This window comes from Amaranthus tricolor, chromosome 8 (assembly GCF_026212465.1).
Source record: "Amaranthus tricolor cultivar Red isolate AtriRed21 chromosome 8, ASM2621246v1, whole genome shotgun sequence".
Lineage (NCBI taxonomy): Eukaryota > Viridiplantae > Streptophyta > Magnoliopsida > Caryophyllales > Amaranthaceae > Amaranthus > Amaranthus tricolor.
In genome coordinates, this window is record NC_080054.1 from 24207735 (window position 1) to 24265921 (window position 58187).

At 32.9% G+C, this 58187-nt stretch overlaps 7 protein-coding genes across 11 annotated transcripts in view; 2 read left to right on the plus strand and 5 right to left on the minus strand.

Annotated features, from left to right (window-relative positions):
- The window catches only part of LOC130821389 (uncharacterized), a 9959-nt gene extending 375 nt beyond the window's left edge, over positions 1 to 9584 (minus strand). The window contains exons 1-11 of the mRNA XM_057687136.1: positions 9147 to 9584; positions 7504 to 7667; positions 6187 to 6409; positions 5972 to 6110; positions 5680 to 5886; positions 4160 to 4294; positions 2767 to 2895; positions 1845 to 2257; positions 1218 to 1434; positions 729 to 922; positions 1 to 310 (exon numbers count right to left, since the gene is read on the minus strand). The exon at positions 1 to 310 is cut by the window's left edge and continues 375 nt beyond it. Coding sequence (XP_057543119.1) covers positions 106 to 310; positions 729 to 922; positions 1218 to 1434; positions 1845 to 2257; positions 2767 to 2895; positions 4160 to 4294; positions 5680 to 5886; positions 5972 to 6110; positions 6187 to 6409; positions 7504 to 7667; positions 9147 to 9511 — 2391 coding nt within the window. The 5' untranslated portion in view covers positions 9512 to 9584 and the 3' untranslated portion in view covers positions 1 to 105. The remainder of the gene's footprint in view (positions 311 to 728; positions 923 to 1217; positions 1435 to 1844; positions 2258 to 2766; positions 2896 to 4159; positions 4295 to 5679; positions 5887 to 5971; positions 6111 to 6186; positions 6410 to 7503; positions 7668 to 9146) is intronic.
- Positions 9585 to 11543: 1959 nt separating this feature from the next.
- LOC130821392 (uncharacterized) lies at positions 11544 to 18224 on the plus strand. 2 transcript variants are annotated; one of them, XM_057687140.1, is made up of 7 exons: positions 11544 to 11699; positions 11813 to 11919; positions 15961 to 16040; positions 16295 to 16436; positions 16529 to 16678; positions 16924 to 17125; positions 17601 to 18224. In XM_057687140.1, the coding sequence occupies exons 1-7, from the start codon at positions 11627 to 11629 to the stop codon at positions 17699 to 17701; spliced, it is 855 nt and encodes a 284-aa protein (XP_057543123.1). In that variant the 5' UTR covers positions 11544 to 11626; the 3' UTR covers positions 17702 to 18224. The 2 variants fall into 2 exon arrangements, with proteins under 2 accessions (XP_057543123.1, XP_057543124.1); XM_057687141.1 differs by lacking the exon at positions 11544 to 11699 and adding an exon at positions 12741 to 12874 and having other exon boundaries at positions 11801 to 11919.
- A 7649-nt stretch (positions 18225 to 25873) lies between these two features.
- LOC130821393 (uncharacterized) lies at positions 25874 to 33943 on the plus strand. Of its 4 annotated transcripts, none has more exons than XR_009045364.1 (6): positions 25874 to 26318; positions 29359 to 29501; positions 29843 to 30027; positions 30971 to 31084; positions 31173 to 31663; positions 33805 to 33943. XR_009045364.1 is itself a non-coding variant. In XM_057687142.1 (5 exons), exons 1-5 carry the CDS (start codon positions 26067 to 26069, stop codon positions 31325 to 31327), a joined length of 849 nt encoding a protein of 282 aa, XP_057543125.1. In that variant the 5' UTR covers positions 25874 to 26066; the 3' UTR covers positions 31328 to 32007. The 4 variants fall into 4 exon arrangements, 2 of the variants coding, with proteins under 2 accessions (XP_057543125.1, XP_057543126.1); XR_009045363.1 differs by having other exon boundaries at positions 33745 to 33875; XM_057687142.1 differs by lacking the exon at positions 33805 to 33943 and having other exon boundaries at positions 31173 to 32007.
- Positions 32169 to 33978, minus strand: LOC130821391 (uncharacterized). The gene is made up of 2 exons (XM_057687138.1): positions 33483 to 33978; positions 32169 to 32870 (listed from the first exon to the last, which is right to left on the minus strand). The coding sequence occupies exons 1-2, from the start codon at positions 33963 to 33965 to the stop codon at positions 32169 to 32171; spliced, it is 1185 nt and encodes a 394-aa protein (XP_057543121.1). The 5' UTR covers positions 33966 to 33978.
- A 1893-nt stretch (positions 33979 to 35871) lies between these two features.
- On the minus strand, positions 35872 to 37420 carry LOC130821394 (putative 4-hydroxy-4-methyl-2-oxoglutarate aldolase 3). The gene has a single exon (XM_057687144.1). The coding sequence runs from the start codon at positions 37230 to 37232 to the stop codon at positions 36459 to 36461; it is 774 nt and encodes a 257-aa protein (XP_057543127.1). The 5' UTR covers positions 37233 to 37420; the 3' UTR covers positions 35872 to 36458.
- Positions 37421 to 37859: 439 nt separating this feature from the next.
- Positions 37860 to 42611, minus strand: LOC130821390 (probable pectate lyase 1). Its single transcript, XM_057687137.1, has 7 exons — positions 42406 to 42611; positions 42153 to 42206; positions 41844 to 41915; positions 39740 to 40382; positions 39553 to 39656; positions 38968 to 39106; positions 37860 to 38788 (listed from the first exon to the last, which is right to left on the minus strand). The coding sequence occupies exons 1-7, from the start codon at positions 42498 to 42500 to the stop codon at positions 38567 to 38569; spliced, it is 1329 nt and encodes a 442-aa protein (XP_057543120.1). The 5' UTR covers positions 42501 to 42611; the 3' UTR covers positions 37860 to 38566.
- A 14588-nt stretch (positions 42612 to 57199) lies between these two features.
- Positions 57200 to 58187, minus strand: part of LOC130821395 (protein BIG GRAIN 1-like E) — a 1532-nt gene continuing 544 nt past the window's right edge. Inside the window, exon 1 of the mRNA XM_057687145.1 lies at positions 57200 to 58187. This exon is cut by the window's right edge and continues 544 nt beyond it. Within this exon, the coding sequence (XP_057543128.1) occupies positions 57579 to 58187 (609 nt within the window). The 3' untranslated portion in view covers positions 57200 to 57578.

Below are 58187 nucleotides of genomic sequence, written 5' to 3' on the forward strand. Positions count from 1 at the left end.
TTCAAATACTGCATAACTTGATTCTCCATAAGCACTGTTGAGTTTCAGAAATACATTACAGCACAAAAGCAAATACAAGTTCAAAAGGATAGATACACTTAGAGCCTATGATTTTGAGCTATCAAACAGCCCCATGACCTTCATAAGAAAGGCATATTCACAAGCCCTTTCCTCGGACTGGCCATAACGGCCACCTTCACCAAAATGTCCTCCGTTCATTTCCGTCTTTAAGATAACAGCACGAGAACAATCTGCACATGTTTTTTCTCGTATTTTAGCAACCCATTTTGCTGCTTCCCATACTCCAACCCTGTGGTTAACACAGAAAACCATAAGGATTCTAAGATACTTGTAAAATTTACACATAGTATAGGGGCCTAAGCTGGGGGGAGGGGCGGGGGGTTGTTGGTGCCTTGGTGGGTTGTACGCAGAAAACGTAAGTAGTCATATCATACTTCCTCCGTTATGAAATACTCGCTACATTGCGGTTATTCACAAATTACACTATTTATTGTTTAAGCTTATTTTACATATTGCGGCAGATGTGTAAGGAAAAATATAATCAATTAAAATCTTGTTTGACTCGTCTAATTTTTATAATATTAACTTTTTATAATTTTTAAATGTGTATAAATTTAATATATAAAATGATCAAAATAACACATGGATTGCGTAAAAAGTCAAATGTAGCAAGTACAATGGAACGGAGGAAGTATTATAAAAATTACCTTGGGTCGTTGAATGCTGCGGTGACAAGCATTGAAGGATAGCAAAGTCCATGATTTACGTTGTCATAAGGAGAGTATTGCATAATACTCTTGAACTCGGTTTCTATTTTAGGGTTCCCGAATTCATCATAGTCCAATTTAGTTAAAGGCAAGGTGTCATCCATCAATGTGTTGCATATATCAAGGAAGGGAACCTGAGATACAAAGTCGATAAGTTTAGTTTAGTCGTAGTTTAGTTTAAATTTTCCAATCACTTTCGCTCTCACATTTTCACAACTCGATAAGTTTAGTCATATCATATCTAACAACGTTAGTTCAGTCCAATTAGTTGGCCATAACGCGCCCACATCCCAACCAATACATACATGCAGGCAATTTTTTTTCATAAGGAGCTTCTAAAAGTTGAACGAAATATACGATCAGTAGACTAATCTGACAGGAGGAGTAAGTAAATCTCATTTGAACACAAAAGAAGCATAAACAATTTACCTTGAGAATAACAGCACGAAAGAGATCAGGATGAAAATTGATAGCTGCACCCACAGACAGAGACCCTGCACTAGACCCAATGGCAGCAAGCCTACCGTTTTTAGCATAGCCCTCGTCAACCAGATACTTGCCACATGAGATAAGATCGTATATAGAATTGATCTTATTAGGTCCACTCCCCATTTCATGCCAGGAAGGATAATTACCGCCTCCGCCCCTGCTCATCAAAACATCTAGCTTCATTTTACAACCTTGAGAAAAGGGCACACTTCCAAATATAGATGCTTATTCACATACAATCCTTTTTATGGCTACCATATTTTGGTATTTTTATCAAATTTACGAATTCAAGTAAAGACACCAAATAGTACGGAGAGCTTGACTCACGAGTAAGGCCTGATGATACTCAAGTTCCGCAATGTCTAAACAATAATAACAAGTACAAAGTTCTTACATGCAGGATATTTCAGGGTTAATAAAAAGCACGAGAGCACAAGCATGGCGCTACTTCAACAGCAGGAAGGTTGTTGGGCATTAGGAACGTACGATTATAGAACATTAAACAAATCGTTCAGACAAGAATCCCACCATTTTCATATAAATAGTTTACATAGACACAAAAGCTACCTCACATCAGCAAATGCTACTACCCATCCACGATCAAGTAAACTGAGGCGATCTGAGGACCAGCTTTTATCTAAAACTTCTCCATATGCACCATATGCTTCAAGAATTCCAGGGGACTGTCCCTTGTGATGTGCATATCTAGAGAATACTACAGTTAAAGGAATCTCAGTACCATCATGGGATATGATCTGATGCCTTACACAAGCATATTTCGACGAAAATTCTTTCCAGTTCTGTAATTGTCGCACCTCTAGTTTGCAATTATCATTTCTAATTTTTGATAATAGTTTATCATCAGAAACCAAGTTTGATGAATCAGTATACGCGCCATCAGTAGCACACAAAACCTCTTCTTGGTGAACAACAGAAAACTCATGCGTAGACATGTTATAGTCAACAACTAAATCAGGCATCTGCATGGATCAAAAGACACGAGTACTTAGTCAACAAAAATCAGAATTCATAGGGCTACATACGAGAAAAACAAAGAGTTTAACCAAAACTACAAAACTAGTTGTACAAACTGCTTCAAAAAGGACCTTACAGATAAATTTTCTTTTGTTGCCGAGATCCTTTCGAGTTCGTAGATCCATAACGAAATTTTTGAGCACCAAATGTTATATAGTGCAAGACACACACACACACCTTAATAGACCCTATATATATATATAACGCTATGTGGTTTAGAACTATTAAGCCATCTGCAACGAGTGATGAAGGGCAGATGCAAAAAGTCAATAAGTTCCTAATAAATTTAGGCACTCTGATGAAGATGCAAGAATACATGATAGACAACATTTTGAAGCAAAACAAATTCAACAAGACCAGTTTTATCATCAAATGACCACCATGAAACGTAAATAGTTCTTTCAAAATGAAATAAAAGACACTAGAAAGGATCAAATTTCGTCAGAGGCTATACCACAGGAGAGGAAAGAATCACTCGATATGTTGAGTCAACGTAATCATGGTTTGACCCAGGGGCCATCTCGCACCACTCGAAAGGCACGGGAAATGTCCAAGGATTTAGATCTTCAATCCCTATGATGTGCTGGAGAAACAAAATTGGAAAAATTAATACAAACATTACTCTTAAGGAATATAGTTGGCTCAAAAGAAATTAAATATCAGAAGTGAGTACCCAGTGTCGTGCTCAACTTTCGACACAAGAACATCAGCAGAGGCCGAGTGACCTACTCGTCAAAAAATCTAGTAGGTCATTGGCATTGTTTCCTTGAAAGAAGGACGCTTGATCTTTTGATCTGGAACAGTAATCCAGATCGTGAAATGCTACCATACTGGATCGTGTACCAAAACATATAGGACCGTGACCCACATTACTTCTGCCCCCAACAACAGATTCTCCAGTGAGGAGTTTAAAAAAAAAATTGTTCATGGAAGTTTGCGTCCAAGGAGGAAGAAGCAACTGGATATGCATGTAAAGCTAATAATACTATTTTAAAAAAAATTGCATTATTTTATTTAAACTTTTTGGTACAATCATATAGAGTTGGGGATACATTTAAAGCTGATTTTTTACTTTCTTTTATAGATACCATAAAGCTCAAATTCCCATTTTCCAATAAGTCTTCAACACTCTAATTTATATGTCAGGAATATGGGAATTTAAGCTTTCTGCTGAGTGTAAAAGAAAATTAAGATTAATTAGCCTGACATGTATCCCTAGGTGTAAAAGGAACTAGAAAATTGTACCAAAAAGTTATATAAACTATACAATTTTCTTTAAAAAAATATCATTAGCTTTACGTGCATATCCAATTGCTTCTTCCCCTTGGTTATGAACTCCATTAACAATCTTTTTATATGCTTCTCACCTGGAAATTCATTGTTAGAGACAGACATAGCGTGGGTCACAGTCTTAAAACAATTTGGTAGGCAACCCACGATGATCTGGTACGATAGTATTCCGTGATCTGGATCGATCGTTTCAGATCGGAAAACTATTAAGCGTTCTGTGTTGCAGGAAACAATGTCCCCAACCATTAAACTTAATCTCCATAAACAGTCTAGCCACTACAAATGACAATTTCTGTGGTGCAATTATGTCACAAGAAGACAAATCCAGAGTGCTTTAAATTGGTCAGTACACATCTTTTTGTTTGATCCACCGATGACCAATGCCATTTAAAACACAAAGAAGACGAATTCAAAGTGTTTTGGTCAGTACACATCGAAATCTGGGTCATGATATGTAAAAATTAGTAATGCCTTTGGGGCCATGATACTAACTTCAAGCTTGGCCTCAATTGTTAACCAAAGATTATGTTGATCATTTGTGTTTGAATATTTGGTACCTTGCAATTGACATCAATAGGAAGTTTGACTGAACACATCATAGAGGAACCCTCTTTATCGAGGAGGAGGACCAAATGTTTATCAAAAATGTCCATATCCCGCAAGCTGGTTCCTTTTTTTGGTAGTATAATTTTCTGCCAAGAAAAACACAAGCCAACAATCATTCACTACAGTAGGGGTAACTTAATAAAAAAACACCACGAAACCTCTCCCTGTAGATTAAACTTAGACAGAGATGTTTTTTTATCACTATAATACACTTCAAGATCATCTCTAAGATCTAAAACTTCAATAAAGCTATCTATTCTATCTGTAAATCAAACATGACAGGAGCTTTTTTATCACTAGAATACGCCTCAAGGACCTAAGCCTATCTAAATTTCATGAAGTCGGACAAGCATAGAACTGAACGCTGATCTTTTATATATAAAATGTGCATATGTGCATTAAAACAGACAGGACAGAAAGGAAACAAAATCTGGTTGTTGAAAAACCTGTATCATAGAAACAATATGTCATGAAGGGCTGGGAAGGGGTATTATATGTGGAGTTTTATACTCATTATCACCACATTTTGTTCTCCCACTTAACTAATTACTAAATATTATTTATTACTTAATTCCTATAATACCCCTTCCCAGCCCTTCATGACACAATAGTGTTATCCTTTTTCGAGTTATACAAATGCATGAAAATGAAAAGTTGTGTCAAGTCTAATGTCGCCCATTATTTTGGAATGAAGTTGTGGTCCAATTATGTCTAGTGAGCAGTGTTGGGATTAGCGATTGGACTTAGAAAAAACCCTAGATAAAAGAAAATATCAGTCAGGTAAGATATGACTATTGACTTATTGCAGTGTTTGGTGGTACAAGTTGGACAAGGATTTTGCAAACGTGGAAATTATATCTATTCACACTAGTGAACGGGCAAAACACCATTCTACCTCAAATGGCTCCATCAATCTCTCTACCTCAACCCCTTCATCATTGGTAGCATTACGGAAAGTTTGGCAATGCAACAGTTACAGAAAGCAAGTTTTTCAACGGATTGTTTAAAAACATTGAGAGCAAGATGAAATTAGAGGAAAGAATAACAATTTGCGAAGTTATTGAGGTCAAAAATAGTAATAGCATGTTGATTTTGCAAAACGTAATTGATTTGGGAGGGTAAAAGCCCGTGAGCTATGGAGAGATCTAAGATGAAAGCGAGAGCACGAAAAGGAGAGAGTAACATCAATTGAACTTTTATTTTTTCTTTTTTATTTTTTTGCTGATTTTCATGTATTTTACAGGTGTAGTATTACATAACTATATAAGTATAAGCATCCCAAGTATTATATAAGTATTAAATAAATAATCTTGAACTTTTGCAATACGATACGATACGTCAATACCTGCCTTTTTTGGTCTAATTTTAGTAACATAAATTGCGCTTTACAGAGGCATAGAATCCATATTTTAGTCCATTTCCTTTTACATATAACTTCCACTAATAGTGTTATGCAAACAAGCTAGCAAACCTGCCAATTAGTTGTATTTATATCCTCAACTCTGCAAATGCCCAGATAAAGGTTTCCACAATGCAGCTTTTCAATCTCATCACAAGGGTGATTTGTAAGAACATAGAAGAAATCGTGATGGTGTTCTAAAAAATACTGCACACCATCAACACGCTTATGTACTCTCCGGAGACTATCAAAGGGATAGGCCGCATCAATGATATAGACCTGTAAACAAAAGAAGTTCTGAATTGCAGAGCATATATAACGAAAACATCAGAAAAGAAAGGAAAATACATAGATTCAAACTCACCTCTGATGAAGACCTTGAGTTAGAGTTTATTGTAACAAACTTTCCATCTTTTGTACAAGTGATATCCACACAAAACCGAGAATCATCCTCTGTGAATACTACTTTGTCTATATCTGAACCTAGTTCTGTGCAAAGTACCCTGGAAAATATGAGGGTGCTAACATTTCAATAATCCAGCATCAAGAACACATACAATAATGATGGGAGGAATTTACTTGTATGGCCTCTGATTATCATCAGTAACAGTATAGAACAATGATGAACCATCTCGAGCCCATGCTAAGCTAACAATTGCATCAGATTTAACACTAGAAATAAAATGGCCATCCCTCAAGTCTTTGATCTGAAGGGTGAATCGCTCAGACCCAGTTACATCAAGTGTATATGCCAGAAAATTGTGGTCAGGTGAGACCCGACATGCACCCACATGGACATAACCTGAAGAATGAAAATCAATTATTGTGAAAATAATACAGTACCAATTAAAATCAACGAGACCATACCTCCATTATCCATAGACATGAGCAAAAATGAAAGCAATGTGACATGATATGAACATTAAGAAAAAATACATAGATAAAGAATCATCATTTCAACATCATTAATGGTAAACATGATTTTGAAAGCTCACAACTGAAAAAAAGTACCCTTCCCTCATCTTAAACATAAGTGCCTCACAGTCACTTTAGAAAGTACAAAATAGAATCAAGTGAAACCAAGCAGAATTTATGAGTACCCAATTTTCAAGGCTCCTATGATCCTATTAGAAATATGATATTTAGCACAGAGGTGGTTCTAGTATGGGTTCAGTGGGTTCAGTTGATAGATATGTCATCATTTCAAGCGTCATCTAGTTTTAAATATCTTGAGCAACTTAGAATTGGAACCCTTCAATCCTAAAAATTATCCATATTTAATTAAGGATCTTATTTACAAAATTAAGTAATAACAAGTAATTGTGCTTCACTATTATAAGGTTAGTGTCTCTAACTCCCTACATTATCAACCCTTGAATTTCTTAATTAAGGCAATAAGGGTAATACAAGAGTCATATAGGTAAATTTAGTGGTTAATTAACTGATATTATAGCCAAATATAGTCAAGTGAAAGGAGCAAAGCTTTCAACATTTTTAGCTTCCAACTTGCGAAATTCAAGCTAATAAATGTCCTCTCCAGTTCCACCATGCATCTATGATCTATCATCCACTTTTAGAAATGTAATTTGAGCCTCATAACACAATATTAACTTAAGTCACTTAGTTTCATTCTTGTCGCCTTAATATCAATGCTAATAGCCTCCATAAGTGTCAAGCCTTATCAAAGTACTAAAAACCTATGACATATAGATAGATAATGTCTTATGTAATCAAATAAGATGAACTCACATCACAAAAGTGAATCTTTCCTTATTCTATAAGACCATAAATAAAAATACATGGTTAGCCAAATCTTCAAGTTGTTTCTTTCCCTTCAGTTTATTCGTACATGTGAAGATTAGGAAGAGGAGAGCCTACAATTTTAAAATAAATTACCATATTTCTCTGCGATCTCGTTCCAATCAAGCAAAATGACTTCCTTTGTGAATCCTCTTTTAATGCGACCAAAAAATTTTCCTAAACCACTAGGTTTCTCTGCCTCCAATCTTCTACATAAAATAGGGTATTCTTTCCCTTCGGGAATGTATTGGTAGTAGAGCCTGGACAAACAACACAATAATTACGCATATAGAAACAAATATCATGCAACTTCTTAAAGGGGTTGCCTTTGGCTTTACTACTTTATAAAATATGTTAAAACCCATAACAAGAGAAATAAAGAAGAACAAGGAAAATAAAAGGAGAAGAGGACAAGAGAAAGCATTGTTCACGCATCAAATGTGCTTCTTCAGAGGCTGAGACCACAAGGTTGAAGTTTCTGTAGGACGCCTTAAAGGGCTTGCCTTAGGCTCTATAAGGTGCTCTGAAGCTCGTCTTAAGGAGTCACCTCGCCCATTGCCCCCCCTCCCCCCCCCCCCCCCAAAGCGTTCACCTTAGGAATGTCTTAGGAGTGTTTTATAAAACTAAGTGTCACACTCTACAAAATGATCACATGACAAAGGTAATAAAACTTTGCCTACGCAATGTTCTTTGTTTACCTAAAGGAGACTGTGAGTGAACCATACATGAAAGTTGAAGTTAATAATAATAATTTGCAAAAACTAATCTTAAAAAGCACTTCCTCCAAAGGAATAACTCTAACTTCTCAACCACCTAATTGTTCTACCTTTAAACTAAAAATACTATCCTAATTATGCAAAACACCATATACCGTACTAGTCCAAAATAGTTAAGGGAGCATTACGTCCTAAATTTGGCACATCCACATTCATGAAATGAATAATTAACCATATGTGCAACGCCTAAAACAAAGCACAACTCATTATACAGTCACTACCTTGTCCCTGAGAAATACACTTTTTATTTTAGTCGTCCCTTAACTTTGCTAACATTTTATTAGGTAGTGTTCCCACTACTTTCTTTAATTCACATCACACATCTATTCTCATTTTCTCCTGCTTTTAATCTTACTCATACAATATAACAGTCCTGACTAATTTCTTAATAGTTGTTCTAATTGTTGGTGGTGCAATCTCTAAAAGACACAGGGAGTAATGATTTAATTTTTTCTCACACTCCTATCAATTACACAAAGATTAACAATTCACCATCACCCAAATGTTTCCATCGAATCACCCAAGGCCATCACTAAGGGGGTGTTCTCTACACCTTGTAAAATAAGATTTCAGGACTGACAAGAATTGAACAGGACTAACGATTAGTGATGATTGAGTTCATAAGCCCCAACCAGAATTGACCAGGATGCAAAATATAAGGTGAGAACTAAGGATCATATCAACACATCCATATCTTTACCAAATTGATTTGCATTGAAATCCAGCATCAAATAAAACAATAATATAGAGAGCCAAAAATACTATCAGGAAATAGTGCATTACCATTTCACCAGAATATTATCAGGAAATTAAAGGAGAGCCAAAAAACTGATGGGTATTGTATTTCCTTAATAATGTGTTAGGATCATACAAATTCATAAACAACAAAACCAACCGCAAAAATTACAAACAACAGACCAAAATGAAAGAAAATTGAAAAGGGTAAGTGAAAAAACAACGAACCAAGGTCCCCAACGTTCAGGAGGAGTTGAAATCTTAGAAGGAATGCGACTATTCATCTCCAAGAAAAGCTCTCTTTGTAAATTCCTAGTATCAGCCATGAATGTTTCAGCATAAGAATTCTCTTGATTGAGATATGAGACAAAATCTGGATCATTAATGTTAGACATCCAATGGAAAGGATCATCCCAAGTGCGGCCATGAGCTGTAACTTTGAAATGGGTTTTTTTAGGAAGTGGTGGATCAATGGAAGGGTATGAGAAAATGGGTTTACGAGCACATGAAGTGGAGAAGAAGAAGATTGAAATGGCTGGAGTTGCTCGGAGTGAAAGAGGAAGAGCTATTGAGGTTAGTCGAGAAAGAGACATTGAAAGGTGAAAGCAAGATGGCAATTTACATTCCCTCCCTGACTCCTTTTGTGCGAGTTGGAGAGTAACTCAAAGGGTTTTGTTGTATTGTTTTATTATAGTTATCAGGTGGATTTTCAAACTGTTTCCAATCGTTTTAAAATCAGATTTTGTGTTTATGTTACTTTTTACGTAATTATGAATTAATTTTTAAAGTCGAGTCAAATCAGATTTATTAAATTATTTGGTAAATATCGAATCATTGCGTTTAATTTAAACACCTTTAGTTTGTAATTTTGATCTGTTTTTTTTATGATTTGATTTAATTGGGATTTAAAAAATATATATTTTTATTTTTGGTTTGGATTTAATTTTTTGTAGAACAAAGAAAAAAAAGGAATTAATGTGAATTGTGTTTATATTTAAAAGCATTTGTCAAACAAACGAGAAAAATGTCAACCTTTAAATCGTATTACTTAATAGTTTGTCAATACTTTTATATTTAGTTTAGTGTGGATATTTTGAAGTGACTTTGAAGAATTTGATATATTGAACTTTTGGTCATTTATTTGAGATTTTTTTGGTTATTACCATTTTTTGATATTTAGTTGAGCTAATTTGATTTTATGATATAATTTGGTTTTTGAAGTGTAATTTAACTTGATTTGGTTTGGTTTAAAAACATTTTAATGTTTTTGAATAAATTCAAAAATTAATTTTAGTTGGGTTTGATTTTGATGCGAATCAAACCAAAAATCATACTTACACCTCTAGTTAAGAGCATTATTCTACACATTTGGTTTTTGTATTAAAATGGTAGGAAAAATAATAAAAAGTTAGTGTAATTTTAATACAAAATTAATCATTATATTAGTTCAACTTCAATCATTTTATTTTCTTCATCCATTCAAATGTCTTACCATTTGAAAAAGTATACGCTTAATTGGTAAATGAAAAATAGCGGGAAATAAATGATCAAAATTTCAATACCATGTAAATGACATCACACTTTTCATGAAAGTTTTAGTTACTAAACATTATTTATTTTCTAGTACCAAATTAAAACGCTTGATAATAAGAATAATAAATACTCCTATTTTAAAGAGTAAATTAAGAACAAATAAAAACAAAATTATATATACAAACATTAAGGGAATAGGATAGACGTGTAATTTAGTGAAATTATTTTTTTTATTACAAGTTAGAATAAGGGAAGATGAGATTTAGGTAAGAATTAAACCTATGATCTAAATTGGCGAAAGCAATACCTTCTCTAATCGATACAAAACCCAATTATCACGTGTGATTTGTGATCAATTTTATAAATAATCATATGTTAAAAGCAACCGCAAAATTTGTTATAAAAGCGTAAACATTAGTAAAGTTGTGGGATTTTAATGAATAGTAATCATTTCGTTTCTTTTTGTTTATCCATTTTAAGTTTTTCCGCTTTATGAGTGAGAAACTTAAATTTGATTTTTGAAGTATATATTCAAGCAAAATATATTTATGTGGGATCTTGTTAGATTCGTCTTAATGCAAAGAATTTAATATATGATTTTTACAATTTTTTATTATGCGTAGTATGAGATATCGAGGCTTAAAATTTGTGTTGAAATACGTAAAAAAATAAAGTGAAAAAACAAATAGAAACAGAGAGGGAGTATATTAAATTGAATGATGACTTGCTAACCTACTAATTTACCTTTGATCTAACCAAATGACCTTTAGCCTAACTCAATTACCTTAACCCATCGTTTCAACTAACCTCTTCTCAAACCTTAAAGCTTTAAGAACGACTTTGAAGTTTGAACCTATTATTCCTTCCGCATTCTTTCTCTCATACCCTCATAATACTTACACTTACGCTTTTAATTCTCCGATATTGTAAATTTTCTTTAAAAAAACTCATATTTATAATAATTTAAAAACCTTAAAACTTCGCAGCATTTTTAACACAAGATTTTAAATTTGAGGCTTTACACAATATAAATAATAATATGAGTATTATTTGGTATTCTAAATATAAACTAAATATTTTTAACAATTAATTGTTTAATATTGAATGAGAATAGGATTTTTTCTTTTGAGATAGGGAATAGGAGTTGACAATGGTTAGAAACTAGAAAGCGACAAATGTTTACTGCCGGAGCATCACAGAAGATTACTCTCAGACTCATGGCTCCCAAACCCAAGCCTTCACTCCACTGTAAGTTTTCCTCTATAAATGTCTTTTTATAGCCATCCAAATTCCCCACTCTTTCATTTCTGAATCCAACCTCTAAAACCCTAAAATAAGACTAATCTCAAAATCTTTAACAGTAGCAGGCGCTAGATGGGAAAGTGTAGCAAAAAAGCCTAGAATGATGACAACTGACGCTTCTTTTACTGACGCTTTTAGCAAGTATGCTGAATATCTTAATAACCTTGTAAGTTTCCCTTATTCCACTTCCTCATAAATGGGTTTTGGTTTTGATTTGATCGTTAGGGTGATTCCGGGCATGTGCACGGTGTACATTAGTTTGCATTACTTTTGTTTTTTTACTTTAAATTGATCAACTGAATGAATTCTGTCATTGGATAGGATTGTAGGGTTAATTTTGAGCGTTTTTTTCGATAAAAGAATATGGAGAATTTCAGGGCGAATAAGATAGTTGTAGATGTTTGGGAATGATTTAAGAGGATTGGGATTACATGGGGTTGTAAATTGTAACTAGTTAAATCCATGTATTCATCATATTTGACGGTAATACCTTACTCAACTTTTGGAGGTGATTGACTTGGAGATTAAATAATAGTTCTAGGGCTTTTCAATAAGTGTTCTTATATGCGTTTTTAGTTGATTTGCTCATGGTTTGAATTTTGATTGGTTAGATCCTTCTTTGAGATGGATTGTAAAAACATCTTTGGTAGGAATTTATGAAGCAATTGTAGATGATGGAAATGATTTGAGGGGTTAGGATATCATGTAGTAGTTGATTTTAGTATAAACTAGAGTGCACATTGCTAAGGTTCATATTAATTTGACTAATATTATCTTCATCATCATAACCCAATATATCATGCTCATAGATTTGACGAACTATATCATTTTCACTTCTCATTTATTAGGAATTCTACTTGGGAAATGCAATATCATTTTGATTTCTTTTTAATGTATCATCGTATGCGCCATTTAATTGATTGGCTCTTAAAGTGGGTGTCTAGAATCCTTCATGTAATATTCGTAGGCATGTTTTGGGTCTTTTAGGGCATAATGAGGCAGTCGTTTAGAAAGATTAATTAAAGAGGACTTGGACAACATAGAGACAACATGCACCAATAGGCACGTGCTTTGGCTCATTGCTTTCGAAGGGGTTCTGACTTTCGACACTTTGGAATAAGGTATTAATCTGCCAAAATTAATTAAAAATTGGAGGGGTAAGGAATTCAAATGATAATTGTTGGAAAAGGCTTCGAGGTTGGGTATGCATGATTTTTCTTAAAAATATTGTAACATTTAAACAACAATTGACATTTTTGATGATTATAGAGGTCCTTCTCAACATCTAACGTATGTGAGAGGGAAATAATTAGTTATTTGAAATGTCCGATGGATCTACTAATAGTCAATCTCCATGAAGAGTGACATTCAAATTTGAATTGCTTGAGATGAAGGGGTTGATTTCTTATGACATTGAGACTTGACTGATAAGAACACATGGAAGGTAGGAGTGTAAAAGATGTTTATTAGTAAGGATGATACTAAAAAAATTGGTCGTAGTTAAGTGTTACAGGTTTTAAAAGGAGAGTTTATTTCTTGTTTTTGTCAATTATTGAAGTGTTACATCTCTTGAATTGGTTTAACAAGTTAATGACAACTTGGTCTTCGATGTTCATCTTCTTGGTCATTTGTCATGAGGCCTTATTTACAAACTTTTAATCATAAACGCGACTTTCCTCTTAATGTTGAATTTTTAAGATATCTTTTAAAGATAAAAATAGATGAGAAGAGCCCATTGTTATTCAGAAAATATATGAATTTTAATTAGTACAATGAGGGACTTAAATATTATGATTTATGATGTGTCCTTGATTTAGAAGGAATTGAATATGGCTTGAAACTATTATCTTAGGAAGACAAAGCATGGTTTTGATAAATTATGTACCATGAGTTGTTAATTTTCATTTTGTCACTTTCAAGTTCTTTTGGCTAGCGCTCTCCAATTGGATCAAAAATTACATGGCCTAGAAAAATCTTAGTGTACTATCTAGTGATATATTATTTAAAGCATGTGTTCGGTGTACGTGTGTAAATGTGATTCGAACGCACGAAAGCTTCGGTAAATGTTGTTTACTAAATTGTAAATAACACTAAGTAGGAATGCAAATATAAAGTGATTTGATTGGTGACTAAACTATTCAAAATGGCTTGCGAGGTTTTTCTAAGGTTGTTGGATCTGCTAGGTCCTCCCCTACTAGAACACTATTAAGTCATCTAACCAACCACTACAATTAGCATAGGGTAAGTAAGGGGTAGAGTCCTCTGGGATAATTTATGGCTCATTGGATTGGTAATCTAGCCTCTCTTTCATGATCTGTAGAACTAAGTCAAGCCAATTCTCCTCACCAAGCATGTCATCAACAAACATGAGTTCAATGGGGTTAGGAAAGCTAGGTTTCTATTTTGATTTATCTTTCAATTCACCAAGTAGCATAAAGACTTGCATTCCAGATTTCCATACTCCAATGCAAGCATAAAGCAAGCTTATAACCACAATTGGATTCAATAATCAATAACATGCAAGTGAGTTTCAAACATGGGTGATGTCATCCTAGTCCAATCTTTCAATTATCAACCAAGAATAAATGAATTTAACACTCCCAAGTGGCCAACAAGAAGCATAGTAATAATCAACCCATGTAATTCCCCAAAATCATGTTTCACCATTTCCATTTTCAATTTCACATCACCATGAACATGGTTGGGATGAGTTTTCACCAATCACAAGCCATAAAAGCAATACTTTAAATCATGAGAACAAACATTGAAGTTCAATCAAATTCAAAGATCTAATTAACGAGTTCAAGTAATTAACCAAAAATGCAAGAACATCAAATTTGAATTGAAAACTAAAAGGAGAAGATAAGTTACTTATACTTGACATTGATTTGCTTGAAAATGAAATTACAAGAGAAGGGACTTGAGATCTTCAAGAAGGATGGTTGAAATTGAAATTACAAGAACAAGGGACTTGAAATTAGTACCTAAAACTTAAATAGAGCAAAAACATAAGGTAGCATACAAGAGGCGCACAAGGTGTGCATGCACCTCTCCCTCGCCTCTTGTACAACGATGCGCCTTTTCCGAGGCGTGTTTATGATCGCCTTGGTGCACCTCATGCCTAGACGCGCCTCGGGCGAGCTTTTTAAAACTAAGTAAGCGATTTACCTAGATTGAGAGATTTAAGGCTACACATGTTATGCACTTAGTGCACAAGTTTTAGGCTAGACACTTGGGGTTTTCTGGTTTACATATTTTGATTTGACTTGTGCTTTGGCTTTGTTGGGTGACTGTATTTTAAGATTGTTTGGTTTTAAAAGTACTTTTGGATGGGAATTATTTATCGTGGTGTCTTGAAGTATCTTAACTACATTTAGGCTGAATGAGTATAGTTTCCCTTTCAAATCATAATTGAACTTATTGGACCTCATACTTACTATAAGGTAAAATATTATCAAGTATTCATAGGAAAAACTAGGATAAGGGTGAGGGGGACCAAGATGGCAAGACAGGTGTTTACACTCATGCACTTAAGTAATTTACTAAAAGTACGATGCACAATTTAGCAATTTATCATCAAAGGTTTTTTCATTTGTGTTACTTTGTAGGAAGAAATGGAAGTATAAAACTAAGCAAAGAAAGTAAGCATCGTACACATAAAATTTGTATCCCCCCACCCCGCAAAAAAGATACACACACTTACGAGAACAAAAATAATCTAAAGCAAAACGTAAGCCTCAAACTCGGTTCACCTTGTTTGATTACTTGTTACTTATGAAGAGAGCTTCAAGCCTTGAATAGTTTTGTTTTCATTACATTTGTTGGGAACTGATGGCGGATGATTGTTTTGTGGAGGCAATAGGGTACTTGCAATCCACGAAGAAACGTACATGTTCTTATCTTTCAAGTATGCCTTTTTTTTTTGTGGCTCAATGGCAATTTTAGTTCTTTATCTTTTCTCATTGGCCATCTTTGTTCTTTGTGTATATATTTGTTCATAATTTTGTAATTTATGATTGCTTTACGTTAGCTGGTCATGTTCTTTTAAATACATTGAAACACCGCATTGGCTTTTTGGCTTTAGTATTTAAAGCTTTGAGTTTGTTTGGATGTATTCCTCATTACTTGGTATAAAATGTTTGGTGTTTTATGTCTTTGGTTTAGATGGATGTATATTCTTATATCTTTTTTGTTATCATTTATGTAGAATGACAAGAGAGAGAGAGTAGTCAAAGCAAGTCGTGATATCACAATGAACAGCAAGAAAGTCATTTTTCAAGTGCACAGGTAAATCATTTATATCGTGCAAAGTACTTAATACCATGTGATGCATTCCCTCTTTTATAAATTTTGTCCTTGATGGTTGCGCAAAAAGTAACTATATGTTCTATAGGATAGATAATTGTTGGCTTTTGAAGTAGTATTTCACGGGATCCTCATTTTACTTTTGCTGTTTTTTAGTCTTTCATCCTGCTAAGGTTTGATGCATGAAAGACCTTGCAGTGGTTGGTTAATACTTTGGAACTTCATTTTGACAACAGAATGGGCAAAAGTAACAAAGATGAAGTCCTAGATAAGGCAGAGAAGGATCTACTAGCATTGCGAAACCAATATGTCTCTCGACTTGTAAAAGAACTCAATGGGACCGACTTTTGGAAGCTGCGACGTGCATACTCTCCTGGGGTTGCGCCTTTTTTCCATCACTCTTTCATAGTTCATCACAGATTAAAGTTTCGACAATGATTTTCCTTTATGGTTGTGTTTGCACTTTGCAGGTTCAGGAATATGTTGAAGCTGCAACACTCTGCAAGTTCTGCAAAACTGGAACTCTATTGAATCTTGATGAGCTAAATGCTACTTTCTTACCATTAAGTGATCCTTCCGTTGAGCCTCTGCAGATTAATGTACTTGACTACCTTTTGGGGGTAATTAACCAATTATCTACTCAAGCTTCTATGCGCATTTTCTTTAGTGTCTCGACTCTGGTATGCTTTAATGTGCCTTTAGGGAAACCGGCGTGCTTTGAGACGGGAAATGCCGCCTAAATATGTAAATTATTCGTTAAAGTCAGAGATCTATTTACTTTTCACACAATAATAACTTATTATGTTGTGGAGACATTTAAGCTTAGAGGGTATTGCCATGGGTGCTGAAGCAACTTTGTGTTTAGCTTGCAGATTTGACCGGAGAGTTAATGAGATTGGCTATTAGCCGAATATCAGACGGTGAACTTGAATTTGCTGATAAGATATGCAGATTTGTACGTGATCTGCATAGGGAGCTCACCCTTCTCGTTCCAGGGATGGATGACAACCATGATATGAAAACAAAAATGGATGTAATGCTTCAAAGTGTGATGAAAATTGAAAATGGTGAGTTACTGGTACTTGACTGAGTAATTTTGTCAATTTCTGTTGTTTCAGCATCTAAACTGTCGTTAGTTGTTACTCATAGAAAACGAGTTTTAACAAGCATCAATAGGAACCGACAGAATTATGTGGATGAGACAGTTTTTCTTCCTTTCACACCCCTGTTCCATCTGTCTCATTCCCATGACAGCTAGCTCTTGAAGCGCTCACAAAAATTTACCAGCCTTTCTTGCTCGAGATTTGTGTACATTTACTCGTAACTTAGTCATAAACCATATCTTGTAATGAGCATAGGGGAATAGTTAAAAATATTGTTTGAAATAGGTTTTGACACACACTAAAGTATTTATGATGATACAAGAAACAAGTTGAGGGCAGTCCTGTTATGGTAGCCTGGTAGGAGGGCGGATTGTGTGTTATGTTTCTTTAACAATTCATTTTTGTCAATCTTTCTGATGTTGAGCTTTTCTTTTTGTAGCTTGCTTTAGTGTACATGTGAGAGGATCCGAGTACATTCCATTGATTGGCTCAAATGATCCTAGCTTCACATTAATGGGAGTACCGGATATGGAGCCGTAAGTAATCGCTGGTGTCTCAAAGTCTCAGTAAGCTCTTGTTTTTGTTCTCTCATCTGGTGGCATCCCGTAACTCTTCATGCTCGTTAGTTATGGATCCCTTATTTGTCAAATAACAGCGACTATTATGGTTCCAATAAGCCGGAGATCCCTCAACAAAGACTATTATTAAAGTGTTATAAAGTGGTTGCTGGTTGGTTTAGATTGGTAGATAAAGAATGATTGCTAGATGAATATGCAATTTAGGGGCATGGCACTGGCCTGGATTTAGGTGCTGGCCGGAAAATGTTAAGTTCATCGTTATGATACTAATTGCAAGGGCCTAAGGTAGCTTTAGAACTTTGCAATGTTGGTTAATGTTTATCTCAAAAAGAACTTTGTATGCCAATGATGATCTTCAAAAACCATTGGAGGGTTATTTTGAAAAAAAAAAAAAAATCGGGCAAATATTTTATTTTTTCCCTATAAGGGTTGTTTAGAAAGGACTTATGAATTGACTTTTTAGTGTCTACTTACATATCCTTAAAGCCTACTTACATTATTCTTAATGTCTACTTATATATCTTCATTTTTATCATTATTTTTATTGACAGTGTAGGTTGAGGGGAGAAAATTTAGTGAGAATCGAACTTACTAATAAGAATAATATTGCGCATATCTAACTCTCAAAATCCACATACATGGAGCCAGTCTATAAAGTTTGGGTAATTGAAAAATAAAATTGAAAACCAGGATTGTACTGTTATTGAGTGCACCAAAACGGGAAGATGACTTGGTCGCTCTCCTCCTTATCATCTTGGTACATGGAAAAATTTGAGCAAATTAAGAAAATTTCTTCAAATTAAAAAATGAGATTATGAGAAAATAAGAGAAATATGCTGATAAAATAAAAAAGAATAGTTTATATGGTAACTATAAATTTTTGCGCAAGACCAATGTAGCAAATCTTAAAAAAATTTTACAAAATAGCATTGTACTTTTGGAATTTCACAACTTAACGTATAATATAATATTTATTGGGCATCAATGTTACGCCGGCTTAAATTCCAAAAGTACAATGCTATTTTGTGGAATTTTAGGGAAAGAAGGTTGATGTATTTAAGTAAAGAAGACAAAGGTCAAAACGAAATTTCACAACTTAACGTATATCTAATGTTTTTAGGGCATTCGTGTTACGACGGCTTAAATTCCAAAAGTACAAAGGTAAAAACGAATTTTAAGGTCCGACTTGTTTCAGAGGTATGCCAAGCAACATTCGAGTTGAGGGGCTCGCTTCGATTGCGACCACCTCGTGATGAGGGTATTAGTTTGCCTTCTTTCCCATGCAGTCTAGACCTTGCCTTGCGCGAGACTCATTGGGATGATGATGATGTATTTTAAGACCTAAAAACAATTGACAAAACTAAAGTCAAAGTAATGTGAACTAAATTTTGATAACTTATATGTGAGATTAGACATCTTACCCATGCCCATAACCAATCATGTGTAATGTATTTGAGTATGATAACGTCAGGGATTAAAACTAGAGCTATGCACTACCGATAGGCCTGGACTACTCTCGGAGGTGAGACGAATATTCAGAGGTCACAACACTTGGTGGCAAAGTCGTTAACACCTTCTACGTACGTGATGCTTTGGGGTATCCTGTCGATGTCAAACCATGGATTCGATAAGGCAAGTTATTGGGCAAACCATATTAAAAGTGAAGGGAAACAGCTCCAAAGAACGGAAACAGAAAGCCATTCAAGAAACTCAATCAAGATTCTTATTTGGGGGTCTCTTCAAGTCAAGGTCATTTTGTAATTTTGGCTTAGTTAGATCCTACTCTTGATAAGAATTTCAGTTCCACTCTAATTTCTGTACATGTTTAGGTCATTGCAGGAAAGTGCGTACATCTGATTCATTATATCATCACACCCAGTATATTCTGCCTATAAATATTAGGTTTAGGGTCTGTAGAAGATCACATGACGACAAACCACACACTTAACCAAGTCGAAGTCAGTTGACATTGGGATAACGGCATATCATTATTGTAAGTATATTGCTGTCAGTATATTCCGCGTATAAAAGCTATGATCAGAGCCTAAAAAGAATCACATGACGACGGGTCATACACTTAACCAAGTCGAAGTCAGTTGACATTGGGATAATGACATATCGTTGTTGTTTAGTCTACTAGGAACATAGAGTTGTGGGATTCCAATTCCTAGTTGGTAGTTGGTACCCACTTGTTAGGAACATCGACATTTTGGAGTAATACAACTGTAATAATAGTTTGTGGCTCCTTGTCTCCCATTTATCTAATCTTTTGATTATGATTTGTATGCGTATTTTTTTAAAATCATATGAATTTTGCTCTTGCTTATAGGCTATCAGAGAAACAAAAAGACTTTTGTAATACTTTATTTAAATTTTATTTTGGAAAAAGTAATTTAATACACAATGAGATCTGAAAGCTAATAGCATGGAGTAGCTCTCAACTTCACAAATTTGACTGAATAATTTGTGTATTGGTTCACTCTTGAATAAAACCACAAAATGTAACTATTGTTTCCTTAATAAAAGTTCTTTCAACAAGTTTGAAGCAAAGATATGCTAAAAATAAAGTTTGGGTGACAAAAAAGGCATCATCATTACCCTATCCGACCCTATCCTTATTAAGCAAGCTTTCTTAGACCATGATGAAGAGATCATTTGCTCCACTATAAAAATATATACTAAAAAGTTATTATAAGCTCATTGGGATATTATGGATGGAATGTTGCGTATATTTGATCTGAAGTGGAAGTCACTTAATGAAATTAAGGTAATAAAATATTATGATTAGGGTATTATAGAGCCTAATATTGTTCAAGCTATCCGGTTTTTTTTCGTAATGGCCATGTCCTTAAGGAATGGAACAATAAGTTCATTGCTCTAATTAAACCTAAAGTCAAAGCTCTTTGAGAATTGGGTTTTGTCCTGAAAAAAATATCACTTTTTACGTAAAGTTTTAGATTCGATTTTCACCTAACTTTTTTCTTCCCTAATCCTAGCTCTCTACGAGAGTTCAAACTTATTTCTTGTCGCAATATCTTATACTAGGTTTGTCGAGTCACTCTTGGGGTTGTTTCAGATTGGTGTTGATAGTGTTTTCAAATTCACTTTGAGTGGTATGAGATGGTACATTCTTTTCGAGGCCATGACTTTTAGTTCTGGTTAGATGGGTTTCGATAACTATTTAAGTGATCTTCACAGACGACACTTAACTCTTTCGGCTAAGGAATTCAAACTAAATTTGTTAAGGAGATTCGGAAAGTTATCTAAATTTCTAGGTGGAAGAAGATCAAATGGTTGATACAATTATTGAATTCTTAGATGTATGAGGTCTAAGTTCCTTGGTATTCAAATAGCATGTTGAGATTCAAAATATAAAAGACAGGATTTGTAAAATCAATAAACCAAGTCAGGGGTGATGTCTCAAAAACTTTTTCAGTGCATAAGTTAGTCGACAGATGTGAATGGTATGAGTGTATGACAAAAAAGAACGAAAATGTGAATTGGCTAGTTTGGTTAGCGGGTAACAATATTGAGCAACAAGTGAGGTAGAGCGAGAAGATGTGGTGCTATCATTGATTGGACTTGTGAAAGGACATGTCCAGAGGTTGTATATAGGGAAATCTATGAAGAATCAGGTTGTGAGGTGAAAAGTTTTTTTTTCTCCTTATGATTAAGAGAAAAGGAGAGTTATTGAGAATTAAATCTAAAACTTTATTTGGAGAAAGTAAAACTTATTTCAACTTCGAACTAAGATAAGTAGGCTTGTTGATGATTGACAATTTTCTTGGATTAGGAATATGACTAATTGTAGTCATACCATTTTTAATTTATTAAAGGGAAAAACCATTTTTATTTTATTAAAGGGAAAAACTAGTAGAAATAAGAGAAAAATTTGGGAAAAAATTAAGTTGTGTAAAAAACGTTCTTTGGTTGGTGGGATGCATGTTAAATGTCATGTGGGTAGAGCAGAATAAGCCACAGAAAATCATGTTCTTATTTTAGAAAAAAGCAGTGATTCCCTCCCACCCTACTCACATGAATGACTTGTACTCCATCACTCATGTAATAAGATCTGAACTAATAAAAAAACTACTTAAAATCATACCCCATATGGTCATATTATATGCACTAAAGAGTAACTTCTTAGTTCTTACCTTCCCCCATATGAATACTTCTATAAATTGTTAATACTTCCTCCGTTTTTTTTTTATTTGTCCATATTACTAAAACAGATAGTTTTATAAGTTTATCCACTTTATAATCATTTTCTTTTTTAGACATAAATTTTTTTAAAACCATCCTTATACTCATTGTACTATTTATTTAAGTAATCTATATTAGGCGTTAGCATTCAACTAACCAATAGAAAGTGAGATTATTGTAAGACATGAATTACTATATTAATGATGTCATGATTATCATATTTTTAATTACTTTTTTCATTTATCTTTCCAACAACATGAATGAATCTTTTATTTTCTCTTTTAAATAAATGTTTTATATTAAGTAAGATTCCCCTTTAGATTTTTGTCCAAAAGTCAATAATGGACAATCATAAAGAAACATACAGAGTAGGTTAATTGTAGTGGTTGATTTGACTAATTGATTTTATCTAATGCTTGACCAATTGACTTTGAACATATTAGCAACTATAAGCAGCTTGTTGTAAATTGATTTATCACAATAACAAGTTGTTTAACATTAGATATCTTAACCATATAACTATCCATTTGTATCTCATATTTTACAGAACTATATAATATAATAATTGAGTTACAAGTTACAACTCTATTTTTCACTATGATTCACATTCTTTCTTCAATTTTTATCCTCACTTAATGTATATTTTTATCACTTAAACATTATCTTCCTTTGTACTTGTAGCAATTCTGCCAACACAAAGAGAGTAAATAAATAAGTAAAAGCCTTTTATAAACTTAGTCCACATTCTTAGGGTGCCCTAGAGGTGTTTAATGGGGCGGATCGACCTAACGGGTTAAAGGTCGGGTCACATTTTAACGGGTCATTAGTGGGTCGGGTCAATAATGGGGCGGATTATTAACGAGCCTTGTTGTAATGGGCCGGGTCAGATAACTATAAGTATTAATTGTGGAAAAAAATTTACCATTTTTTTTTTATATTTTTAAATGATATTATTATATACATAAGTGGGTCGACCCAACGGGCCATAAAGTATAATAAAGAAAACTATTTTATGAACTTTTACAAAAAAAGTTCAAATTGGGTCGGATTTAAATGGACTTGACCCGTCTCGGCCCATTTAAATTTTGACCCGGCCTACCTCGCCCCGTCCCGTTAACACCTCTAGTGTGCGCCAATCTACTACTCATAACAATATTATCAATGATTGTACCTGTCAAGCAAATATTTTGGTGGGTATAGGGCGGATAAAACCTCATACCACTACCTATCTACTACTCATAACAGGTAGGACTTTTTATACCCTTATCTACCCACTTCCCACAAAGATATTAACCATACCCGCCCCAACTGGGGCAAATACGATGCAATTCTCACATAATTTTACCCGCATATCATCTCTAATGCACACTGAAATAGAATAATCAAGTGATCAAGTCCATATAAAACTTTTTCAATTAAGTAATTGGGTGTGGCTAGGTGTCAAATTATCTTTGGTTGCCTTAGCTAAATAAGTCATCCACTTCCCCCCTTTCTCCCTACCTCTTAGATCTCTACCTTCATCTTACTTACCATATATGATGATCCATGATCCATGCATCACATGCTTCTAATGCTCCTTAAATGTCACTCCAAATTTATTCAATTATTCTAAATTTTCAACACTTTTTAGTACCAAAAAATATTATTACATGTGAGAAAAAAAATGGGATCATCACAGAATGAAATATCATCATCATCATCATCATTTCCAGGATTCCAAAAATTTGATCCAAAAGAAGAATATGTGCCCTTAAGAAGGGCTTTGAGTAGGCTACAAAGACGAGCTCCTAGGCCACTTCAGCTAAAACCATCAGTGTCCTTCAAAAGTGAGGGTACCCCTAAACTGTTGGGACACTGTACTTCTTCTTCAACAGTAGCTGTTGCATCTTCTCTTAATTCTCTTTATCAGAATAAGGATCCTATCCCTCTTTTGTCTCCTCTTGTTTCCCCTTCTTTTGTTGATAAATCTTCTTTTATTCATAATCACAATAATATATAATTTAGTATATAAATTTTATGTTTCTTAAGATGTAAAAATGTAAATTATGGATTTTATCTTTCTAATTAGAATATAATTGAATTTTGTCTGTGTTGTTATATAATAGTATATGATTAATTCTTCAATTCTGTCGTCAAGAATTAGATTTTGTATCAGTTGAAATATGTACTATTTTTTTAGATAAAATAATGAGTTTAACTGTAAGTGCACCCTCTTTTTAGCAAAAATTGACAAATTTTTTAAAGTTTAAGTGCAATTGCGAAAATTATGGTATTTTTTTAACGACTTTACATCTTTAAACTCAACATAAGAAATACTATATAATTTACTCCCTCCGTTCTTTTTTGATCTTTCATTTTGGGTTTTTCACACATATTAAGGAAGATAGAATCTTTGGGTTGTAATGGGTATTATTTTAATTAAATAGTAGTGTGAAGTAATGATTGTATTGGAAGTATGAGGTTGTAGTGGGTATTATTTTAATTAAATAGTAGTGTGAAGTAATAATTGTATTGAAAGTATGAGAGAGAAAATAATTATAAATAAAAGAAAAGAGTTACATTGAAAGAAAATGGGGGTTTTAAGGGGTAAAAGTGGGATAAAAACTTTCTAAAAATAGAAAGTATTCTAAAGTGGAAGAACTTTTGAAACTAACCGTTATAGTAATGTGGAAGATCAAAAAAGAACGGAGGGAGTAATATTGAGGCCCTTAATTTTTCGGAGCCGTGTACTGTCGAACATGTTAAATATACTCGAAATCACCCTTACTTGCCTTCCTCGTATTAACCTTTATTTCAGTGATATTTGTTATTACGGTACTAAAAATTACATGGCTCCAATTAGTAAAATCTCATCAATTTTTTGTGCAATAGGATACTTCTATCAAGAAATTAACTTAACGAAAAATTTAAGCTAACAATTAAGCCACAAAATATATTTTATACTTTATCAAATTTAGTCAAAATTAAAGTGTGTGTTTGTGATTAATTGTACACATTTTGTACTTTTGAACTTTGAGATATGATAAATAATTTATTTGGTGAATTAAACCGTCAAAACATATATTTTATATAAAAAGTGATTCTAAACTAGTTGAAAAGTTAATTTTCAAGTCAATAATTTTAGCATTTTAACGACTAAAAACATTTGGTGAACAATGAACACTAAATCCTTATTTGATTATAATCAAATATAGAGGTAACATCAACTAAACACCAGTCTTAACTATAACTAAATTATGCCTAAAGAAACTATAAAACAATCAACGATTTACACAGGTTTACCAAATATGAAAGTCTACAAAAACTAGGCCAATTACAGAATTCTGATAATATTAGTGGTTAAATTTTTTGGTTGAGTAATCTGAATTCACCAATTTAACCTAAATATTGTAGACTTTTAATACTCTGATGGTTTTAATTCACAAAAAATAAACATTAAACATGTAATTCGTAACAAATTTACAATAGTTAAATTTATTCATAATAACTTTTCCAATTAAATATCATTTGGCCTTTCTTGTAAGAAAAACTTATCTAGAATGATCCAACCTTTTTATGATTTACCTACAATAATCCCACCTATTGATTAACCATGAATAATCTCAACTTTAAAATATTATTTCCTACGGTAAACCCAATACTCGTAGGACTTGCTATAACAAGTTTTATTTTTTTTCAAAAGATAAATTAAAATAAAATGTCAAAAAAATATTTAACAAATGTTGAAAAAATTTCTAATTTTTTTTGTTATTCAAAATTTTTTATGTAAATTTTAAAATTTTTTCTCTATTTTAACTTTAATTTTCAGTTTATTTTTTTTAAGTTAATTATAGCAGATTATTGATTACCCATGTTTACTCTAGCAAAATATTTAAATTATTGATAGTTAATCAATAAGCGGAATTATCGTAAAAATGTGGATTATTCTAATTTTTTTTTTCTTGTAATCCACAAATTTCTCAATCCATGTCGAGTACTCCAAATTCCAAACTTAACCATGAAAACGAAAGGGAAGGACTAGGGAGGCTGGAGTAGCGTACATTAGTAGAGGAATTTGGGTTATGTCTTAGTTTGAACAAAAATTCCTAGGTTTAGAGTTGGTAGTAAGAGGATTAGGAAACAAGATGAGCAGCGAGGAAACGGGAATAGCTGGGGAAGAAGAAGCAGAAATGGAGGAGGTAGTAAGAGTAAAATTGGGATGTTATGGTGGAGTTGTGAAGCTTGTGGAAGACCCATCAGAGGAAATTATGCTTTTATGGGGTCTTCGGCAACCCATCTATTCTAACCCTAATGCTTATGTTCTTCAATCTTCTCTATCGCTTCGTCTTGATGCTTGTGGTCATTCTCTTCGCATTCTACAGTCTCCCTCTTCTCTGGTATTACTCTTTTTCTTTTATTTGATTTTAATCTTGTTTTACGTACGCCAGTTGTTGATTATGAAGTTGTAATTTGAGCTTACCAGGTTGATTTTTGGAATTGAATTTCATTTATTTGTTGTATCAAACAAACTCTTGAGCTTGAGGTTTTGATGTCGATTCGAAACCCCAATTTTCGGACTGTCGTTTATTTTGTTGAGTACAATGTAGGCTTAGGGACGGGGAGGCGTGGGGCAGCGAGAATCGAGCCTATGGCCTTACCTGTACATGCTTCAACCGAGAATCGAACCCATTTTTGGATTGCCATTAGGTATTTGGTAGTATTTTCCTTATTTCATACGCTCTTGATTGATTTAATCATCTAGATAAATATGTTTGAACAAGGAAAATGCCCTATTAATTGTGTGAAGCTGAGGAAGAAATGTTAGCTGCATAACCACACATTGAAGTCTTTTAGCTGAAAATTAGAGGAGTTTAATTTGATTATTGGTCATGAATTGTAGGGAACAATGAATCTTATACAATGTAGGTCTATATTATCCATTTTGGATCATTGGATTAAGCTATACTCATCTGTCCCATTAAGTATGCTTAGCGCAAAACAAATTTTGAGGTTTGGTTTGGGGCTTGGAGAAATATTGGGAATCCAAGTTTAGTCAAATCAGACCAATCAATGGAGTCATAATCATTGCCCGTGTCAATTTTGACCATACATCTACGAGAGTTAGCCGTCCTAGTGTAAACTTGAACCAGATCAATTGCCACCATAATGTTGGCATTCTTATCCTTAAAGAAACTGACGAGATTGAGAAATATGAAGGGCTTCAGCATTACCTGCTAGTAATTTTAAAGTAAGAACCTCGCATGTGACTTGTGAAGTATTACATGATAGTTAGTGGCCCTGAAGTCCTTGACCAATGTGGTAGTCTTGATGAAATTAAAATTACAGGCTTAGGATTGTGGTTAACTAAATTAGTCTTGCTCTTCTTTGCTTTCTCTTTCTGTAAAGCATTTGCTTATGCCTTCCTAATCAAGGACTATTATAAATAAAATTGTTGTATTTAGCGAGCTTCCCCTTCAGCTCACCAACATCTTTCTCGCTTATGTTTTATTGTTAATACTCTACGTTGCTACACGTTTAAATGTTTCTAACTAGCTAGTGCATTTCAGAGAGAGATAACACTATTCATTCTTAAGTTGGTCGATTTCATTCTTCTGGAGATGTCCATCTATCCCTTTGCTAGATTATAAAATTCACTAAAAAGCATTAGACTTTAGGGACCATGACCAAAAAATTAATCAAATAATTGAATCATGGCATGCCAATTCAGCGCTTCTTGGGTTAGTTGATAATGTTTGATCTTACGACAATCTAGGCTACAACATACTAATTAGTTTACTCCAAGGTGATATAGTCACTATCACTATATGACCTACTTTCCAGAGAATGTCAAAGGACAAAGAGGTTGAGTGATTAGTGGTAGAGGGTATTAGTTCTTGTTTGTGTATTACTTTGATATGGCAATTGTACCACACATCCTCCTTTAAGACCTATACTCTTAAACTTAATAAAGAAAAGTTGGTTATCGTTACTCATAGCTTCTCTATATTCTTTTCTAATATAACATACTTGTTTTTTTATGTGTCATAGAAGTATATGGCTATATGTACTTCATTTATGGATTCCAATTAGCATATCATTGTGGTACTAGTTCTTGGGTTGTGTATCACTTTTCTCGTTTTAGTTTAATATGGAATTTGTACCACAAGTCCTCCTTTAAGACCTATCTTAAAGTCAATAAAGAAAAGTTGGTTATCCTTTCTCATAGATTTTATTTAATTTTTGTTTAATAAAACACACTTGGTTTTATATGTTATATATGGTTCTATATACTCATTTTACGGATTCTCCAATAACAAGTTTTGTCAGCAATCGATCAAGATGCTAAGAATAGCATTGTGGAACAAGTCGAGAGTTGCAACTACAATATTATGTGGCTCAGGTGTACCACTAATGCATAGTTATGAAATGCATTTTCGTTTGCCGTTGCCGTTACGGTCGCGTGACGAATTTCCCGGTCAATGCAAATGATTTTTGATTTTTTCGGCCTAAATTTTGGTATCATTAATCCAAAACTCTTTACAAACATGATATGGTGAGCACTGTGCACTAAGGTTAAAGGAAAATTAAATCATATTACCTTTAAAAAATCACTACTATACGAATTCAAATAAACTTTTAAAGTGATTATTGTAGGAGGATTATGGTAAATGAGATGGTAATGGTATGTTAACATGGACGTACCCTAAAGAATAGGTTTTGAAGTGAAGACATAACAAAATTTTAGTGTCTCAAATATAAAAGACTAGAAAATGCCCAAGTTAAGAAAAAAGCAGGTTGAAACATTGAAAATTTTAAAAGAGGGAGATATAGGTCAAAGATGACTTGTATAACATGCTTGAAGATTGACATGAAGAATTGAGAGGCATAGTTCACAAATGCGGTAACAGTTGCAACTTGCAATCACAACAATGAAACGGCTATACTGTAATGGAAGTGATTTATCGTGACACCAAATATTATTTGAAAGCATATGAATATGAGATATCCCTCAAAATAGCCTGAAATGTGGTTATTTACACCTTTACAAAGTGAGAAATATCAGTTCAATCGTTTTGAGAACCTTAACAATGTGACTGATACAAAGCGAAGCGGTGTTTTTCTTTTCCACATTGTTTGTAGGAGCATATGGTCATAAGTAAAATCATAAAAATAAATGTAGGAAGAGAATAAGTGGATGATCATTGGAATTGATTTTCTTAGCTATAGATCAATATTAGTTAAGATGGAATAGAGTATAATCTTTGTTAGCAATGATCAACTACATTGGTTTTTTTTCCATGTGTTTGGGTTTAAGTTTTGGAATTGTTATTGCTTATTCTTGTTCAAACAAGCCTTCTTTTTACTCTATCGAATTTCGGTCCTTGTGAGACATTAGTATTTTGTTTTTCGTTTTAACTAAGCGTCCTATAACTGCAGATGACCCCTGGAGTAACCGGAGCAGTGATGTGGGATAGTGGTGTCGTTTTAGGGAAATTTTTGGAGAATGCAGTGGATTCAAAACGCCTTCTTCTTCAAGGCAAAAAAGTTGTTGAGTTGGGTTCTGGCTGTGGATTAGTTGGGTAAAATAGACTTTACCTTTCATTTTCTAAATTATTTTCTTATTATATTAAGCTTCATGTACTTCATATTACGAAAAAAGATATGGACCTTCTATTAGAAGTGCTTTGAACCTAATCCGAAGCAAACTTATGTTTAAGAGCCAATTTGTTGATACCCACATTTTTCATTGCCCATTTCTCAGAGTTGCGCATTTTAGATATTGAATAATCAAAATATTTTGTTTTTAGACTTTGAGTCACATTTTACATATTTATTTCTCACTGTATTTGCTAAAGACAAATACTCTGTATTAGCTTATCTCATAGTACTTGCTAAAGACTAACAATTGGTTTGCTTCAAGCTGCATTGCAGCACTTTGTGGTGCCCAGACTATTTTAACAGATCTTCCTGACAGACTGAGGCTCTTGAAAAAGAATGTTGAAGCCAATATAAACTCGAATGATATCCTTGGTTCTGCATCAGTCTGTGAGCTCACCTGGGGTGAAGATCTCGATCCACAAATGCTTGATCTATTGCCAGATTATGGTAACCAATTTATACTACTTGCTTCTATATTAATTAATTGTCCTCTAGGATAACTTGCTCTACTTTACATGTCTCAGTAGCTTCAACAGCTCTACTCTGGGGTTGGCTGTTTAGCCTTTTCAATTAAATTGCCTTGACCTCTGTTACTGTTTGTACTTTGAACTATTTTTATGGGCAAGGAAATTAGTAATTTGCTTCTTTTTTATACAAAAAATGTATGGCAGTTTTCTTTTCACAACATGCATAAAGGAAATGTGAATGAATAGATAAAGGAAATATTTGGTAAATGGTTGATAATTAGTAGCTAATTGAACTGATTGAGACTAATTTGACCATGTGATTTTATCAATTGATTTGACCAGTTGCAAACAAGTTGATTCATAATAAGTTGTTTCAACTAGCTAATTTACCAAATACTAGCATCAAATATTTTAACTACCCAACCATCTATTTATACTTAAATAAACTAAAATTGTGCAACAAACTACTTTGCCAAATATTCCCTAAGAAAAATAAATGGCTTATAGGGCATTCACATATTAAACTTCTATATGGCGTTGCTTGCATTTCCTAAGACGTCAATAAAGCTTATGAGGAAATATTTATCATGTACGATAGTACGAGTTAGGTAAGGTTTTTTCTTTGTGTATTCTATATATGACTTGACTATTTCCTCTAATGTTTTTACATGCAAAAGGTTCGTATAAAGGGGACAGTGAGCTGAGTGTAGATAAATCTCATTCCATTCCATTACCCTAATTCCATTAAGTGACTCCCACCTAGGGTGAGGTTTGGGGGGTCGGTTATACGCTACTTGTTAGTGATAGCATTAACAAAAAGGTTGTTTTTAATTGACCCTTGGTATTAAATTTTGTATATAAATAAAGAGTTTATATATTAATCTCATTGATATTAATTATTTCTTTGATGGTGATATTCTTAGTGCTAGGTTCAGATGTCATCTACAATGAAGACGCTGTAAGAGATTTATTGTCAACATTACAACAGCTTTGTGGTACGCACACAACAGTAATTGTGTCTGGGGAACTTCGTAATGGTAAGAATTTTCTCTTGGTGTAAGAATGAGATCGGGTATCCGAGTGTACCTAGCATATATATATTAACAGTATCTCTCATTTTCCCAGATAGTGTTCTTGAATATTTTCTGGAGGCTGCCATGGAAAATTTTTCAATTGGTCAAGTTGATCAATTGGAGTTTCACTCTGAGTATCGCAGTAATCGAGTTGTGATCTATATTTTGGTAAAGAAGAATTTTGAGGAATGTGCTAATGATAACTAATTTATTTTTGAGGATTATGTCACCTGGTCAAGTTGCTTGGTAAAATATTTTTTTCCTGCATTCTCTTTTGAACCTAAGGGTTGGTTTGGTTTGGTTTGGTTCAATTTATGTAAATGCTTTGGTGTCACTTTTCAAGCGACTCTTTTAGTGAAGTATTGCATAAGCTTGTTGGATCGTGCTTGACTTATGACTCGCGAGTAAAGATCTTCAACAAAGACCAGTCAGACTCACCATTGTGGATTAAGAAGTCTATCTAAAGGCCTCAAACACACATACAAGCATATGCCGATTGGGCATTTCTCAATAAACAATTGGACCTGCATCCCAATCATACAGGTACACATAATATTTACTAAAGAAAAAACCTTGATATTATATGATACTCCCTTCGTTTCAGTAACATTGTCCCATTTGGTTTTTTTGACGTCATTCACAGTTCACTCTTAATTTGTATTTTATTCTTAATCTATAAGTTAAAACATAGTCAAATGGGATCTTGTTTGATTCGTCTCAACGCAAGGATTATTAATATCAATTTTTTGTAATTTTTAGTTATGAACACGCAAGGATTATTAATATCAATTTTTTGTAATTTTTAGTTATGAACAATTAAAGATATTAAAGTTTCAATAATTGCTTTGGCAAATGTGCCGAAACTAAATGGGATAATGTTGCTGAAACAGAGAGAGTGTGACACAATGCACACATATTATTGCCATACACACTTATAAAATAATAAGTCATGAGAACATGCTTAGCAAACCAGGAAAACAAACAATGCAACTAGGGAAATACATGAAGCACAATGCCCTTTTCCCTCTTATTTATTTGAAGATTCGAATCAGAAGTTAAGAGTTTTATCGTTCTGAATCAAGTCATAAAGCCTAGGAGTAAGATCTTTGTCCTTTGTATATATCCTTTCCCTTTCTAACTGTTTAGAACCCATTTTTGCCAATTCATCAGCAACTTTGTTATCTTTTCTTTCAATGAGCTCCATTTGAGCCCGTGGATCAATGAATTGTTCAGCAAGAGCCTTTTTAATTTCACAAATGATGTGATTCAAAAAAGAGAATTTAGGTGGCTTTCTTTTATCATTAAGAACGCGATCCATAACCTCTTCGCTATCTCCTTTAATGAGATCGAGTTTAATGCTTTTCTTTTTAGCCAACTCCAATCCGTTTTTAAAAGCTATAGCCTCAGCAATTGCAACATTAAGCTCATTATGGTCGTGAATATTAAGGTTATAAGATGCTGCTATAATAAGTTGTCCTTGTTTGTTTCTAATTATGCATCCTGCCCCTCCTTTATTGAGCTGATTAATGTCAGACCCATCAAAATTAAGGGTGTAGTAATCTTTAGTCCTTTGAGATGCATAGTTTTGGATAGCGTTAGCCGTATAATCATCCTCGTCAGGCTTAAGCAGCTTGCTTACACCGTATGCGAATGCTCCAGCAGTAAGAAGTGCCCCGCCAATCCAAGCCATGCTATTGCTACTGCCCTCTCCATCATTCAATGCCTTGTCTTGCCTGATTAGATCAGCTACCTATTACATTAGTCATTGTTTAAAAAGATTTAGTTATTGATGGACAGAACCATGGATAACATAGATGTATAAAATGATCATAGCTTATACATGTTACACTACCCCACTGATAAATTATATTACATATCATGAGGCTTCGACCATCAACTTAAACTTTTAGTAAATGGTTTCATGATATGTCAAAAAACCAACTCTATCAAAAACTTAAGCTGTTGGTTTAAGTCTCATGATATGTTATATAGTCTATCACTCACCATTTATTTTTATAAGCAATTGCAAATAATATATACTTTCTCTATTTGTGTTCCTTTTTACCCTTTTGATAAGGTTTGATTCTCAACACATACAGAAAAACTGAACACTCTTTCCTTAACGACACCATATAAATCCTTCCAACACATTACTTTGGCTTTAATCACTTTGGCGACCAAAAGCCCCAGCTTTTGAACCTCAATCTACTTTACCGGACACGAGTCTAGCACCGGTATCCATACCGGTCAACCCAGACATTGGTGAGGCGGCAAAAGTGGCGAGTCAGTAGCACATATATAAATTATAAACCATACGATGATACGAATAAATAGAGAGGATAATATAAGAGATAAAAACAACCTGAGAAGGAAGATCCACATATCTAGTATAAATCAAATCATGTTGTAGTCTAGTTCCCCAATAAGCTAACTTATCAGCAACCTTATTAGCTTTTCGATCAACAATCTCGATCTTTGCGAGTTTAATATGTGTCTTGATCTCCTGAATAATCTCAGTTAAAGGTGATTTAGCTTCACTTTTACTTTTACCCAAGACACGATCAATAACCTCTGTATTATCACCTTTAATGAGACTAATGCTTAGTTTTTTCTGTCTGGCTAAGATTAAGCCTTTTCTTAGTGCCTCAGCTTCAGTAATCGCGACGTTGCATTTATGTGGATAGGATTTATCAAGATTATAAGCAGCTGCTATAACGAATTCTCCTTGGCTATCCCTAATTATGCAACCTGCTCCTGCTTTTTTATTTTGATTATTATGTGATCCATCAAAATTAAGTGTATATGTTTTTTCACTCAAGAATGACCATAAACCTCCATTACTCATTTTGCACTCTTTGGTCTTTATGATTTTCTGTGATAATCTATTTATAATCTTTCTCAGTATTCTTTTAGTGTGCCCATTGCCCACTGCTCACCTCATCATGGTTATTAGAGGTGTTCATGGGTCATCGGGTTGATTTCGAGTTAGATGTTTCCTGTTGTTTGAAATCGGGTTTTGTATCCATATTGTTTTTACATAATTGTAAATCAATTTTAAAGTCGGGTCAAATCGGGTTCGGTTATAAGGTCGGGTAAATTTTGGATTATTAAGTCTGTTTTGAGCAACTCTAATGGTTATAAGTATTCCTCTTTACTTTTTTAATTAAGAATTGTTTACGAGAATTTGGTTTTGTCTAAGTTAAAAAATAAATGCCACTTCAGATAGTTTATATAATCGATTCTCGCCTGACCATTTCTTCTCTCAGTCTACTTTGTCATAAAAAAGAATCGTTTATCTTTTACTTTTACTATTGCTAATCTTTGCCTCTATTCCCCACTTATTGTGGTATACAGATGGTGACGTCAGCATTGTTTTGAAAGATGATGCAACCTTGATGATCTACCATGACACAATATGAGAATATTTTTTTACACCTTATTATGAGGATTATTATTTTATAAGGGGAAATGATATTATGATTGGTCTACTAACCTTTCCTCTAACTAATCTAACCTAACAAAATTGACTCCATAACAAGCATAAGAAAGAAATAATAGGGGAGAAATTATAAAATACAAATAAAAACAAAAAAGAAGGTTTATTCGTACAACACCACTTTTATTAAGTGCTAAGCTCATTTACCAAATGCTTCATTGGAGTATGCAAAGCTGAAATCATGATTTTGAGTCTGCATCTCTTTTGCAACTATTTTTTGAAAAGCCAATATACTCATATTTACGGTATATTTGATATATGAATAAGACATGTCTAACAAAGAAATCATTTCATATAACAATTTGTGTCTCGTTTGTAAACTTGCACTACTTATCTAGTATCTGGGGTCTATCCTTAAATTTGTTAGATTCTATCGATTAAGAATGAGGACAAATCCAAAGATGATCTTTCAAGATCATATTCGAGATTGATATTACTAAGAAGCCCTAGTTTGTAAGATGTAAGTAAAGATTAAACTTTGCTTATACCATTATGGGCAGACCAAGTAAAAAGCACCAAATAGCACGATAGCACGAGGTATCAGAGGAAAAAAAAATATTCTGAAATTTTAGTTTTGGTTCATATGCGACCATAGACAAACTAAAGCTCCAATTTTGGTTCACTAATTGAGGATATGTGTGAAAGAAAGGCAGTGCCTCCAAGTTCCTCGAGTTATGTATAACATAAATCTAATAACTTCATAGGATTTCTAACGTTAGGGTTCTTATAAATACAATCCTTTGACCCACGTCAAAGGGAATTCAGGATTCGTTTACAGTGACAAAAGAATTAACTTTATTTTTTCCCATTTAGGCCAAAAGAATCATTAGGATTACATTCATATGCCATGTTTGGAAACGATGATTTCATTTGAAAATTTGAAATTGGTTCAAATTTGTTGTTTGGCAAATTAAAAATTTTAGAATTTAAATTTAGATCAAATCCTACCATTATTTTTAAAGTTGCTAAAGTTGAGAATTTGAGAATGACTACCCAAAATTTGTCATTCTCAAATTCTTCATTTATGATTTCATAATTGAAATCTATAATTTAAAGTGAAATATTTATTTCCAAACAGTACGTAACGGAATTCTTTTCACTAGTGACACCTCCCTTGACCTTAAGCATTGGATTTGGAAGGGTATTTCCCGGATGACCCTCGAGCTAAATTCACTTGTGTTTTAGGTTAAAAACCATCATAAGATCCTCTAAAATGTTATCAATTTTGAAATCTTTGACAAATTAATTCATGTTGTTACCGCATATTTTGCTGTATATTTCATGTTATACAGTTTTTTTATACACAATTTAATTAGCAATCAAGTAAATAGATAAATGTACTTTAAAGTACTCTAATTAGCAAGGAGCACAAAGGAGGAACTATAATGATTCCTAACAATTCTTCTCTATCAATAGTTGAATATCATACATATTCTTCTAATTGGATAACAAAGGAGTTGAACATCAAGTACTAGCACTACTTGGACAATTAGATCAAAATTGACCAACTTAGACATAATCAACTTAATTCAAACAAAATAAAAATGAAACACAAAATTTTGTTTGTGACCGTGAGACAGCATTTTATATGGGGTTAAACAGCTCATATTAATATAAATTATCAGTATATAAACTTTTTATCTTGAGCTCGTTTTACTGAAAGTCAGCCCCTCAAAAGAGTAAATCGAAAAGAAATGGATTGGATTAATTTGAATATCCATCTCTAACGCCTTGCAATGACTTCCACGTAAGTGAGGTTTGCGGGTCAGATTAACGCAACTATATCATTATCAGTGATAACAGAATGATTATTTTCGATTGATCCTGATAAATCAAAACTTATCAAGAAGATGTGGTAGAGAGTTGATGTTTAGAGACCAAAATACCATCACCATCAGCCCAAAGCCAATCTCCATCATTAATAACAACCCCACCAAAATGAACCACAACATGTTTATCACCCAAACCTTTCTTATTAGACTTAACAGGGCAAGTCCCTAAAGCTTTGACCCCAATATCACACTCATTAATCTCATCCATATCTCTAATACATCCATTCACAACAATCCCAGCCCAACCATTGTTTTGTGCAATCTGCCCTAAATTCCCACCAAGAAGAGCACACCTATTGCTTCCTCCACCATCCACTACCAACACCTTCCCTTCATAATCCTTACACTCTAACAAGGCTCGGACTAAAACGTTATCTTCGAAGACCTTAACGGTAACGATGGGCCCGTGAAAGGCCCGTCGTTTGCCGTATGATTGGAAGAGTGGAAGGAGTACTTTAAGCTCTCCTGTTGAAAGTAGGCTTGAGTTTGCATCACAAATGTCTGTTGTTGCTACCATTTTTTGGGTGGGATGAGAAAGTTTGTAGAGGGATTGTGGTAAGAGAGACGTAGAGGAGGGGGGTGTTTTTAATAAGTAAGTTAGGTTGTTTGTTTGTGTGTTGTTTTGAGGTTGAATGACAGATTGCACAGATAATGAGTGATCCATTTGACCACTTGCAATACTGCCAAAGAGTGAAATAAACAAGTTTTTAAATAAAAATTTTAAAACAAAGTTTGGTCGTGAATTAAATTTTCTAAATAAGAGACTAAGGATCTCCTTCTCCATCTATGAGGGCAGTCCGGTAATTTCCCAAATTTTTAAATGATGGACCCAAAACAAATTGTCATACTTTTTCCGTTTTGAAATACTCGCTACATCATAGATTTTGACACTATTCATCGTTCAAGCTTATTTTATATATTGCGGCTAATGTGTAGGAAAAAACATAATCAAATGTGATATGTTTGAATCGTGTAATCGCATATTTCATAATACTAACTTTTTATTATTTTTAAATTTGTATAGTTTAATATATAAATGATCAAAATAACACATTAGACTATATAAAAAGTCAAATATAACGAGTATAGTAGAATGGAGGAAGTATAAGATAGCGGTTTTGTTATTTTACTAAATCACTATCTCAGATAGCGATTTTCTCTAGATATCTTTTATTAACAAAAAATCATCCGACGTAGATGGTAGAGTGGAAATTGTTTATCCATGCAACGTGGGATTTGGATTTTGAAATATTTAAGGAATACGCTCAATTAAATATGAGAAGTCGTAAAAAATATGTGATTATGAAGTTTCTTTTGTATTCACGACTTTAAAAGATAAGCTTAAAAAGTATTGAGACAATATAAATACTATAACACTTGTTTTCCAATCGAACACAAGACGTAGTTTTTTTCTCCCACCACTAGTTATTAAAGTTATACTTGAAAAATGGACAAAAGTAAAATCAAATATAACCAACACACATCAAATCTTCCAAACTTTCTTCACACTTGTAACATTAAATCTCCCAAAATAAAATCAAATATAACACATTAAAGGCATTCTAAAATCCTATAATATTAAACTAAAAACATATCGTTATAAAAAAAAGACACACTTGGCATTGGAATAAATAAATTTTACAGAGACAAATCCAAAATGGAAAATACACAAATAATGGAACAACACTTCTATCTTGCTGTCATTTCAAATCTTTCCTCTGGAAATGAAGCAAGCTGAGGTTGAAAAAAAAACCACACTAAATGCTTCAACATTGGGTGATTGATTTCATGGGCAATGTGTAAAAAATGTACACTTGCCAAAATATGAAGAATCAATTGGTTTAATAACAGTTAAAAAGGGTGATTTCATGGAACCAATCTAATTTTGAGAGGAAAACCAAATATGGTTAAAAAACAAGACTCTTTTCTATGACAGTGTGAAAATAAGGCTGCAGCATCATAACATGACAGTATCATAAAGGTTGTTGAGTTTACCACGACCAGAATATGGGTCGTATTGACAGCTAAATCATGCGCGTCAACCACAAAATCCGTTTTACGATTGTGATTAGAACCGTATTTTTGCACTATGTTTCAATTAACATGAACCCGTAATGGCTAGCATTGGCGACCCCTATGGCAAGACAAAGGACCCGCATTAGAAGTTATGGCTCCTACCATGGAAGATGATTTAGCTCCTAAGCTTGAGGCTTTTGCATAACTAGCTGAGGCTCCAGCTCCTGATGGGGTAAAGTATGCACCATTCAACATCATATCTCCCTCAGACCTCCAATTCCACCCCTTCCACTTATTTTCAGCTGTCTCTACCCTTTTTGTCACCTGAATTTCCATTTTCAGTCAAGTATTGATTAAATATTCATATTTTGGTTCATAGAATAACATGAGTACCATACAATATCCTACCATCATACCCAATTCCTGTTTAGTGGCTGGGTCGGAGGGAGCGACAACAAATGCAGTCAAAACATAGAACAAAATAAGTGAATTAATAAATTTACCTCTTTTGCAAAAGGGTTTCTTGGAGCTGCATATCTGTTACCCTGGCTGTTGATTGTGGGGGCAGCACTTCCACCAATGGCATACATTTCCCAGTGGGTGTAGTCATTGTTCACCACATGGAAATAACCATGACGACACCTACATTTTCAAAGGATCATTCTTTTTTTTTTTACCAATTACAATCAATCAATGACTCATGACCCTACAAAAGCCATTTAACATAGAAAGCTATAATGATGGTGTCTTTTAACATGCTTTGAGAAAAAATTATTTGATGCTCTCATTATGAATCTAGTTTGATATCTGATTGATTGCCACAATTGACGGACATTGCTTTGTTAATAAGAAATTGCATTGCTTCCTTTTCAATTTAGCTAGAGAACACGTGGACGATAATTTGTGTGGGTCTATTTGCAAAATGGTTGTTGGTTCCGTTTTTAGCTTCGATTGAAATTAGTATTGACCGATATGAAGATATTTAGTTAAAATTAATTGTCACTCGTTGGCACTGTAGTGTTCTCTTAAGTTGGCTTTCACCATGGAAATGAAGTAATATGGAAAGTCAATTAAACATTTATGTGTACCTTGGCATTCTTTGCATGAGACCTGTGCCAAAGTGATTGAATGCTATTGTAACTTGCATTGCCTTGTCTTTCACATAAGAGTCACTATGACCCAACAGCATCACCTATTTTATTGCACAGAAACAAGTGTTAGCTTTTCCACCATAAAAATATTCAAGTAAATAACTAAACAGAGATGTGTATATACTTCGTTATGATGAGCAAAGTGATTGTTTGATATGGTGATGGCAGTTGAACCCATCACGGCATCAACAAGACCATCAGAACAATGCGAAAGGGAATTGTGATCAATCCAAATATGACTAGCCCCGAAGATCGAGATACCATCTCCATCAGCCATAGTTCTCCATCCATAATGAGTTGTAGAACTCCTCACCATAGCATTACCAGTTGGTTTGCAATCATGGATGTGAATGCCATGGATAATGATGTTGGTCACAAATTGAATTGTAACACAAGCTCTATTGGCAATGTGGACATTGGCCCCACGACCATCGATTGTCTTAAAGCTGTTCATTATAAGCTCCTCCTTCAATTCGATCACCATATCACGCTTGAATATAATCCAGAGAGGTTCTTCTTGGATGACTGCATGACGGAGTGTCCCTGGTTTGGGGTTGACTGCATCATCATCACGATGGTCTGTGACAACATAGAAGCGTCCATTTTTGCCACCAATGGCATTTCTTCCGAACCCGATACCACAATCTGCTAGGCGCTTCCGGTTTTTGTGCCAGTGGGGGTCACAACGCCAGCAGTCATCAATAGGATTTCCTGTTCCACATGAGAAATAGCCCAAGTTCCTCCTCTGAGTACTGTTCTGAATACTCCTGTAGAGCATGTATTTAATCTTAATTACCGTGTATAAATAAGATTTGTTGGGATGAGTTATCCCACATCGATAAATTGAAAATGGTGTGCACGCTTTATAAGCTATTAGAGACCTTCTTCCCAAAGCCATATGGTTTTGGGATGGTATATATCTCCTTGGCTTATGAAGTGTGTGCACTTGTGTCCCCCGTTAATATGCTGGCATTCACAATAAGTCCAGCCTAATTTAACATGGTATCAGAGCCGATGGTTCGATCAAAAATTTTAAAAAAAAAATGGTAGGTTCGAAAAGAATGGCGTTCCTACCCTAATTGATTACTCCCACATGCGAACTTAACGGGGGTTCGCATGTGAGGGGGTGTTGGGATGAGTTATCCCACATCGATAAATTGAAAATGGTATGCACGCTTTATAAGCTATTAGAGACCTTCTTCCCAAAGCCATATGGTTTTGGGATGGTATATATCTCCTTGGCTTATGAAGTGTGTGCACTTATGTCCCCCGTTAATATGCTGGCATTCACAATAAGTCCAGCCTAATTTAACATGTAATCAAATTAGGATGGCTAATGTAGGTATCAACGTATATAACAAAAACAGGGAAAATGCATTCTCTAGTTTTTACTTTTTAGGGCCCATGGCTTCAGTTTCATACTTCACACAGAAAAATGCTGACAGAACACGAGCATAATCATGCATGAACAAAGTAGGCATTTACTCCCACACTACACCACGCATGATAAGATAACGTATATGTGAGAAATGCTAATATCATCATCAATTAGAAAGAAACTAGAAAGGGATCATATGATCCATACATCATACATGGTAACAATGACTCCATTCAAGTGTTACAGGAATGAAGTGTTAAGGAAACCAGTTATATCAGCAGCATCTCCCTTCAATTATCCTTGATCTTCTCTATTTTTTTAGTCATATATACTTTTCTATATTTAAGTATTATGTTTATTTAATTTTGTGCTTCCTTTATTTAAATTGCATTCTTGGGTAATTAGTATAGAAGTAATTATTCTAGGTTATCTCTATTTAAAGTATCCATGACAAACAGAACTAGTACTAAATGATTCTGATAAACAGATTTCAGCCCTATAAACTGGCTCCTGCAACATCATTTTTTAAACCATCTCTATCTTTTCTCTGATTCATTGTAAAAATAAATAAGGCAAGTTCAATAGGAGAGACTTAAAACAAAAACTGAACTAATTTTTCGAGACGAAGTGAGTATAGTTATGTCACCGCCTAATGGGTAGGTGCTGCTAGCTAATGCTTCTATGTGATGATGATATCAAACAGCAACAATTATTTCAACCTCTAAAAATCATTATCACCCTAAATGCATAATCCCTTTAAATATACCAATTACCAGAAGTCATGCAAGAATTTCCCACATTAATAACAAATTCACATTGAAAAAAGGAAAAAGGTAATTGAACAACTCACATGTGAACCATAGCAACAACCTCTTCTGGATTTGCTACTGCATGTTCATTAAATACATCAACTTCTTCCATTCTGAAAAACACCAATCAAAATAGACAAATTTATTTAATTAAAACCTCATATTCAAACCAATTGAATTTATATCAAACTTGTATGCTAAAAAACCATACCATCATAAATCATAATCAATAACAATAGTTTTTTTTTAAGAGATTCAATCAATAGTTTAATCAATCGATAGTGTTCACCTCGCTATAAATGCTAAAATTGAGAGAATCCAACGGTTTTATATGATTTGACGTTACTTACTGTTCAGCCATTGTCGTGTTGTTTAAGCTCTGCAACTCCTCTATTTTTCTAGACCTGAAATTATCGAAAATTTGACCTCTTAGCAATAGGTGGGACTTGATTTTGAGTATGAAATCGCAATACAATGGAAAATTTGCAGAAAATTACGCAGAGAAATTAGAACTGAAATAGAATGAGTAGGTAAGAACTAAGAACTACATTAAACTATAAATTATTACAATGTAGGTGAAATAGGAGAGAGAAGTGAAAGTACTTAGGCGATGCACGAAGAGCGTGGATGTGACTGAAAAGGAGAAGTAGAATGGTAAAAGCAAGCCATAGATTGCTGGAAGATGGAAGTATCGCCATTGTTGAGGTCCTTGAGAATCTTTACTGATTGACTCAAAGTAGAAGCTTCATTAAAGAAAAGGAAGGTTTGAGCAGAGGAATGAAGAACAGAGAGCGCTGTATCTTGTTAACGAAAAGGTTAAGGAGTGGTCTTGTAATTTATAGAGAATGCAAGATGTCTGTTACTGTTAGAGTTCGACGGTGTAAAAAGGAGTGGACCCCACTTACCGTTATAAGAGTTACTCGACCAAAAATTTATAATCAATAGACAAAAAAAAATAATAAAATAAATAATATTAAAAAAAATAAATTAAAATAATAAAATTTTTATTCTATCAAATCTTATCACATAAGGGTGATTTATTAGCTTCACAAATAACTGTTATTAACTAAGACCTTCTCTTTAAAGAGGGATGAAAGTTTTTTTTCAATGTGGGACTACTCATATGCGGTAATAATGAGTACTTCAATAGGTGTTTGGTTAATGACTTTTAGGTCAAGTTGGTTAATAACTTTTGGTTTTGAGTTTAACTAAAAAGTAAAAAACGTTTATGATAAATGATTTTTCTGCCAACAAAAAAACTTAAAGCCAAAATGAAAAAGTTAATTGGATTAACTTTTTTATTAGCTATTGGTGTTTGCCTTGTTTCTTTACAAAAACAATCAACAATCAATATACAATTTTCAAAACATCTACTAAATACTTGTTTATTTAAGTGGGTAAAAACCAATAAAAAAACTAACACTTTCAACTGGTGAAATAAATCAACTAAAAAGTCAACAACTAACAATTAATATATTATTTTTCAAAATATTTATTTAAACAGTTGACTTATGTAACTAGCTAAATCCAACAAAAAAATCAACACTTTAAACCAGTAAATAAGCCAATTTAAAAGCAAACAACCAACAATCATTTACGATGAGTATTATTCTTTCTCTATTTTACTCGCCCTCTACAACTGAGCTTAATCCCTTTAATTTTATTATAAAATACATAAAAAGCTATCACTTTAATTTCCACAATAGCAAAATTATAAGGGACAAAATAATATGTTTCAAAGGGAGCTAATAAAATCTTTAACTCTGATTTTGGTACATATAAGTTGAAATCCTCCAACTTGTTTTAAGGTATAGTAAACAATATAATACTGGTTTTATATTGTATAGTTGATATTTTAATAGCTCATATTACAAAGTTAAAAATATAGATTATACCTAAGCATAATTTATGTTAATATTAATTTGTATATAAAAATATATTTTTTAAACCCTAAAGAATTTAAGGTCCTAAACGATAACCCACTTTATTTTTGTTCTTCCTAATCAACGGCCATGTTGCTTAGCTATGTACTTTTGTAGTTTTTAAGATTATAAATCTATTTAAATACCGGTTGGATATTCCAATCAGCTAGTCTATTGAGAGAACGTCTCTTTGAAATACGTATCTCAAGTCGAACCCAATAAAGATTAATGTCTATTTACGATATTCTTAATGTCAATTTACATTATCTTTAATGCTTACTTACCGTATTCTTAATGCCTACTTTCAATATCTTAAATGTCTACTTACATCATTTTTAATACCTACTTACAACATTTTAAAAAATATTAATAGACCGAACCAATTAGAGATGATTTCTCAAAAAAACCGTCTACAGGATCAAAGCAAAAAGATGATTTATTGGAGCCAGTACCCGAACCAGTGAGTATTTAGTTATGTACTTTTAAATGTATCCTAAAAATCTCTTTAACTATTGGAAAATCAAAAATTAAAATGATTTAAAATTTAGATTTGACTCAAATGGAGCAAAAAATATTATTATTTTAAAATAAGGTTTTGAGTTTGATTCTTATATAACCTATTCTTCTTTTGATATACTTTGTAATAAAAAATTATACTACTTTGTTATTGATAAAATTTATATTAACTGAATCAGACAAGATTTCTCTTGACTATGTTTTAATTAAAAGATTGTAAATAAAAAAAAGTGATGGGTGAATAGAGAAAGAAAGGGACGCATAGAAGAGAGTATTTTTAATCATAATTTTTTAGGTTATAGCTAAATTTTTATTGATGTTATTGGTATTTGATAAAGTAAGAATAATATTTTTATATAGTGTTAAGAGATTAAAAAATATACATATTATTTAAAAATATAAATCACCAAATGTTAGAGGAGTTAGACTTGTCAAAATAATCGTTTCAGGGTTGGAACAGTTGCCCTTAAGTCATTTTCGGGTCTAGTTAATGAATCTGAGTCATGCCCTTTTCAGGTCGGGTCGTTTTCTGATTTAGATTGGTTTGGGTCGACCCAGTTAGGCCGAAGATGCTTTCAGAAAATATTTTCTTAACACTAAATTATACAAAGCTAAACATATTTTTGAAAATTTTAATTAGAAAGTTGTTATAAAAATGACCAATATATAGATTTAAGAATTAATATTTTTCTTTTCGGGTTGAGTTATTTTTTAAATTATGAGTTAAAAGATTCTAAATGTTCAGCCAAATTTTGAATTAATCTCAATTCATATAATAAATAAATTAACAAGGCTATATTATTTTTTTTATCGGGGTAAGATTAGAGAATTACTTACAAGAAAGAAAAGAAGGTATGAATTTAGAATATTAAATGAGACTTTTGGCTTACTAGCAAAATGACGTATGTGTGTGGTAGTTATAGCAAAATGACCAAAACGATCGTTTTAATGTTATAAGTAATCACTTTAAGACTATAAAAAGTGAATATTTTAAGATTGCAAATAATTATTTTAATATAATAAATGATCACTTTAAGACAAAAATATATATTAGGCAAGTTCAATAAAAATTGTTTCATCGTGAAAACGTCTCATTTAAGAATAAGTCTACTAAAATATAGTCTAATACCCTCCAATTAGGATAGCGAAATTCTCGGCGGACGAATGCCTCTAAGGATTCATTGGCTACACAGCCTACACTAATGGATTTGTTTGCTGTTTAGGCGTTTAAGAGATTTGACCTTTTAGAAGTGTATTAGTTGAGCCTCATCACTCATTAGTGTACCAAAGTCTTCAATCAATTATTATTAAATATCTGTATTTATTTTATGTGTTCGGATTATATTTTGACTTTTTTAGTTACATTTACTTCTTTTGTTTTTTTGAGAAAGCTCATAAAGTATTTTGATGAATTTAATAAAAAGGAAAATTAAATTAGAAAATAAGACAAAAAATAAGTAGATGATTGAAATAAGTGATTAAGATGAAAAAAGATAATAAGTTTGTGAGTGAAATTTAAAAGAAAAAAAAGTGGAACCATTGCTATTAAGGAAAAAAGTGTAAAATAAGTGAGACAGACTAAAATAAAAAATTGTATAAATTAAGAGGGACGAAAAAAGTAGAACATTAGGGTTAGCTTTCAACAATCTTCAAATGGGTTCACACAACATAATTTTTTAGTAAACTATATAGATTGAATAATATATTTTCTCACTCATATTATATTTACCTTATACATATTCACGAAAGAAACAAAAAATAACAATATAAATGTTATAGATAGTAGGAAAATATATAAATAAAATGAAAGATAAATATATAAATAATTAAATGAGAATAAAAGAAAAAAATAAGTCATAACAAAAACAATTAAAAAATTTAATGAATTAGGTTATAAAAGGAAGTGAGACAAATTTGAAAGGAGTAATTTTTAGGAATATATTTTTCACTGAATCTTTTGTCTCACCCACATTAGAGGAGTAATAATAAACAGCCTTTATTCTGGGGGCAACATTATGTATATTCCCACATGGCCATATGCATGCAACTCTACATATTTGCTCTCCAACATTTTTTTTTTTTGAGAATTGCTTTTCAACGTTAGCACCATTTCATTTCTTTTTTATTCAACTATACAATCATTATATTTTAATTATGTTTTTAATTAACAGTATTATTGATTATATAATATAATAATATATCAGTATATACTAAACTTAATGGATTACATTAATTATTAGGTGGGCCTATCAAAATCTATCTTTTTTCAGCAAGTCTAGTATGAGATCGTCTCACGATAAGATGAGACTATACAAACAGTACAAATTATCATTTATATTTAATTTAAACTAAATCTAATATTTTTATGATTTTAATATATTAAAATATTTAAATCAGCTCATATTAAGTCGTCTCACCGTAAATAGTCATAATAAAAAATTTATCTATTTTTTTGGTCGTATTCATTTTGTCCCCAACTGGAAACCAACGTTGACCCTTTTTTTTAGATAACCAATCTTGGCTATGTGCTATGTTGAAATGGATTACATTATTTTTCACATTTATGATTTTTTAAAACTTTTTGATATTCTTGATGTACAACAAAATATAGTCGAGTTGAATATTATTTGATTCGTCTTAATTAACTTTTTTATTTTAGTAGTTTTAATACACTATAAAAAACCATTGAAATAGCGATGGAAAAATGGCGATGAGATGCGTTGGTCGCCATTGGTGACGGACAGGCGAGGGCAAGATACGTCGCCAAATGAAAAAGCAAATTAGTCGCTAAAAGCTTTTATTTTATAATTTTTTTTAAAAATATTTAGCGACTAAATCTGTGGTCGCTAAATGGTCGCCAGGTAAGACAGTCCAGCAAATTTTTTCTTTACTGCAGCACGTAAACTTTTTTCATTTCCGAGGACCAGCGACCAACCAGCGACCAGTTGGTCGGTCGCCAACTCCAGAAAGTGAAACGTCGTTGCAGATGGCGACCACCAGCGACCACCTGTTGGTCGCCAGTTGCTGGTTATAAAACCAACTCTTTGCCCTCATTTCTCATTTCCTACAACTCTATCTTTATTTAACTTATATTTCTTCAACCCTTATACGCCTCATTATCTTACCAACTCTAAATTTTCTTTTCATCCATTAATCTCATTCTCTATTTATTTTCCTATCTTTCTTTCCAACTCTAAAATTCTCATCTTGTTACTAAAAGGTTAGTGTTTATTATAATTTATTATTGATGTAATGTTATTTTTTTGCCCAATTTTTGTTTCATGATGTTATTTTTTTGCCTAGATATTGTTTTATGTTATTTTCGATATATTTTTATGTTTTTTTTTAATATTTTCGAATAATGGCATTTTTGAAACATATTTAGTGCTAAAATTTTCCAGTATTTTTTTATGTTCATTATTTAGTTTTATATCGTTTTTTTTAATATTTCAAGAACAATCGAAAGGTCAAAGAGCCACAGCCTACGAAATATTTACAAGAAGCACGGCAAATGGAGTTCAATAATCAATTATGGAAAGCGGTGCAAATGGGAAATGTTTAGACTACCTATGAGACTGAACAAATTCAAAGAGAACGAGATGTATCAACCCCCTCCTCCAAATGAATGATTAAATATATGTACTTTTTGTGAATTTGTACATAAACTTTAATTTTATATATATATATTTCCAGTTCTTTATTTTTATTTACTTGTTTTATGTGTATATATATATTTATCTTAATATTACAATAAATATAATATATATATATATATATATATATATATATATATATATATATATATATATATATATATATATATATATATGTATATTTTAATTAATTAAAAAAAGGGGCGACCAAACAGCTATGAAAATGTGGTCGCCATGCTGGCGACGTAACAGCTACAAAAAGATGGTCGCCAAACAGGTAGCAGGGGGTGGTCACCAGTTTGGCGACGGGTGGTGGTCGCCAGTTGGTCGCCGGTTTTACTGGCGAGGAAAACGCGTCCACTTTGAGATTAGCGACGAAGAGATTAGCGACCACCACATTAGCCGTCGCCCGCCGGTCGCCAACCCTACTTTTTGACCATTTAGCTATCAAATGGCGACGAAACCGTCTGTCGCCAATTTGATAGTTTTTTGTAGTGATAATTTAGATTATGTGCAATTAAAAAAATGTAGTAATTACTATTTTACACAAGTGGAGGTATCTTTGATTTATTTTGATCCTTCCAAATTAATTATCAATTATAATTATAATTATTAAAATCTAAGACTGTCAAACAATTATAAAATAAACCAAGACGCAATAAATTAACAAACCTAGAGTAATCAGGAGATCCACCGGAATTCATGAATAAATTCATCATATTAATTAATTATAGATTGGAATATAATATATCCAAGACCTTGTTGCCGAGTTAGCATACCTACAAAACCTTAAGTCTAATCGGAAAGAACCAAACATATAACCTTGTTGCCGTACCACAAAACTAGATAAACATGCTAATTTGTGGTTTTACCCCTTTTCCCCTAAATTGATCAAATGCCTTTTATATTCACAAAAATACAGAGAAAGTATACTTTAAAGGTAAAGATGAATGACACTTCCAATGTTTCGCATAAGGTAGGGTTTAGATGGAGGGTTTTCTTTTCCTGAAAGAAGCGGACAAATCATACCCGTTCCCTTGAACGAGGGAGTAAAGAGGGATGTGCGCAGTCAAGAAACCCCAACTGATACATGAGTTCACTAGGGGTCGAACTTCAAACTTTCTGCTCTACATGCCGATGTTCTATCCATAATATTGATGTTTCTTTTTTCTCTTTTCTAACGGCCTATCCTAATCTATTTTGTTTTGTGTTTTGCAGTTTATTTCTTCTACGATATTTTGGAGCTACCCGATCTTTTGCAGGGCTCTCACTACTTGGGGGTTTCTTAATTGCATATATTTCTCCTTCATTTTTCCTCGAAAAGATATGATATGATCTGTCCGCAACCTCTCCTCCTCAGACCCTGACTTTGTGATGTTGACCAAAAGCTCAACATTATCTTGATTATAATATTACATTATATTATAGTATTATATTATACATCTAAAAATGTGAAAAGATTTTAGTCATAGATATAATTGTAGATTTGGGAAGATATAGGTATTTGCAATGGAAAAGATATGAGCATTAGCAAAATTTGGCCTACGAAATCTTGCTTTAACTTTAACCGGTAACAGATGTACTATATTACTTTATGTCTTTTCTATTTTTCTCATATTAAATATATTTCACTAGGAGGAGAGGGATAAATTATGTAAAATTTCATTTTTCTTAATGTATACTTTTTATTATATTTATATATTTTTATATATTTTTTGATGCATATTTAGATATTAAAGCTTACAGATTATTTTTAAAACAAAAAAAATAAAGGAAAAAAACCCAAAAGAGTAGTACTTTTATAATTGAGTGTGTTGGGCGGCACGTAAATCTAGGTATAGTAATTAGATTTTTGTTATTCCTTTTGTATTCCAAAACCCATTCTTACATAATGACATATACACAATATATATACAACGGAAAATTATAACTAGATTTGGGCTTAGCCCATACGATAACCTAACATTAATTATGGATTTTGAGCGATGTGCAAAGCTGATTGAATATCACAATACATGAGCATAGGATATAAGGAAGAAACCTCTAAATCTGAGAGCACACTACGTAGCCACTTGAGTTCTGAAGTAAGCGCAAGCGCAGCCATGGAATGATATTCAGCTTTGGCCGAAAAACGAGACAATGTATGTTGTTTCTTGATTTTCCATGATATAGGAGAGAAACCTAAAAAAACAATCCATCCTATGAGTTACCGTCGAGTGAGAGGACAACTAGCCCAGTCGAAATCACACAAAGGAGAAACAATCGGCCTAGACGCTTCCACCAAATTATTCGAAATGGCATGGGGCTCGACATGAAGAGATTTTGAAGATCCAGAAGGAGAGGCCAATAAAGGGACTAAATCACTTGTGATGGAGAAATCTGAAGTGGAAGTATCTAAGGTAGAATAGGGTTGTGAAGGAGTGTCACGAAGAGAAAAGGTAAACTCATTTTCAATAAAATTAACATCACGAGACTTAAAGAAGTCCTTGCTCTCAAGATCATACACCTTTCACCCTTTCTGGGTATTTGAATAACCCACAAACACACATTGCCTACTACGTTTCGCAAATTTATCTTGTTTAGAGGCCCGATCGTAGGCAAAACATAGACAACCAAAAACTTTAAGGTGATTGTAATCGGGAACTTTACCAAATAATAATTCATAAGGACTTTTATATTCAAGTAAGCGTGAAGGTGTGTGGTTAATCAAATAAGCAGCACTAAGAATACATTCACCCCAAAAAGAAATTGGTAGATCCCCTTGAAACATCAATGCACTTGCCACATTTAATATATGTTGATGTTTTCTCTTAATCCTCCCATTTTTTTGAGGAGTACCTACACACGAGGTTTGAAAAACAATTCCACTATCGTTAAAATACTCTTTCATACACGAGAATTTAGTCCCGTTATCACTCCTCACAATGCTAACAAAACAATCAGATTAACGATGAATCATAGCAAGAAAAGCACGAAAAACAAAAGAAACTTTTGTCTTTGAATGTAAGAAATATACCCAAATAACACGAGAATAATCATCCACAAGAGTAAGAAAATAATGTGCATCACAAGATGACGGAGTATCATAAGGTCTCCAAAGATCACAGTGAATTAATTCAAAAATCCGACTAGCTCTACTTTGACTATTAGAAAAACTCAAACGAGATTGTTTGGCTTGTGGAAAAATATGACAAGCTTTATTTAAGTGCTTACTACAATTATTATTTTTGACAGAAGGCAAATATTTAACGACCCGATCCGCAGGATGTCCTAACGTTGATGCCACAGCTCGAAATAATCCACACCAACACTAATTGTAGCATGAATCTTGCCACGACCACTGAAAAAATAGAGTCTATCCTTGCGTTCACCGGTTCCAATTAGGTTCCCCGAAAGACGGTCCTGTATAGTACACAAAGTATTAGTAAAAGAGACAATGCAATTGTGAGCATCTATCAGTTGAGAAACTGAAATTTAATTGCAACATAGGTTAGGCACAAAATAGACATTGTCATTATTATAAGATCATCAAGATGTAGACACCCTCGTTTGGTAACCATAACCTGTTTTCCATCCAGAAGTCCAAGTGGACTAAAAACATCACACAAATCCCTAAGTAATACGACATTACTAGTGACATTATTGGTAACCCCAATATCTAGAATCCAAGTAAAGGAAGAAAACATACCCATCATACGATCATGAGATTCTGCATTTACCAGTTTCAACAAAACGTTGTATTTGGGCAGGAGAAAGATCATTTAACGAGGTTCCACCACTTGCACTCCTTGGCCCTTCGTTTGTGGAACCTCCACTACCACCGGAAAACATTGCATTAGGTTGCAACATCACAGGACCTTTCCCTTTACTTTTGCCAATCGAGGTTGTTATACCACGATCCCCATCCTTCAATCCTTCTTTCCTATTGCCAAATTTTTCAGTCCACCACAATGGAATACCATATATTTTGAAGCAAGTACTCACATCATGACTACTCTTTTTACAAGTGGAACAATAAAGCTTATTTCTTTCAGCGTTTCGGTCCAAAGAAGTTCTCCCACTCGGTCTATTCATAGCAAAAACATAAGCATCCATCTGCTCCGTGGTAACAGATTTAATACTCCGGATGTGTTCCTCTTGTAGGAGCGTTTGATAGGCTCGGTCTAGAGTGGGTAAGGAATTTTGTGAGAGCAGATTGGAGCACACCATCCCATATTTATCAACATCAACACCAACAAAAAATTGATGAAAGATCTCATCTTCTCCATCACTGGCATATTTCTCACTAAGATTGCACTGCCGTTACATTCACATAAATGAAGGGGTTTCAATCTTGCAAACTCATCAAACAAACTGATAAGTTTAGTACAATAGTCTTCAAGGCTTTGTGTTTTACCTTGACGACACTCGGTAATGGCAGCTCGCAAATGTTGTAAGCGTGGTCCATTAACCACACAGTAACGACGTTCAACATATGCCCATAGAATTCTAGCTTTGTCATGGAAGGGGATGGTATTCAACAATTTAGGATCGATGCTTCTAAGCAACCATGAGACAATCATTAAGATAACAGTATCCCAATGAAGAAGCACAGTTTCATCAGTAGGTTTTGTCACACTTCCATCTAGGAACCCAAACTTGCGTTGTGCTCACAACGACAGTGTTATTGCCCGAGCCCACATTACGTAGTTATCGCCCGTAAGACTCACATGAGTGATAAGGTTTCCTGTTGATCTCCAGGACTAAGAAAATAAAGAGAAAATTGATCAATTGTAGAGGATTCAGATTTTTGTTTAACTATATATATATATATATATATATATATATATATATATATATATATATATATATATATATATATAAAAGGGAATTATAACTAGATTTGGGCTTAACCCATATAATAACCTTACATAATTATGGGCTTAAGAGAGTGAATAGTGCAAAAAGGTAGGTGCCCCTCTTTTCTCGGCTCTTTTTACTTTTTAGACCTTTTGGCTTGTATGTTAAGGTAGGAAATGTAGTAGGTTGGTTGATAATCAAGTAGGACCCACAACCTTAAATTATGGCCATCAAATTAAAGGTAAAAAACATCTTAATAAAAACTATCAAAATATCAACAGAGGCAATTACTAGTTATAGTAATGTAAACGTGTACTCATTCTATTTTTTTTATTTATCTACATTACAATGTATAGTTTTTTGTTTACTTTAAAACTTTTAATTGTGCATTTTTTTTAAGGTTATCCTTAAAAAAACCGGTCCATCAGGTTAAAGTTATGTTGGATCTATTGGGTTGTTAAAAAAGGGGTAAAATTGCTCTACTTGGACACAAAAAAAATATTCCTTTATTTAACATGTTTTTTACTTTTGTACTCTTAATATTTAAATTATTGTATTATGTTTGAGTCATTTGGATATCTTTTTTATAGTTTGATGCATTTAGGACTATTTAATGTTACTTTATATTGAATTATTATTATTCGATCGTCTAAAAGTTGTGTTGCTATTTTGTCGTAATTTGGCTTGGCTTTATAGTAAATATTTTTTCGAAAAAAAGATTCTCTATTTTCAAATTTGATAATAAAATAGGAACCTGTTGAGTCAATTCGAAACCAGGAGCGATCCGACCTGAAACCGACCACCCCAAAAATAACCCTATCGAAACTAATCCGACTTGAAACCCGACCGATCAAATGTTTTCCCCAGGTCTACTTGTAATCAACAATTCAACATATTTTCCCCACACAATTTATTTAAATAGTTTATGGTCCCTACAAGTTTTTTTTATTTATTTTTAGAAAATTATCGTGAATAATATAACTTTTTATTAACCACGAATAATATGAACTAAAAAGTTGTATTTCCATCTTACATTCAAAATTACCACCTATTAAACGATAAATTTTTGCTTACTATTAATCCTGAAATAAAAGTACTGTACTATATTTATGTTAATCAATAATAAGGTAGATAAATGAAGAGGGAATATATCAAAGAAGTTGCCTTAATCGTCCTTAATTAATGTATTATATTTATGTTAAATTTTGTTATGATTGAATGCCAGAGTAGCATGTTAAATTGTACTTCGTATTTTTTTATGAAAGGTACTTACAGTACCGTTTATTTCGGCCATAGGGTTAGGGTTAGGGCTAGGGAAATGGAGTGAGGAAAGATTGATGCACATGGTAAGAATTGAATACAAGACTCTTCACAATCAAGGTGGAAAAGTAAATCAATTTATTTTGCTCATCATCTTTGTCAAATTATATGTCTAACAGTATAATAATTTTTAAAAATTCATAAATATATTTTGACCTTTTTTTTTTTGAAATGAACCTGAAAAATTAGCATAGATCAAGAATTCTATATTCAATTTTTCCAAGAATTCACATTCAAGCCCAAAAAAAATCAGCCCATCAGAAGAAAATTTGAAATACTTAAGTAAAAAAAAAATAATAATTAAATAAACTAAGTTTTAAACTTATTCCAAAAGTAAGCATGAAATTCCCAAATCTGAGGTTTAGGGCTGTTCGCAGTTACTAACTGCGAACAGGTCAAAAAAGACAAAATAGCTGTTCGCACTTACTAACTGCGAACAGCAACAGGACAAAATAGTTGTTCCCAGTTACTAAGTAGGAACAGCTATTTTTGTCTTTTTTAACCTGTTCGCAGTTAGTAACTGCGAACAGATCCATACCTCAAGTTTAAAAATTTCACGCTTACTTTTGGAATAAGTTTAGAACTTAGTTTATTTAATTATTTTTTTTTTTTTTGCTTAAGTATTTCAAAAATTCCCATCAGAAGGTGTGCATGCATTTCTTATGCAGAACACGAACTGGGCCGAGACAAGTCCAATTCCAGCTTATTTAGAGTGGCCAATTTGGACTGGCCTAATTCGCGCGTGTAACAATTTGAGCATTTTTTATTTTTTAGGCTTTTTTCAATTTTGATCGTAAAGGTATCAATTTTGACCTTAAAAGTATCAATTTTCGAAATTGATACTTTTAAGGTCAAAATTGATAAATGCCCAGAAAATTGAAATATTGTTACACGGGCGTGAAATGGGCCGGCACACACTTCGTCTTAACTTGAGACAGTCTCGTCTAAGTTTTTGTGATTTAGAAAATTGGTTAAGTGGGATCAAATTAAAATTGATAGAAAATAATATAGTAATTTGCAACTAACAGTCTTAAAGTTTAGGGCTTTTGCGAATTACAACCTTAAAGTTTTTTTTCTTTTGAATAACTACCACCAAAATATCAAAGTCTACACTATTCAGGTCAAGTTACCGTTGACCAACTCAAATGGCTTTTGACCAACCTAAATGACTGTTGACCATTTATAATCATCTTTGACTTTTGTTGATCATCCCTAATCACCTTTTTCTTTCCTAATTATCAATGGAACCTTGTGTTTTAGCACTTTAACATCGTTTTTAACTATCATAACGATATTTTTTAAAACAATGGGCGTGGCGATTATCTTTACGTGGTAACTCTTTCGGAAATTCAATCGAAACAAGTACTTATTTGCCTATTTTCATATACATAGACCAAAAAAGATATTTAACGTCGTTTTTATCTATCATAACGATTTAGTTAACGAATTCATCAATATATGTAAAAGTTGGCCTTAACGGTAAGCCAAAGGGGCCACCGCCCAAGGTCCAGACCCGTAAAATAGAAATTTTGTTTACTAAAGCCCCAATGTAAACACAAAGGACCAAAAAAATATTAAAGACGCAAATAGCAAGCAAAGGAAACATTGAATAAAATAAGGTTTTGTTTATTTTTTTTTAAAGAATTCTCAAAAAAAGATTTAGGATATTCTAATTCAGAAAATAAGGGTCTCTGTGTTCAAGCCTAAAATCAGATTTGTTCCCATTTACTAACAACAAGATAATGTCATAACGTTTGAAGAGACGGAAAAAATTCATTTGTTTGTTTGATGCAAACTAACATTTTGCTTTTTTTTTTCTTCTTAAATATTATAACATTATTTTTCTCTGTTCACTGTTAGTAACAACGAATAAAGAGATTTAACATTTTTTAACCAATTTTAGTAACATCGAACAAATACCTAAACTTAGCTCTGCCATGAAAACACTATTTTAAAAATTAAAATTTCCTCAAGCTTATTTAAATTTTTTTTAATGATAAACTTGTTTTTCTCAATTTATCAAGCTAAAGATATAGAGTTAAGTCCTTCTACTATCTCATTCTTCATGAATCACACATCTTTTACTTGGGAAGAGATATATTTACTCATCCCAAATTACTTTTCATTTCACTATGAACCCTAAATACAATTCAATGCTTCTCCCAAATTCCACAATATATAAACTATTACATTTCAAACATTTCATATGCCTCCTCGCTGGCCCTGATCTCCTTCTTCAATTATTCCACTCCTCTCAATTCCAAAGGTATATCACTCTTTTATGTTAATGTTTATTATTTTTGCCTCATTTGGTTTTTTAATACCATTCATCAATTATTTTCAATTTGTGTTTTATTTTTAATCTATAAGTTAAAACATAATTAAGCATAATTTTGTTTATTCGTCTCATTAGTATAATTTTTTGTACTATTATATTAAACATAATTTAAAATATTTAAGATTTGATTCATGCATCGACAAAGATGAAAAAACAACCAAATGAGACAACAATAGTAAATAAAAATGTGTATAAATAAAGTAGAAGTGTATATAAAATAAAGTTAATAGAAAAAAATAAAAATCAAAAATATTATAATAAAATTAGTAGGAAATTAATGAAAAACATGTTACAGTAATATTATAAAAATATTAAAATAAAGTTAATGAAAATATAAAGAAACATAAAAAAATATTAAAAGTGATATAAATAAGAACATAAATAGAAATATTTTGTCAAGAGAAACGACAAATGAAAAAATGAGAACATTAAATAGTAACGAAGTAACAAGCGAGGGAGAATCATATTTTAAAGCTTATAATTATGTTCATGCAGGTTATTCTTAGTCCTGTAAATAAGATAGTTAGTTGTTTGATATGAGTATATGACTTTATTCAAACCTATGTAGCCAATAGTTTTGATTAAATCATGCCACAATGTTCTTGTATGAAATTTAGATCCTCAACAAATTAATTCAATCAAAAATTTAAACTGATAGTTATATATTTTAACACGTTCTCCCTTACACAGATGCTCTTTAAATTAAAAGTACGGATGCAATTTAAACCCTCAATATTTAACCATGATTATTCCATTTTAAATAAATAATGGTTGAAACTTAAACCCTATAACTTTTTTTCCGACCTTTATAGACTATAAGATTTGGTCCATGACACAACAAACAAATATGGCCGGTAAGACAAACAAAAAAACATTATACATAATTGATTCAGTAAAGCATAAAAAAAAAAAATTTTAAAAAAAATTAAAAAATCTGTTGGCTACAAATTTCCTTTACACACAAACAAAAAACATTCAAAATATTTGGATAAGAAATTCATAAATTATCTTTCTCATAAACATTAGGTACATTGCATGGCTACCTTAAATCCTCACTAAATTGAAAATTGAAGGCTCCTCCTTTCACTCCTGTAACAAAAGATTAATTCTCACCACTTATAAAAAAAAATTAAAAATGGTAGCGATTGATAAAATTCTCATTAAATATTTTTTAAAAATCTACTAAATTCAAGCTTTAATGGGCCCATTAGTGAATGAAGTTGATGAAGATCTCTTAATGTTGTCCATATGAGTAGTTTCATAAACAGGCAATCCACTTGAACAAAACCCAAATCCATAATCAATCTTCAACTCAAAAAGATCAGAACTTGAATCACTTTCAGCTCCATCATGATCATATTCTTCATGAACAATTTTCTTATGCTCTGTTTTCTTTTGATACCCATGATTTAAATTCTTTGAACTTTTAATCTTGTCATGATCCTTATAAGACCCAATACCATTCACATTTGGATTCCCATTTTCTTGTATTTTGTACTTGGATAATGTACCTAAAACATCCTTATTATCAGAAAATGTCCTAAAATCTTTATCAGATTTAGTGCAATCCTCTGACACTCTCTTCCAAGGGAATACGGGTATGGATTGTCTGTCACTTTCTTTCAACCAGATTCTGTATTCGAATGGGATATTGGGTTGATGATGATGATTAAGATCGTAAGGAGGAGGAGTTCTAAACCCTGAACCTGTTGTATCAATTGCACTACTAGTAGACCAAAAATGACTTATACTACTCCTTTTTCGTCGTCGAATTGGACTTTCATCTTCATCTTTCAT

Bases quoted from the DNA above. Each gene is read 5' to 3' on its own strand.
- LOC130821392 (XM_057687140.1), top strand. From the start codon at position 11,627: ATGTTTACTGCCGGAGCATCACAGAAGATTACTCTCAGACTCATGGCT. The intron at 16,041-16,294 runs GTAAATCATTTA...TTTTGACAACAG, and splicing joins GTCATTTTTCAAGTGCACAG to AATGGGCAAAAGTAACAAAG. The intron at 17,126-17,600 runs GTGAGTTACTGG...TTCTTTTTGTAG, and splicing joins TGTGATGAAAATTGAAAATG to CTTGCTTTAGTGTACATGTG.
- LOC130821393 (XM_057687142.1), top strand. From the start codon at position 26,067: ATGAGCAGCGAGGAAACGGGAATAGCTGGGGAAGAAGAAGCAGAAATG. The intron at 26,319-29,358 runs GTATTACTCTTT...CTATAACTGCAG, and splicing joins TACAGTCTCCCTCTTCTCTG to ATGACCCCTGGAGTAACCGG. The intron at 31,085-31,172 runs GTAAGAATTTTC...TCATTTTCCCAG, and splicing joins GTCTGGGGAACTTCGTAATG to ATAGTGTTCTTGAATATTTT.
- LOC130821391 (XM_057687138.1), bottom strand. From the start codon at position 33,965: ATGAGTAATGGAGGTTTATGGTCATTCTTGAGTGAAAAAACATATACA. The intron at 32,871-33,482 runs GTTGTTTTTATC...CTAATGTAATAG, and splicing joins ATGTGGATCTTCCTTCTCAG to GTAGCTGATCTAATCAGGCA.
- LOC130821394 (XM_057687144.1), bottom strand. From the start codon at position 37,232: ATGGAGAAGGAGATCCTTAGTCTCTTATTTAGAAAATTTAATTCACGA.
- LOC130821390 (XM_057687137.1), bottom strand. From the start codon at position 42,500: ATGGCGATACTTCCATCTTCCAGCAATCTATGGCTTGCTTTTACCATT. The intron at 39,657-39,739 runs GTATATACACAT...GCAATAAAATAG, and splicing joins ACTTTGCTCATCATAACGAA to GTGATGCTGTTGGGTCATAG. The intron at 39,107-39,552 runs GTACACATAAAT...TTGAAAATGTAG, and splicing joins CTCATGCAAAGAATGCCAAG to GTGTCGTCATGGTTATTTCC.